We start from the raw sequence: 72,089 nt of genomic DNA, 5'->3' as shown, positions 1-72,089 counted from the left end.
CAAAGAAAGGATTGACTTTCTAGCTTAGGAATGACATTACAATGGAAGATATGACATTATTACACAAAGCCATGCCATAAAACAAAGAAGGAATGACATTTAAATGGAATGTCATACTGCCAGGGGCGGTATGACTTAATTTCTTGGTCACTACTCTTCATTTGGCATGACATAACCAAAGAAAGTCATTCGGTTGAGCTTTGTATGACTTTTTAAGTCATTTATAAGCAAGTCATACACAATCAGAGAATGCCTGAATCAGAGACACGGTATGACATTATTATGTCATACCAGTGTAAGTCTGATGAATGCAAACGGTATGACTTTTAATTAGAAAGTCATACCGAATGAAATATACACTGAAATGTCATCAGAATGACTTTTTCAAGTCATTTCAAGGAATGTCGCATACAAGGGCACGGTATGACATTATCTGATAATGTCATACCGAGTCTTTTAATGCAAAAATCAGTTTAAAACAATTATATAAATATTAGATAATTGCTCACTTAATTATATTAAATATATAAATTCATAAATTAAATTAATTCGAAGGTGAATCAATTTAATAAATAAATTATACAACTAATTTAATTATTTTGATTAGTGAGATAATTAAATAAATACTTATAAAATTGTATTTCTTCATCAGCAGACACTTCAGGCTTGATTAAACTTTGTGGATATTTGTCTTGATCGAACGGCCACTTGTAGTTGATGCAGAACACTTAATCTGAGTAGTTGACACACAAATGTACTGTCTGGTTCATCTGTATCTAGCTGAATTAAATATTCTTTATCAAATAAACATTTGAAACGAGGCTTGTTCGTCGAGTCTATGTCTTCGTAGTTCTTCTTCATAAGTAACAATAGTATGGAATCTTCTGAATAAATAAAGTATTAAAACTTTATACCTTCTGGACTTCTGGACGTGCTACAAAAGATTATTTGTACACTGAGGCTTGAACATATTAATGAACTTCTTCCAGTGGTGTGCAACAGCATCCTGAAATTCTTCAGACATATAATTTCAATAAATCACTTGACGTTCTTCGTACGGATTCCTTCATCAGTACTTGCTATTTACCTTGCTTTCTTATTAGAGTTGAGCTGGTACCTCTTTAATTACAAATAGGCTAAACATATACCTTTCATTAATGATAAAAAAATAAAGGTGTACTACGAGTATGTCGAAAATACCATATGATATCATCGAGAAAAGGCAATTCCACAATGATTATATTATTGATGATGTTTCTTTATATCTGCTTACTACTTATCACCTTATATATACATAAAGACATTTAAGGATATAAGAAGAAGAAAAATAATTGTCAAATGTCGAATACACGCCTACTTAACTCATAATTACAAAAATGTTACTATTTAATATATTTATTACACTCGGATTATTAAGTGTAGTTATTAATTTGCTTACATAATACATAATTATGTTTTTTCAAAGAAATTAATATATACTTATGTTACTTTTACTTATGTTAGTTGTATTTATTACACTCAATAACCACTCATTTAAAATAATGCCATATTTGATTAATTTTGATGGAAAATGTTAAATATTATTAGTTATTTAGTTTGGACAAAACAATTCTTTGTATATTGAAGTTACGACCATTGAATTAAAAAATAAGTTATAGTAAAATCTTCATAAATGAAAATACAATGGTATAAATTATATATTTATGAGTATAGTGTATTTTATGTACCTGCACTTTAAGATGGACACCACTTGCACTATTCAACTTTAAAAAACACCACATGTAATATATAATTTAAAAATTGATCGGCACCGGTCGATTATGTGTTTTAAAAATAAAACGACGTCATAACCCTCTCTGTGACGAGTAGATAAAATTCATTTTCCAATTAAATAAAAAAATTATATGTATATCATACGTTTAAAACCGACCGCCGTCGGTTGGTTTTGTTTTCTGTGTTAAAACGCCGTCGTCTTGGCTTATAATTTATTTTACAATTAATTAAATTTGCACGAAATACATAACCGACCGTCGCCCTGGTCGGTTATAACATGGACACGTCAGCAGTAAAACCGACCGTGCCGCCGGCGGTCGGTTAAAATATGTCGGGTCTTGCCAGCAAGGCAAAACGACGTCGTGTTGTCGTATAACCGACTGAATATTGCCGGTCGGTTTTAAGTTGACACTTTTTTTAGGCGGTCGATTTTGTCCTGTTTTTTTTAGTGATTTAGTTCAGAACCCATCATAGATTGTGTTGTTCCGTTATATCACTCTAACGTCGTTAATAAAGTTACGGGTTATCTCGTAACTTGACCTCAGTATTGAAAGCTACACCCCAATTTTGATGGCATTACTTGTCTGAACCTTAATTTTGCAGCTTCTCAACCACCGAATCCACCTTCTTGAGCTGACGGAGACCTTTCGTCTATGTGACCAACATTAAGAGCAGCCAATTTTTTAAAAATATCATATGAGGTGCTCGATAAAACTTCACTGATTTTCATTCCCCGTCAAGAATATATCTTGATTTACTCGGGTTTAGAGGATCACCATCAAGAAGTAAATTCTGCTCTTCGGGTTGTTGACTTTGACGTACCCCGTGCAAACCATGCTTCGCTCTTTGCATTTTTAAGGATTTTAAATTAATTTGAGAATATGTATATCCTAATAGATTTCCGCCAGCGGGTTTTATCTGAATTTGGGGTCAACATTCTGTTCTTGACATTTAACTAGTTTGACTCAATTTCATTTACTGTAGCAAGACCCGATCCACCATTTCCAACATGAAAAGACAGACCATGAGGCTCAACATAATAAGATTTACCAAACTCAGCTAATTTCCCGTGCATAAAAAATGGTGATTAACCTGAATGCAACTCCCTCATAAAAAAAGTTCTAAAGGATATTGTATTGTATAAAATCCCATTTTGATTAGGCATGTTCTGATCTTCACTTGTTTCTGCATAGATATTCAATGAGTATATATTTATGCAAATTCCAGAGGATTACTAACCTTAATTAGCTTTTTAATTTGATTTGAACAATGATTAAATAGCACATCATCTGTTTGATGAAATGATGTAAAGAAGTGACCGTGATTTAAGTTGATTTGGTTCAATATAACTATTAAAACGGAGAATTGTAGGAAAAGTCCTTAATAAAATTAAGGTTGTTGGCCTAAATTAACGGAGAGACACACTTTGTAAAAATTTCGAAACTTGAGTATTGCATGTGACACTTATTAAAAGTTGATATTGTAAATGGTGTTGTGCTTAAAGTGCAAGTACATATAATTCACTTTACTCTGTATGTATTTAAATAATAATTAAACTTATTCCAAGATTATAGTATTTTCATATAATATATAAAGAATGCAAAAATCCCCATAAAAATATTAATTAAATTCATTTTACATGAACTCCGGTTAGTAATAAGGTAAAGGTCTCTCGTACATCATTTTACAACATACAAGTATCAAAATGTTTAGGAATAGAAAAAAAGCTGAATACGCATGGTCTATATACGTGAGGTCGAACACATGTTACACATTTGCACCAATAGTTATGATACTATTTTTCCAGCATCATGTTCATCAGCAGAGACGACCACATATGCTTACTTGCATGTTTGACGAAATTTGATTTTTTAAAATTTTTTTATAGGAACCTCTAGAAGTAAACCTCAAACTAGATCGATCCAACACTAGGTAAGTCGATGGTAAGTGACCCCATACCATGTTTTTTGGGATTAGTTACACATATAGAAGATGCGTATTAATTTCCCAATAATTCTCACCTTCTTATTCACCTAGAATTATACAAAATAAATCTTAATTTCTTTATTTTCTCCACCTTCTTTACTTTTGTCATATTATATAAGGGTTAGTGTAGAGTAAAACTATAAAGGAAAAAAGTTGAAAAAAATAACCGAGAAAGATGTAGATTTTTAGGTATTTGAGAAAAAAATAATTGATTATATTTAGCATATCCTAAATTTTTAAAGAAAATATGGAGTTTAAAAGTACCATCAAAAACTAAGAACTTTATTTGGAGGCAAACTACATAGTGTATTCTTGTAATGGTGTAGCTGTTTTAAAAAAGAGTACCATTTGAGGAATTGTGTCCAATTTGTAAGAAAGATAACGAGACAATTTCTTCATTTATTAATTTCATGTCCTTTTGCTCAAGTTTTCAGGAGAGGCATGGTGTTAACGAATTTGAGAAAGTGACGTTTGTGTTTAATTCTTACTTCCAAAATTTTTTAGATAAAATTGGAAGACGTCATGATAAAAATATTTAGGTGATATGTTGAGTGTTATGGTGCATTTGCAATCAGTGATTTGGAATAGTAAGTAATCATTAGTGAGTAATGTTATTGACGCAGTGACGATTTCAGAAAAAGGAAGAAAAGAAGAAAGAAGACAAGGCTACACTTATATGTATCTGATGCACGGATATGGGGCTTTACATGAACGAAAAGCATGCTGGCATTAGGAAAGAACTTTTTATTATCTTATAATGACATTAACAAATAATAAACTGCTAGTTAATAAGTGTCTTTGGCAAAAAAATGTCTCCAGTTTTTTTTATATAATAAACTAATTATTTGGTAACTAATTTAAAATCACTAAAATTATAGAAAGAATTAACAAATTTAAGGGAATAAACATTAGCGTGTAAGTAAATAGTTTTGAAAATCTGAAATATAATTAAATACTCATAAATAATATTAAGATTATTATAAACAAAAATTAGAAGTAAGAGGAGAGTGACATGCAAGATTGTAATACTATGTACAGATTCAAAAATTAAATAAAGAACAAGCACGAGAAGGAACACAAGGGAAGTCAAGATTTTAGTGCAATTTATAGCAAATCCTTACCAATTCTTGTCTGTGATAGCAGTACTGATCAGGAGGTTTGCCCCGTCTTCAAGTCAATAGAATATCAACTTGCTCAAAACCTTCCATATCAGCTGTCTGAATACATGATTATTATAATAATTGTGTAAAAATATTATATAAGAAAGTACCTGGCATCAAATAATCAACACCAAAATACCAAACAAGTTCCCCAGGCACGTGAAAACCATGTTGTACTTAAAACAGATAAACTCCTTCCTTGTGGTAATGGAACGTGCATGTTTTACCTTTCTGTCTTCCCGAATATAACGAATATATGTGTTTTATCTTCCAGAATATAACAAATATATGTGTTTTGAAAGTACTTACAAACCCGCCTCCTCCGAACTGAACAAACAGTGCTTTTATCTGGCGGAAAGTTAGAACCTAAAACTCTAAGATGAATACAAGAAAATATGAGAGAGTTGTATATTGTTCTGTGTGTCAAACAATGAAGCAATGGGCTCAATTTATAGGGGAAAAAAATGTAACCCCCAAGCTAATTAAAATTGTAACCCAATAAATTAATTCTCTAACCCCAATTTAAATAATTTGTAACCTACACAGTAATGAACAAATTAATCTTGACTCATTATTATAGGAGTTACACAAATTAATTAACATAAATTTGAAAATAAAGGCAGTCGAATATAAATGATCGAAAATAAATACGGAATAATATAAATGGTCGAAAATAAGAACTACGACTAAAAGAGGTTGAAAATAACTTTGATAAAAAATAACTGGTCCAAAACATATATAAGTTCCACAGGGGATTGGATATGACTGGTCGAAAATATCTCATGGAGAAAGTTTTTCCTCCCACTATATTGGTTGAAAAGATAGCGCTCGGAATTAATTCCCGAGTGAAAATTTTCCCACCATTGTTCTAAAAAAAATTCAAAACGATTTATGTGATATTATTGGAGGCGATTCGATTTCATTCGAATATCTAAATTCGACTACAAAAAAGAATGATATATTAATTTCGACCACATGATTAATGCTATTGTTCAATTAAATTCGATCAAAAATAAAGATTGACCAATTAAATTCGACCAAGTATGTTTAACTCTAATTGGTCGAAATTAATATGTATGTTCAATCAATTTTGCGTTTTTTTCTAATTCTGGGTGGGAAATTACATTTTTTGCCTGAAATAATTTTTTGGGCTGAAAAATTCAAAATGCTAATCATGATCGTATGTGGTCGAAATTACCCGGTCTAATAATTCGGTCGGAATTAATTAAGTTCGATCATTTATTTATTTATTCATTTATTAACGTAGGAACCCGCAGCCGCTACCCTTCGGGTGCGCACTGGGTAAACCCACGAGTTCACGTAATAGCCTGCAAATTACTTGAATCAAGGTATACCGTACTTAAGCGACAGGTTCTCATCCATGAGGCATAATCACACATTCTCCCACGAATCTTGGTCACAGGTTTATTTATTTATTTTTGACATGTTTAATTTCGAATAGTTGCAGAAGGTCGAAAATAAAAATATTCGACCGTTTATTGTCGAAAAAAGAAGACTCGTATATCAATGTTGGATAATGAATTGCTTAAAAAAGTAGAAAGATGGATTCAAACGACATTTTAATGAAACAAAATTATAAATTAGAGATGGTTGGACGAGAGGTGGACTATGAATGTTGTATAAAATCTAGGTTCTTAGTTGGTTGTAAACAACAAAAATTTCTTATAGTAAATAGAGTCATAATTTAGTTATTTTTATTATTTGAATAAAAGTTTGGGTGATTAAATTTTGAGATACAAGATTTTGTGAATAGAGCATAATTATTTTGAGAAAATTTTAATTAACTATCGGAGATATGAGATCCGATCATTGTGAGTGCAGTAATTTAAATTTTAATGAGTGTGAATTCAGTCTGATAACTAGAAAAAAAATTATATATGATTTTACAAATTTCATATTTGGAATATATTTTGATTGAGTGCACTTGTTTTTACAAATTGAGGATTTCCCTTAGTGATATTATTAGATAAAAAGTTATTTTATTTTTCAATTTTGGCTCTTATAAAATTTGCACTCTTTTTTTTATATGTTCGGATATTGAATTTTACTATAATTTTTTTTACCACGTGTATTTGGTGTTTATTAATATAAACATATCATTCATTATCTTATTTTTTTTCCTACTTTGTTTTTAAAAATTAAATTTTATTTGTAATGACTAGTATTATTTTTGTTGGGTAATTTAAAGCCTTTTAGAAAAACTTTAATAATCTATAAATTCAACTTTTGGAGTTAATTAAATTTCATTAGATTTTGAAAATAAATTTTCTTTCAAATAAATTTTTAAAATGTTATTATTTAATTGATTTCAATATAAGACATAAGAAATTGAATGCACTCGGTCACTTCGATCTTAAACTCTCTTGTGTTCGTCATTACATTTTTGGTGTTATGTGACCCAATAATTGTACTCTCCAAAAAAGAGAAAGAAGAGGTTGTGCCATGAACAATCTCTTCATAGCAAGAGGGGATTGTGGTTGCTTAAAGAAGGAGGTTTAGGATGGACTATAATTGTTATAAGTTAGCAAAATTGAGTGGCACTGTGCATTAAAAGTTGGGCTTTTCTCATAAATACCTAAGCTTAAAATTTTTTTTGCAAAAATACTATCATTTTTTAAAAAACAAATTGCAAAAATACTATCTTTCAAAAAAAATTGCAAAAATACCGTGGTTGCATATGCAACCTTATCTGCAACTGTAGCAACCATATATGCAACCACAAATGCAACTTTGAAAATATTTATCAAAAATTACAGTTAGTTGCATAATAAGTTGCAACTGGTTGCGAATCGTGAAAATGAATGCCCGTGAGGGGCCAATGCTAATATCACAATATCAACCATGAAATCAACTCAAAGTAGGTATGAAATCAACTAAAAGCAACCGATTAAATACACATAAAATAACAAATGTTTAAAACATTGGTTATTAATGTCGTGTGGTGTTGTACCAGTGGCGGAGTTTCGTCGGAGGGGATTGATAATGAGTGTTCATGATTTGTGGGCTACTGATTGATGGTTGGAGGCTATGGTCGGAGAGTTGCGGCCACTGACGGTGGCTGAGCGCCGTGAAGAAGAAAGGGAAGGACCAAGTGCCGCGAAGAAGAAAAGGAATGGATCTGTCGCGAAGAAGAAAGGGAGGGAATGGATCTGGTGGTGGGCAGCATGTTGAAAGATGGAGAAAAAAAATGGAGAGAAATCGAGAGAAATTCAGGAGAGAGATGGAGAGAAAGAAAGAGAAAGCGGGGAGAGATGGGGAGAGGAGGTGAAACGTGAAAAAGAAGCAAATCGAAGCCATCTGTACAACTTTAACAAACTACCGTATTTGTGCAAACTTTTTGTATTGATTTAATAAAGTGACAGTATATTTGCAATAAAAACTGAAGAACGGTATATCTACAATTAAAATGTTAAATATAGGTAATTTTGACAAATTCCCTTAAAAGTTTATCCTAAAATAATCTTGTCCATGGGGTTTTTCATATATTAAAAAAAATAATTAAAAAAGCCTCCATTTTGCCCCTTGTTCAGTCCTTTCTTGAAAAAGATATGCAGGACATTTTTGTACATTTTGACCATTATACTTCTTTGAAGAAATCTAATATATTTATACGAGCAATATTATGTTATATATATATATATATATATATTATAAATACATTTGTGGCCGTACCCAATCACCCATCTTTTAAAATTATAAAATTTCAGTCATACACATTATTCTATACCTTCCTTACTTATTTATATATATATCTTATTATTTTTTTTATATATTCTTCACTAAGTTTTGAGTTTCATCCAACATTAATTATGAAACTTTAATACGATTTATTTTTATTTATTAAAATGTATAAAAATATAACAATATGATTATAAACTTTTGATATAAATACTATATTTTATAATTTTTATTCCAAAGAAAAATCAATTTTGTAAAAAAATCAATTCTAACTATGCATGAAATCCATTTACCTCTTTAACAAGTTTTCATTTGAATAATCTTTAAACTATGATGTCATAAATTTTAATTACTAAAAAAGATGAAAATAATTTAGTTGTAAGGTTCTTAAATAAATAACTTGAACGGCCCAATCTAATCATTATGTTTGGACCTCAATTTGAGAGACGTGTATATGAATAAGGCTTATTGACTCTAGATATTAGTTGTGGCCCAATAGAATCTACCTTCCACCGAGAACATAACAACCCTCATTAGGGTTTGTATTTCATATTAGTAGGGCGGTGAAACCAGGCATATTGCGCTCTAGATATTAAACTTGGGCTGAGAATACAACACCCTTCATTAGGGTTTGTACTTCATATTAGAAGGCGGCGAAACCAATAATAATAAGAAGGATTTGTGCAGAGCCTCCTTTCAAGATAAATTTGAAGCAATGGCTCACTGTTTGGATAAAAGGAAGGTAAGATTATTTTATCTATCTTGTGATGTATATCATCTTATTATTAAACATTGTATGGATTTGACTTGATTTTACTTTTCTATAAATATGGTTATTGTTTCATATTAGAGGGTGAAATTCTCCCAAAGATGGTTGTTATATAAGTCTTTTATGTAAATTCAATAAAGACATTATTCTATTTTTGTTTGGGGATGGGTAAAGGGTGATCCACATCCTTCTTATAGCTCATTCACAATTGCTTCCACCTTTGCCCTACAAAGTAGCTTTATCTTTTTACAAGAAATCCCTCAAGAAAAGAACTTTTGTCAAAGAATAGTGTTTTGTATTTCAAATCAATAATCACATCCTTATTTTTCTAGTGCATGCATCATTTACATTCTTCAATGTCTAAACATCACAACATGAGTTAACACTTACTTAACTCATTATATCATATAATTCAAATAATTAAATGTTTAGACTTTAAACATGTTCCAAACCTTAATGAAGTTCCCACTTTTAAATTAATAGAATCTTAAAATATAATATGAACAATTTGAGGTTATTTTTCAAAGAACATATTTAATTATTTAAAAGATAAAATATACTCAATTCAAACCCTTACTTGGACAAGGAATGACTAAACCATACTAATAGAATAAAATGAAATGAGACTAGACACCTAAGACCATATATTAGATTTGAACTACTAAAACTTAACAATTATTGCATGAATGAGGTACACCATACTATACGTTTCTTTAAATAAATAAGTAAAATCTTGTTCCTTGTTTCTTTCCACAATGTATGTTATTACTGCTTCTTCTATGACATTTTATTGCCTTCTTTTGTCCTTAATTCCGAGTAACATTTGTGGTTTCAATTAATCCTTGCGGAGTAGCAACATGCGTGCCTAGATTCTTTGGTGGCCTTCCCCCGCCTGTTTTTGCACTCTTAAGTGCGAGTTGTAGAGAAACAACCTATCCTTGAGGAGTGGAAACATTCGTGCCCGGATTCTTTCAAGGTATTCCCGTACGTTGTTTTACACTTTTAAAGACTTTTTGTGGTGCATCAATTGATCTATTGGAAACAACAACATCCTGAACATGGGAGATAAACAAGGTGTGCACATAACCTCTTCCCACCAGCTTTAAGGGCTTCTTGTGTGGCCTTCCTCTGCTTCAATTTCTATCTCTTGTGCCACTTGTTTAATAATAGTTTTCTAGGATGGTGCTTCCTCAACAACCTGCTATGTGCCATGAGACACATTGAGACACACTGAGAGTGTTATGGAACATAGTGGGTTGTTGATGAGGCAGCACCCCAGGAAATTATTATTGAACAACTAGGGCCAAAAGGTACAAAATGGTAGATGGGAAGACCACACAAGAAGCCCTTGGAATAGGTGGGAAGAAGTTATGTACGTCAATACCTTCTCTATCTCCTATGATCATGATGTTGTTGTTACCTAATAATTAATTGATTCACCAAAAATGGCACTTAAAAGTGTAAAATAAGTTAGGGTAAGACCAAGAAAGAATTGGGGCGTGAATGTTTGTACTCTCCAAGGATGAGGTTTTTCTCTACAAGTGGCACATAATTAGAGTGCAAAACAAGGCAGTGGATGGCCGCCAAAGAATATGGGCACGAATGTGCTACTCCTATGGATTAGTTGAAGCTCCATAACTGGTACTGGGAAGGGCAAAAAGAGGTAGAAAATGTCACAAAAGAAGCGGTAACTAACGTATTAGGTAGTGTAAGTAAACAAGGAGAAAGTCTTTAGCTTATTTTTTAATGAACTTATAGTATAGTGCATGAGGATGGAGTAATTGCATCAATTTGGCAGTCGCTTTAAATCTAATTTAATACGGTCTTAGGTATTTAGTCATATTGGATTTGATGCTAGTCTGGTGCGGTTACTCCTTGTTCTAATAAAGGTTTAATATAGTTTGCTTTATCCTTTTTCTAATTAGATAAATATTTGCTTTTGAAAAAATAACATGGTGTTATACCCTAATATTTTTAAGTTTGTATAATTTTAAAAGTTTGAGCTTCTCTAAGGTTGAGAACATGTTTGCCTTCAAAATCTATGTTATTACGATTTCTTCTATGGCATTTCCCCCCTCCTTTTGCCTTCCTTAGTACGTTTTTTGGATTTTCAATTAATCCATGCAGAGTAGCGAACATCTGAGCTTCCTAGATTCTTTAGTGGCCTTCCCATGCCTAATTTTGCACTCTTAAGTGCCACTTGTAGAGCAACAACTGATCCTTGGGGAGTGGAAACATTCGTGCCCAGTTTTTTTTACCGTATTTCCTTAACTTATTTTACACTTTTTAGAGGCTTTTTGTGGTGCATTAATTGATCCTTAGACAACAACATCCCGATCACGGGAGATAAACAAGGTGTGCACATAACTTCTTCCCACCCGCTTCGAGGGCTTCTTTCGCGGTCTTCCCCTACTTCATTTTGTACCTCGATCTTAATGCCATTTGTTCAATATTAGTTTCCTAGGGTGGTACTTCGTCAACAACCCGCTTTATGCCATGACACTCTGAGTGCATCTTAATAGGTCGAAATTGTTGCGCATGTGATGTGGTAGCCAAGCCATTCTTATCACCATTATTGTTACTAACTTTTGGAACAAAAGATCTTGCATATGATCATAATGACCAACACCAAGAGTTGTATGTATCAGCGGAATAGATGTTATTGCAAGTTTTCATGAGTCATGAGTGACTTGTGTTCTTTTAGATCACCTATTTGTGGAGTCATCCTATAAATAAGAGAAATAATATAAAATAAATTTTGATAAATTTCTCTTATTTTGATTCTGGTTGTAAGTACCAAAAACTAGATCTGGTTTATAAGTAAGCCACAGTAATATGGTTTTTGTGTGCAAGACGCATAACACAAGGCCAACAAGTTCCCACAATAATTTGCCTATAAATGAGTGCTTGTTAGAAGGAGACTTATTGGTAGCATTTATAAAAGGTTCTAATTGTCAGAGATCTTGAAATAATCTATGTTGGTATTAATCTGTTTTCTTTTCTAATCATTTTATCAGGATAGTATATTAAAGATACAATCCTACAATAATAACAATATCATCATTAACAATAAGTAAGGAAATGTAATTATATTCACAAGCATAACATACACCCCATAAATAAAATAAAATAAATTTATAGATTACCTTCATTCTCGAGCACACAAAATTTTCTATCTTCAGCGTTAAATCAAATTGGAACGATTTGAGAAACATGAATTATGAATTGAGTTATGTGAGGGGTCATGATAATTTTGTACATATAAAAATTATAGCGGCATGAAACTTTATATCCATGTTAATAATAAATGTTGCACATGGTGGAAAAATTCAAATTTAAATTATTTGTTATCTAGATATCTTTTGTAGAATGATAAAAATATAGGAATTCATATGAATAATTTAGATGATACTTTAGAAAAATTATTATGAACAGGGATATTGAGATTTAGATGATATATCTTAGACCTATGAGTAGCTTGATGATTCTAATTGATGATTGTTTCTATACACGAATTATCAAAACTAGTCATAGACATAAGATATCATCAAAATATTAATATCTTTTTTCATAATAATTTTGTAAAAATATCATCTAAATTCTTCAGATAAATACATACATTTTATCATTTCATTGAAGATATTAAAATAACAGACAATTTAAATTTTGAACTGCGTGACCTTTTGCAAAACTTGAACTAACATGGGCATAAAGTATCACTAGACTACAAGATCTATATTTTTATGTGTATATAATTACCATGACCCCACACATAAGCCAATTCATAATTCATCTTTCTCAAATTATTCCCGGTTGATTCACCATCCAAGATAGATTATTGTTTGTGCTCTGGAATGAAAGTAATCTGAAAATTTATTTTATTTTGTTTATGTGTATGTGTGTATGTGTTTTTCATTCTTATGAATATTTTCTTTCCTTACTTATTATTAGTGATGATATTATTATTATTAGAGGATTGTCTAGAAATTATTCCTTATATTCAAGGATTTGAATCTTTAATGTATTATCCCAATAAAATGATTAGAATAGATAACGTTATACTTGACTAATTGAGCCCCATGATGATTTTTTCAAGATCTCTAACAATTAAAACCTTTTATGAATGCTATCAAGAATTCTTCTTCTAACAATGCGCTCATTTTATGGTAACTATGATAGGAACTTCCTGGCCTTATTATGACTTCACTCCCGGGTCTCGGAAACAAAAACATGGCCATGGTAGTGTGGTTTACCTACAAAATTTAAAATTTTATTTGATGCATCTTTCACTTAACCATACTACCGATACCTGGGAGCATGTAGGAGCTTCGTGCCTCGTACTTACAACCAAAATTGATGAAATGAGAGAAATTTATAACAATTTATTGTATATTATTGCTGATTCACACAATGACTCTACAATTGGAGAACTAATAGAACCAAAATGACTCGAGTGGGATTCCAGAAAAAGTTGTGCTAACATCTATTCCGTTGATTCGTACTACTGTTGGTGATGAACACAACAATTATGTGAAGTTTCAAATGATTAGTAATAATTATGGTGATAGGAATGGCCTGGCTACAACATCACCTGGGAAACACGTTCAACACATTGAGACACACTCTGAGTGTTATGGCACAAAGTAGGTTGTTGATGAAGCACCACCCTATAAAATTATTATTGAACAACAAGAGCTAAGATGTACAAGATGAGGCTGGGGAAGGCGGCATAAGAAGCCTTGGAGCAGGTGGGTGGAAGTTATATACCTTCATACTTTTTCTGTCTACCATGACGGGGATCTTGTTGCCCAATGATTAATATGATGCACCACAGATGGCGCACATAAAAGTGTAAAACAAGTAAGGGGACCACCATGAAAGAATCAGGGCATGAATTTTTCCACTCCCTAAGGAATGAGGTTTTGCTCTATAAGTGGCATTTAATTATAGTGCAAAACCATGCAGGGGAAGGCCACAGAAGAATCTTGGCACGAATGTGCTACACCATTGGGATTAATTGAATCTCCATAAATGATACTCAGGATGGCAAAAAGAGGCAGAAAAATGTCATAGAAGAAGGTGTAAATAACTTAGGTAAGATTATTTTATCTATCTTGTGATGTATATCATCTTATTATTAAGCATTGTATGGATTTGACTTGGTTTTACTTTTCTATAAATATGGTTATTGTTTCATATTAGAGGGTGAAATTCTCCCAAAGATGGTTGTTATATAAGTCTTTTATTGATGTTTTTTCATCAACTCTTCTTTTTTAACTAGTTGATTTGTTTTTATATATGATTTTAGTGAGTTGGAATTATACTAATTTTGAGAGAAAGTGATAGGGTTCATGATTATATGATATTACATTATGTAATATTTTTAATGCATAGATATGTTCTTCTCCTTCCAACCCACTTAACATATAGTACTCCCTCCTTCTCATTTTAATGGTCAGGTTACACAACTCACACATATTAAGAAATATTAAATGTGACATGTTTTTATCATTGTCATGCATTGGTTATACAAAAATACTAGTAAGTTTTCATTTAAAGTCAACATAATTTGCATTGTAAATGATGAAAATTGTGTGGGCTAATAAACATTAACATTGAAACTTGTGAAATATTTGTATTGCACAAAGAAGATGGACAAATAATATTAGATTTTTTTTAGCAAATAATATGTCTAATTGATTGTTATGCTTATATACATGATTTTTAGGACGACTTGTTTGTGGAATTAAACTTTCTGGCATGAATAATGTGGCTAACCACATGGTATATACACTTACTATACCTATTCTAATATTTAATTGATTTTTGATGTACTATGTTATTGGAATTGTGTTAGCATGTATCATATATCAGTGACTATTTTTTTGATTATTTTTATTTTATTTGTTTTTATCTATTATGTTATTCTCGATTTTTTTTTATTTCCTCGTCAAATTTCAATTATAGTGAGGCTCATGCATTGTAATCATGTTTCCATCTTAAGTCTTATTTAAATCTTGAATTTATATTTTGCTATAGTCTCATTCATGTAGTTGCTATAAAATATCCTTTATTCATGTATGTTAACGCCCATATTTACAAATTAGATGCATTAAATGACTATAATATGTGGAATGAGATTGATCTAGGAAATATAAACAAGAGATATGTGGAGTAGAATTGACTTTGGAAATATGATTTTGCATTGAAAGTTGAAGTGGACAACTAATTTGAAAAAAAAAATTCTTCAAAGTGGACATGTAAATTGAAACGGAGGGAGAATTAATTTATGTCAATTATGTAATAAAATTTCTAATAAGTCATTGTAACCTCCGCCTCCTATCATATTCCATCTACTACTATTCTTAAACTATAAATGCAGAAAAGTAATGAAGAAACTGCTCTAAGAAGGATGTGGATCACCCTTTACCCATCCCCAAACAAATGTGGAATAATGTCTTTATTTAATTTCTTGTTGGCTTACAAAATGTAAAGAGGTTCATGGAAGAATTAGGGAGTTAGAATAGAAAAAGAATGAATCCAAATATCAATGTTTGAATGTGTTATTCTTATAAGAAAAAAGTACATTACAGTATCACATCAAGAAAAAACATACTTATCATATTGATTAACAGAAATATGTTGTTTTCTCATTTTAATTTTTATTTTTGCATGAGAATTTTCTTGATAGCTCATTCACAATTGCTTCCACCTTTGCCGTAAAAAGTAGCTTTATCTTTTTACAAGAAATCCCTCAAGAAAAGAACTTTTGTCAAGGAATAATGTTTTGTATTTTAAATCAATAATCACATCCTTATTTTTCTAGTGCATGCATCATTTACATTCTTCAATGTCTAAACATCACAACATGAGTTAACACTTACTTAACTCATTATATCATATAACTCAAATAATTAAATGTTTAGATTTTAAACATGTTAATTCCAAACCTTAATGAAGTTCCCACTTTTAAATTAATAGAATCTTAAAATATAATATGAACAATCCGAGGTTATTTTTCAAAGAACATATTTAATTATTTAAAAGGATAAAATATACTCAATTCAAACCCTTACTAGAACAAGAAAGGACTAAACCATACTAATAGAATAAAATGAAATGAGACTAGACACCTAAGACCCGGTTGTTGATGAAGCACTACCCTAAAATGAGACAAGAGAAGGCCGCACAAGAAGTCCTTGGAGCACATGGGAGGAAGATGCACCACAGACGACACCTAAAAGTATAAAACAATTGGAGCATGTGGGATGAAGTTATGTATGTGCATACTTTGTTTATTTTCCATGATGAGTTACCTAATGATCAATTGATGCACCACAATTGCACTTATAAGTGCAAAACAAGTTAGAGGAAGACCACAAAAGAATTAGGACACGAATGTTTCCACTCCCCAAGGATCAGGTTTTGCTCTACAAATGACAATTAATTAGAGTGCAAAACGAGGTTGGGGAAGACCACGAAAGATTCCGGGCACGGATGTGCTACTCCGTAGGGATTAATTGAAGCTCCACAACTGGTACTCGGAGGGCAAAAAGAGGCAGGAAAATGTAATAGAATAAGCCGTAATTAATGCATATTGTGTAAGCAAATAAGGGGAAAGTCTTTAGCTTATTTTATAAATAAAATTATTGTATGATGTACGGGTTGGATGCACTAATTGCTATGTTTTAGTATTTTCTTTAAATCTACTTTATTACCGTCTTAGGTGTTTAGTCTCGTTGTATTTTATGTTATCATGGTTCAGTTACTCCTTGTTCCGATAAGGGTTTGAACTGAGTTTAAACCTCGCCGAAGACAAAGCTAGGACATGTGTTTAATATATTTAGAAAAAGAATATAAAGCTGGAGATGCAATCTCTGATTTATGTTTCTGTGCTAGATAATGACTTAAAGTGTCATGAGCATTGAGAGTAAGGGGGACAAGCTTCTCTAATGCAGTATACCATATTTTATTGTCAGTCTTACTTCGGATATCTGATCTCTGAAGTATTGTTTGTATTTAGAGACCTTTCTCCAGCATTTGTAAACCTGAATAAGATTTGCTTGTATGACATTGCTCAAGGTTCTAATGTTGGCATTAGAAATCCAAACTTTTTTTACTTCCTGAACAAGCATTTCTTATGCAGTCCCATTCTTAAATGGGAAAAGATATATAACATCCTCAATTCGTATAGTAAATATAACATGAAACTTCTGTAAGTTTACCTATACAATATCGTAAATTATCTGAGAGTTAATACAATACGCCATAGATGGCCTATTGCAACGCCCTTGTAACGCTTGTGTTACAATAGCTAGGCAAATTTTGACATAATGAAACACTCCTCACGACGTATTACAGTAGCCGAAATTCAGTGTCAAAATAGACGTGACAGTGTTGCAACCGTGTAACGCCACATCCAACTGTTACAATAATTTATTTAATTTAATTAATTAATTAATTATTTATTTATTTATTTAATTAAAAAATTATTTAATTAGTGGGTCCCATGTTTGGGTCCCACACTTGTTGGCCCACTGCTGCTGACATGGCAGGTGGATCCCACATGTGTGCCCCACTACTGCTGACGTGGTAGTGCGGGTCCCACGTGTGGGCTCCACTACTGCTGACGTGGCCATGATGGGTCCCGCATATGGGCTCCACTACTGCTGATGTGGCAGGTGGGTCCCACACGTGGGCCCGCTTCTATTGACGTGGCAGGTGGGTCCCAAGGTGGGCCCCACTACTGCTGACATGGCTGTGTGGGTCCCACATGTGGGGCCCACCACTGATGACGTGGCTGTGTGGGTCCCACCTCTGGTGACGTGGCCGTGAGGGTCCCACGACGTTGACGTGGTAACGGTGGGCCCCACGACGCTGACGTGGCAGTGTTGGGCCGTACTTCAAAAATATTTTGAAATTTTTGAAGGCCAAGGGAATTGAACCCATGACCTCTCACATAACAAAACAAGTCAAAAACCACTCAACCAACATTGCTTTTGTATTTGTCAATGCATAATAAAATATAACATAATCTTTTCTTTGCTGGGCTCCAAAAAAAATTATGCTTATCAGGCCCATTTCATCGGTTACCCATGTTTCAATTGTTTAAAATCTGGCCCATATACTTATATCACTTCTGTTTTTTATTTTTGTTTAAAAATCGAGCTTTTGTAAACAATAAAATCGAGATTTTTTTTTTATTTTTCTTAATTTCTTTTTTGAACAAAAAAATCGAGATTTTTTTAAACAAAAAAATCGTGATTTTTTTTGTTTAAAAAATCGAGATTTTTTTAAACAATAAAAATCAATATGTACATGGATTTAAATTCAATCAATTGTAAACCACAGAAAATGAATTCGAATTCGAATGAAAAATTGTAAACCATAGATTTGCACCTGGGCTCATGGTTTGGACCACATGAGACTCACCAGGTCAACTCAGTCAACAACTGAGTTGACTCGCTTCCATGCTTCGAGTAAACAACTGAGTTGACTCGCTTCCACCATGCTTCGTTATCACGAACGAAGCTTCGAGACTCACCATTCTTAATCAACTGAGTTCCCCTGCAATAAATCTCGAACAAAATTAGAAACAATTCATGGATTTAAATTCAATCAATTGTAAACCACAGAAATTGAATATTTATTAACGATTGTCGAATTCGAAGGCTTTCAACAATCCATGGATTAGATTATTGATTTAGGAGCCTCGATTTCGTTTTCGATTTGCGAAGAGGGGAAGAGAGGCGAAGAGAGGGGATGAAAATGAAAAATGAAAGAAGAGAGAGAAGAGGAAAAATGAAAGAAGAGAAGAGGAAAAATGAAAGAAGAAGATAAAATTGAGAAAATGAAAAAAGAGGCTCGGGATGTGTGTTTCAGAGATGAGCCGCGCGGAGATATTATTACTATATAGGGACCCACATTTGCTGACGTGGCATGTGGTCCCCACATGTGGGTCCCACTTCTGCTGATGTGGCACTTGTGGGTCCCACAAGTGTTATTTTTGAACAAATTTTAAAAATGATTTGGGGCAATTCTATAATAGTCAAAACGGTCAAAGTGCCCTTTGAATATTTATGAACACATTTTAAAAATGATTTTGGGCAATCCTATAACAGTCAAAATGATTAAATTTTTGAATATCTTTTTGAATACCCTTCCGAGTGTTGGGAAAAAATAATCGAAAAATATAGTGCACGGGTTGTGTCGTATCTCTATAGTGTAAGTTGTGTAGCACAGAATACTTGTATTGGGGATAGTTATGGATTGACTGTTTGTTTTTTTTGAATATCTTTTAAGACGATCCAACCGTACAGATGATATTAAATACCCCTCCGAGTGTTGGGAAAAAATAATCGAAAAATATAGTGCACAGGTTGTGTCGTATCTCTGTAGTGTAAGTTGTGTAGCACAGAATACTTGTATTAGGGATAGTCATGGATTGACTGTTTGTTTTTTTTGAATATCTTTTAAGACGATCAAACCGTACGGATGATATTAAATACCCTTGCTAGTGTTGGGAAAAAATAATGAAAAAATATAGTGCATGGTTTGTGTCGTATCTCTGTAGTGTAAGTTGTGTAGCACAGAATACTTGTATTGGGGATAGTCATGGATTGATTGTTTGTTTTTTTCAAATATCTTTTAAGACGATCCATCCGTACGGATGATATTAAATACCCTTACTAGTGTTGGGAAAAAATAATTGAAAAATATAGTGCACGGGTTGTGTCTTGTCTCAATAGACAATGTAATACAATAATGCTAGTTATACTTTCACTTTCATGTTTTTAAATATCTTTCAAACGATATTGTATAATAATGTAATTTAAAAAATAAATTTCTGAAAATATAAGAATATATTAAATATTGCTTTATTTGTACTTATTAAATTTATAAAACATAATATTAAATATCAAAAGAATGTTAAAATATTAAAATAAATATATTAAAAATAAAAATGAATGTGTGTCCGAAAAATGGGCGGCATGTTTTCCCCCCCAAATCGAAGCTAAGTACAGTTATTCTCCACTATCTCATCGCTAATTACAGTTGACCTCATCGCTCAACCTCACCTCGCTCAACCTCACCTCCCTCGCTCTCTCTCGCTCCTCGCTCAACCTCACCTCACCTCACCTCACCTCACTCAACTCCCGCGCTCTCACTCGCCTCAAAGTAGAGAAATCAAAATTAGGGTTTCAAAATTAGGGTTTCGAAGTTTGGGGGTTCGAAGCAGAGAAGTTTTCACCTAGGGTTTCGAAGGCAGCCAAGCTCGATTTAAGCTCTCACCAAGGGGATTAGGTATATTTTACGCTCCCCCCTCTCTCTCTCCAGCTCTCTCTCTCTCACTCACTCTCTCTATCTCTCTCTCTCTCTCGCTCTCTCTCCCCTCCCCCTCTCGCTGTCTCTATGCATGCTTGTAATTATGTACACTGTGTTTACATACCAACTGATATTTTTAAGTGATTCTCATTTGTATTTTGAGTATTATTGTTAATGTTTGGCTGAATCATGATACTATGTTAGTTAGTTTGGCTGAATCATGCTACTATGTTAGTTACTATGTATTTTTTTTTGTAAGGTGTTAGTTACTATGTATTTGATTGTAATAGTACGATAATATGTAGGTTTGCAATTGAACAGGCTGTCAAATCTTTATTTGTTCACTAATTTTGACAAAAACAGAGTGTGACTAGCTTTTAGGAATGGAGGCTGATTGGATAGGACTACCTAGGTACGGTGAAGCATATGTCAGTGGGATTCAAGCATTTGTGGAATATGCGTTTCCCCTTTTTTCCGTAGGTGAAGAAATGAAGTGCCCCTGCAAGAAATGTAATGGTCAATATTGGCATCGTCAGGATGTGATTTATGATCATCTCATTTGCAGAGGGCCTTCCGCTTTACATGTCCAATGGATATATGATGTCTCGCAAAAGAAAGTCGAAAATAGTACTGCAAATATAGGTTCTGACTTTATGGATTGCGAAACGGGGTATGATTTTGGTGATAATTTAGAAGCGATGGGGAAGATGTTTGAGAATTTAGACGATGGACCAGGTACGGAGGCTAAAAAGATTTATCGGCATCTGAAAGAGGGAAAACAACCACTATATCCCGGCTGCAAGAAATTTTCTCGTTCAAGTTTTATGATCAGGCTTTACCATTTAAAATGTAGTCATGGAATTAGCAATTCTGCTTTTGGGGAATTATTGGGGTTGATAAAGGATGCTTTCCCCGAAGCAAATATGCCTTTGTCCTTCAATGCTGCGAAGGACATGATTAGGGACTTGGGCCTTCATTACGAGAAAATACATGCTTGTCCCAATAGTTGCATGTTGTATTGGGAAGCAAATAAAAATAAACAAGTCTGTGATATTTGTGGGGTATCGATGTGGGTTATACAAGAGAAGAAAGGGTCTGCCCATAATAACGATCCGGAGAAGTTAGTTACTAAAGTGCCAACAAACGTTATGAGATATTTTCCACTAAAGCCTAGGCTACAAAGATTGTTCCTGTCCAAGGAATCTTCCAAATTGAACACATGGCATGCAGCGGGAAGGACGGAAGATGGGAAACTAAGGCATCCGGCGGACGCCGAAACTTGGAAGACAATGGATGCTATGTATCCTGATTTTTCTTCGGAAATTCGAAATATTTCACTAGGTGTAGCTGCTGATGGATTTAATCCATTTCGTTCTATGAATTTAAGTCATAGTACATGGCCAATTCTACTTGTAAACTACAACCTCCCACCTTGGCTCTGCATGAAACAGGAAAATTTGATTCTTTCAACGTTAATATCGGGACCAGAATCTCCGGGAAATAGTATCGATGTCTATATGCAGCCTTTGATTGCCGAATTGAAAGAATTATGGGATATCGGCATCCAAACATATGATGCCTTGACTGATCATAACTTTAATTTACGGGCAAGGGTGCTTTGGACCATTAGTGACTTTCCAGGATACGCTATGTTGTCGGGTTGGAGCACAAAGGGTAGACTAGCGTGTCCAATATGTCACTACGAAACTTGTTCTGAATATCTGAAACATAGTAGAAAAATGTGCTACATGAATCATAGAAAATATCTCGATCCTTCACACAAATGGAGGTTTGACAAGAAAAGATTCAATGGGCAGATTGAAACGAGGCAGATTCCGGATCCATTAACGGGAAAGGATATCAAAGAATTGTTGTTTGGGTTTGAAAATCAATTTGGGAAGAAACGCAAGGGAATGGGAAAGAGAAAGCGTAAAATCGACTCTCCTTTCAAAAAGAGGTCAATATTTTTTAATTTGTCGTATTGGAAACATGTTCAACTTCGACACAATCTTGACGCTATGCACATAGAAAAAAACTTATGCGACAATATTCCCACCTGCCTTCTTTGACATCATGGTGCACCTACCTGTCCATTTGTGTAATGAAGTTAAATGCGGCGGACCGGTGCACCTTCGGTGTATGTATCCTATTGAGCGGTATCTTGCAAAGTTGAAATCATATGTACGTAATAGGAGCAAACCAGAAGGCTAAATTGCAGAAGGCTACCTAGCAGAGGAGTGTATCACATTTTGTTCAAGATTTTTGCTTTGTGAAGAAGCAAAAGAAAATACTGATTTTGGAAGATGTCCAACAAATGTGACGTACCATATTGGAACAAGAAGGAATAAAGATGGCAAAGTTTTCCAATTAGAAGATTCAGAATGGAAAGCATGTCATACCTACACTATGTTCAATAGCGGCAATAAGGAAATTGAGGCTTTGCTTGAGTAAGTTCTCTAGTCCTTACATTTATTAAATAATAAAAACTAATTAAAATGCCTCTTTTTTAAACTGTTTCAATTATTTACTTGATAGGATTCATCGAGCTTCAGTTGAAGCAGATCAAACTTCAGAACGATACAAAAAGGAGCAAACACACTCCAAAGAGTTTTGGAGATAGTTAAAGGTCCAAGTTGAAAATCTGGACACCAATTCAACCGAGTTACAAGTGTTAGAAATAGGTCCCAATCGAACAGCGAGGAGGTTTAGCGGGTATTTCATAAATGGTTATCGATTCCACACAAAGAAGAGAGATTCTCGATGCACCACACAAAACAGTGGAGTTTTTTTAACTGCTGAAACCACTAGTTTTGCAAATTCTAAGGACAAAAATCCAATTATCGGGGAAGTGAACTACTACTGGTCTATTGAAGATATTTTTGAAGTTGATTAGTGGGGAGTATTCAGGGTGGTTATGTTTAAGTGTTGCTAGTACCAAGAAGAAAAAGATCCCTTTGGTCTGACTAGGGTCAATTTTAACAAGTCCCGTCACAAATCTGATCCTTATGTTCTTGCTTCACAAGTGCAGCAAGTATTCTATGTGGAAGATCCAATTGCAAAATTTGTTCAATATGTTATGAAAAGACTACCAAGGGTCTGGTGTGACGCTGAAGACCAAGATTTGTTGGAAGAAGAAAACAACCCGCCTGATAAACATGATTCTAATCTTGATTTCCAACTACAAAATCAAGTATGTGAATTTAGTTGGTTCAGGGATGATATCCCTAAAAGACAAGTCCCTGTATCACCAACTTAAGTAAAAAAAAACTCTTTGGTAATATGTAATTTAGGAGATGTTTTAGTTGCTGATATGTAATTTAGGAGAATGAAATTTATTGGTGATGTTTTAATTGGTGATGATCTCTGAATTAACTAACTGTTTCTCATAGTTAATTAAACTTGTGTTGCTAAGGTCCAATGTTAGTTAACTGTTTTCCATATATAATTGTGGAATTGTAGCATAATTCTCTCTTTCTTGATGATCATTCCTTAACTTAATAACAATCACTTCTGTCTTTATATTTAGTTGTCTAGTTGAGTTTTTAAATTATCCGCATAATTGGTCTCCTTCTTTTAATCCATATATGTTCATTTCTGTAGGATGGCAGAGAAGTTGCTGAATGTGAGGTATAACTATGATGGCACATTCAACAAGACAAGTTATTCAGGGGGGAAGAGTATTATTATCAACCGCCAAGACGTGGATGAATTTTCATATACAGTGGCGCTAGAAAATGTCAAGGATTGCCTCAACTGTACTGAAATTGGAGGATTATATGTGCTGAATGGAAAACCCCAACAATGGAAGCTTCTGAAGTGTGATTCAGATTTGCTTCAACTGGTAGATGCCTGCGAAAGTGGTGGGGACATAAATATATATGTGGATTATGTTGTTGACAAAGAATGCAAGCCACTGGAGCCAGGGGTGCCATTTCTAGTCGTACATCCAAGAAAGAACATACTTAAAGGTCATTTCTTATTTTAAATTTTAAATTTAAATATAATAACAAATTACTAAGTCATATTTACTTATAATAAGGCTTGCTTATGTGTTTAATCTCATGAGACACATGTTTACTGATTTGTGTCTTTTTGCAAATTTCTGCAAAACATCTACAGAGCAAACAGAACAAGCGTACTTTTGTTTCTTCACACCAACTACAGCAACAAGGCAAAGCAAGAGGATTCCAAGGTCACCTCAGTTGCAGGAGGTTGAACAGAACAAGCTTCCAAAATCACCACGTTTGCAGGAGCTAGCGAAGAAGAATCTTCGAAGCTCAACTCATTTGCAAGAGGTTCAAAACAACAATCTGCCAAAGACACCTCCAAAGAATCTTCGAAGCTCAACTCATTTGCAAGAAGTTCAAAACAACAATCTGCCAAAGACACCTCCAAAGAATCTTCGAAGCTCAACTCATTTGCAAGAGGTTGAAAACAACAATCTGCCAAAGTCACCGCGTTTGGAGGACCTACAGAAGGATCTTTCAAGCAACCCTCAGTGGAAAAAAGATGTATGCCCCAACGCTGTATCTGCAATGGTGGCGAAAAGGAGGTTACATTTATCAAAAATTGATACAATTGAGGTAGTAATATTTTCCCTTAGCTCACACCTATTTTGCAACATACAAACTGATATTTTCCTCATTTCACACTTGCAGTGGGGCCGAGTGAATGAGTATGAGCTGCGTAAAATTCAGAATGTGGAAGAAAACAAAAAAAAGTTCAAGGAACTGGGATTAGGAAATTATGCTCCTAATCCAATTAAGCCGATAGTCCAGCTGAGTATAAAGGAAAAGAAGGATCGGGATGATCCTCAATATGTTGTGGAAAATGAGACGGGTGATGAAAGTGATGACACTTCAGAGATAATATTTTATACTTATTATGTACACTTTTTCTTTATTTGTGTTTATTTTATTATTAATTAGCTATTTGTGAAATTATATGAACCTATTGGGTAATTTTGTGTAAGGGGTTGCATTTGATTTTGCACTTATTATGTACATTTTTTCTTCATTTGTTGGTAGAGGCCTCTTAACTTAATTAGTAATCAAGAATATAGATAAAAAAGAGTTGTTAATGCTTTCTTTTTTGAGAAATTTTAAATGTTTTGTGTTGTTAATTTTAAGTTTGTTTTGTAAACGCTTATTCATTTGTATTAGGCTAGACACAATTTGCATGCAATAATTATGTCTTAAAATTTCTAAATGATTATTTTTTTTATTAAATTAACAATATCACAATATATATCTGTTTTAGTTATTATGTACATTTTTTCTTCATTTGTGTTTAATATTTACTGCATAGGGAATCAAATCTGTCCAGAAACGGAAAGCAATACCTGGTCTCAGAACTCGTTCGCGAGCAAATGATAAGGATTTAGGTGATAAGGATCCGGTGGATCCTATCGACAAAGGCAAAAAAGTTGCTGCTGCTAGTACCAAAAGTGCAAAACTTATAAAGCCAACATGCAGCAAACTGTTAAAACAAGGGGATAATTCTGCACCAAGTGGTACAATTGCTGCGTATATGGCCCTGCGAGAACGTCAGAAGCAAAATCTTGAAGCTGAAATGAGGAGAGAGGATGTTGGTGATACCGATTTACAAAATGGAAGTGAAGGTGAAGAAGTAGAAGCAGGTAATATCACTACAACAAAACTGGCATCAGACAACACTAGTCAGACAACGGACGCTGGAAAAAGTGTTGGCCGAAACAAAGACACAACACTTTATTTTCGTCCTCGAAAAACTATTGTCTAACATCTACGACCTACAACGGTTAAAAAACTGTTGTCCAGTAAATTTAATCAGACAACGGTATCTTAATTGTGGTATTGTGTAATGATGCATGTTAGACAACTGTTTTTAGAGCCGATGTGTGAAGAAACTTTAGACAATATTTCAAGAAACCGTTGTTGTAATTAGACAAGTGTTTTATTTGTTGTGTTGTTTACGAGCTGTTCAAACGAGGGTTCCATAAAGTGTTGTGTGACTCGGAAATCTAACATACAAGTGTTTTTGTTAGCATCGTATCATGACCTTAAAGACAAGCCTTTAACTAGTAAAACATTGTCTGACTGAATGACTTTAAAGAAAATAAATGTGCATAAAAGAGTGCAAACATTCAAAAGTCCTAACCAAAGTTATAAAAAAAATATTCAGTTTCTTAGTAGTTGAGGCTTTTCTTGCATTAGATCAAGTATTGATCAAGGAAATGCGAATTTTTAACTCATAAAAATGAAAGTTCATTATACAACGGTTTTCTTCCAATAAATCATTGTCTACACTACTTTTATACAACAGATTTTCCCTAAAGCGTTATTTGAGCTTAATTTAGACAATGGATACTCTAACAAGGGTATAACTTCCGTAACAGTTGTGTCATTTTCAATGATACAACATAGGTGCGTATAAAAAATCGTTGTCTATTAGACACTACATGACAAAAAACACCTTTTTACAATAAGACAAATTTTGCGATTAACTTGTAATGTTAAAAAAACATACAAAATAATAATAAAAAATTATGATTTTTTTTATACATGACTAATATTGTAAGTTATCGACATCCGTACAGTTAGATCATCAAAATAAATATTTATAAATTAATACAGAGCTAATCGTATACATAACAAAGATTCGATCCAGTACTTTCTAAATGTAAACATAAAACACATACTAAAACTTCTGTCTGAAGTACAAAATTGTCTTGGTATTACAAATGAACAATACATATTTGCATATATGCATAATAGAAATATATTTTTTCAAAGAAAGAGTACAAAAACAAGAATTTATCGAAGAAATGCGAATTTTTAACTCATAAAAAAGAAAATTTATTATACAACGGTTTCCTTCTCATAAACCGTTGTCTCCACTACTTTTATACAACGGATTTTCCCTCAAGCGTTGTTTGAGCCTATTTTAAGCAATGGATTCTCTTACAACGGTATAACTTCCATAACAGTTGTGTCATTTTCAATGATACAACATAGGTGCGTATAAAAATCGTTGTCTATTAGACACTACTAGACAAAAAACACCTTTTTACAATAAGACAAAATTTACGTTTGACTACTATTGTTAAAAAAATACAGAAATAAACATAAAAAATTTTGATTTTTTTTATACATGATTAATATTGTTAGTTCTCGACATCCGTACGGTTAGATCATCAAAATAAATATTTATAAATTAATACAGAGCTAATTGTATTCATAACACAAGTTCTATCCAGTAATTTCTAAATTGTAAACATAAAACACATACTCATACTTACGTCCGAAGTATAAAATTGTCTTGTTATTACAAATGAACAATACATATTTGCATATATGCATAATATAAATATATTTTTTAATACAAAGAGTACAAAAACAAGAATTGATTGAGGAAATGCGAATTTTTAACTCATAAAAATGAAAATTTATTATACAACGGTTTCCTTCCCATAAACCGTTGTCTACACTACTTTTGTACAACGGATTTTTCGTGAAGCGTTGTTTGAACCTAATTTAGACAATGGATTCTCTTCTAACGATATAACTTCCGTAACCGTTGTGTCATTTTTAATCATACAACATAAGTGCATATAAAAACCGTTGTCTATTAGACACTACAGGACAAAAAATACCTTTTTACAATAAGACAAAATTTACGTTTGACTAGTATTGTTAAAAAAACATATAAAATAAACATAAAATATTTTGACTTTTTTTATACATGACTAAAATTGTTAGTTCTTGACATTCGTACGGTTTGATCATCGAAAAAAATATTTATAAATTAATACAGAGCTAATCTTATACATAACAAAGATTCTATCCAGTACTTTCTAAATTGTAAATATAAAAACACATACTAATACTTACGTCCGAAGTACAAAATTGTCTTGGTGTTACAAGTGAACAATACATATTTGCATATATGCATAATATAAATATAATTTTTTTAGATAAAAATACAAAAATAAGAATTTTTAACTCTTCAAAAAAAAATTGACAATTACCTTTTGATTGTTAAAAAAATTATAGGATGATTGTTAAAAAATACAAGATTATTTTTCTAATTTTGTTAAATTTATACATAAAAAATTACTAGGATCAATTATTTTGTTTACTAGACACAATAATCCTATTATATTTTTATTAAAAGATCGTATAAGATAAATATAAAATATTTACTTTTTATATCACTAAATTATTATATATTTAAAATTTTATTTTTTTATGATATTTTGATAATCGACTATAAATAAATACTTAAAAAATTCATTTTTTTTCAAAATTCAACTACACAATATATTAAAATATAAGTATTATTTATAATACAATATTCTATTCCAACTTTCCAGATAAACCATTTCACTCCCCCAACATAGTTTTTCGTTCCCCCCTTTGCCATTAATCCAAATTTTTGGTTCCCCCTCCGCATCATCTTTCTTTGTATCTTTCTCCTTCTGTATCTTTCGTTTTTCTCCTCTCTTCTCTTCTCTCTCTGGCCATCTAGATCTATTCTCTTCTCTCTCTATCCAATAATCTTTCTCGTTGTCTCTCTTCTTTGTACCGCTCTCTTTTCTTTTCTCTCTCACGGTCTCTCTCCTCTTTATCCACTTTTTGTTTGTGATTATGATGTTTTGATCATACTAAGAGTTGTTTTTGGATTGCTTTGTAAGTGCAGTGTGTTGATTCCCTGAAGCACTTAAAGGAAAATTAGGATTTGATTGGCATCTTCATTCCGCTTTTGTAGGTCCAAACCCTAGATTCTCAATTTATATTTTTTTTAATCAATTGAATATTGAGTATGAATGTGTCACTAATTGATAAATATTTCACTTTGTTGTTTATAGGAATGATATTGAAGCAGAAGCCTTAGTGTGGCAAATTCATCGGATTGTGTTAATTTTTTGTTACTTGATTAAGTGGTGTGGCTCTTGTTTTGTATGTTGTGAAATGAAATTACATGTGTAGAAGTGGGAATTCTGTAACTAGTAAAATGTTGATTATTTGGTTAGCAGTAATTTCTCGGTTGGAGTTTTTGTCAATTTAAAGAGATGGCCAGAGATGTGATTCGTTCTAGAGGAGATTTTAGTTAAGACTCTAGAAATAGATGATAGTCCCTTAACCTCGAGGATCATTCAGTCGATAAAAACAGAGTAAATAGGTGTTATTGTTAAAAATTTGTAGTGTTAACACTTAAACAGCCCTACTTGTGTATATTAATTTGTTTTAATACCAACCAGTGTGCTTATAGGGTAGTATGTAAACTTGGTGCCCCTTGCAACCTGGATATTTCTATTTTATTCTTAGAAAACCATCTGCCTTTAATATTGTGGTTGGATACATTGTTCTAGATTAAAAACTCATGTCTTGATATATTGTGTTCATTTTTTCTTGCAGATTGCATTGGCTCTGCATTTAACGTGAAGGGGGCTTCCACTGTGCATTCTGGGTTGGCTGAAGGTGTAGATCAACACAACTTTAGAAGTGGTGTTATATCTATTTTGACGTGTGAAGTGCCTGCTGTACATACAAATGCTGTAAAAGTTATTAGAACACACTCAGAATGCACACATAAAGAGAATCAGAAAGCACACACATGTGGGAGGCTTTACAATTAAATATATTTTCATGTTAATTATATATTACAGGAATGATCAGGAGAGCATGCACAGTCGTTATCTTCTACGTCCACAACCGAGAAATTTGGAAGCAGCATCTTAGAACAGTCATTAACTACAGGATGCGCTAGACAAGTACCAGCTTGTTTCAGAGAAGGTTATTAGCATTTCCACTCTTTGTGTTTATTCTGTTTTCACCGGATGGTTAATTTTCATCACTTTTCACTTTTATAGTGTGTTGCCCGAGCATGAGCTTAGCTATCTTCTTGTTTAAGTAGTTATGCTCTTTTATTTTAAGTCATTCTTGTTTTATTCTAAACTATGGATTTCTGCTTATTTGATATGAAAATGGAATACACGGTCTTGACTATTTACAGGTTTTGTTACAAGAGAGCGTTACAAGGGGTGGTCCTGTATTTATATTAGGTATAAAGTTCATAGTCCATATTGATTGGCGACATAAATATCTAGCATTGAGACTAAAGCTATCTATTTTCCGCTTTGTATCTTTTTAAGAGCTTTAATTGTAAGTGTTTATCAATTACAGGGAATGCATACTTGCGAGCACTGCAAGGAAGATCGTGTAATATGGGAAGAGTCAATCCATGAACGACCATGGGAAAAGGCACGATCAATGTATAATGATGAGTTAGAAGCAGGGTATAAATCCGTATCTTTGTTGGATGGAATTGTTGGTTGAAAGGTGAATATTAGTTGGTGAATATAATTAGTTGGTGGATATTTAGTTGGTGGATATTGGTGATTGATATTTGGTTTGTACTTGCACTACGCCATAGATGGGCAAATAAGACACTCAAAATCTGTTACCTTAGACACGTTTTATGTTACAATAGGGCTAATGTAACGCAAATTTACCATTTCATCCGCTAGTGCTACCATTGCTATCTAATGTAATACTTGTTATATCAAGTGTAACACACCCAAAAGCAATACGTTAGAGATATAGAGTAACAGTTAATTAAACAAACGTAACACTTATTCAGTACTGTTACATCAGCTTGTGAGATTCTCAGCTGGGGCCCACATGAATAGACTGCCACGTAGACAACCACGTCATAATGTGGGACCCACAGTGGAAGCCACGTCAACAGGTGACGTCCGCGCCACGTGTCAGCCACGTCATCAGGTGGGGCCAGCCACGTCAGCATGTAGGGGCCCAGCCACGTCAGCATGTGGGGGCCCAGCCAAGTCAGCATGTGGGGCCCGGCCACGTCAGCATGTGGGACCAGGACACGTCATCATGTGGGACCGGCCACGTCAGCACGTGGGTCCAGCCACGTCATAGAATTTGTGGGTCCCACATGCCACATCAGCAAACGGGACCCACTCACATTTTTTTTGTTGGTAATGTAACACTTTATTAGTCTAATGTAACACTTATAATTTGCAACAGCGACACAATTTAGTTTTCTGCAACAGTAATAGCACAAGCTAATGTAACAGTAAATAGAAAAAATTCTGAAATACACTTTTCATAATACAATAAATTCCATAATTCCATCAACAACCCAACAAATCCACCAACCAAAATACAATTTCCCCAACCAAAGTAATCTTTATACACCATTTCACCAGGATAATTCTACCATTCACTTCGCCCAAAACAGTACCAACAACCAAACAAATCCAAAATTCACACAATCCCAACCAAAACATCAACCGCAACCCCATTTTAACTAAGTACCAAAAGTTGTAAACCCACAATTTAAAGGCAAGATTAAATATTCGTCCATACTAATTACATAAAAAGTTAAGAAGTCCCGGCAGTCCCGGAAGTCCCGGCAGTCCCGGAAGTCCCGGAAGTCCTGGCAGTCCTGGCACTGAATGGTGTACCATTTTCATCATCCTCGCTTGCAATAGTAGCACCAACTCCTCCAATGTCCATATTCAGACCGGGATTAGCCTCTGCTATTTTTTTGAGGATCATGGACAAGTTATCCTGGACTTTCTTGGAAACCTTTTCTTCCAATTCAGCCTCAAGTTCTCCCCTAATCTTTGTAGTCAAATCATCCAAATAAGTGTCTGCAGGAGCCGAATCTGATTCCATCACTTTCTTGTTATTTCTCTACAGGAAAAAGTTTGTAAAATATTAATCAAGTTTACCATAGAATTATACAACAGAACTGTCTACAGGTTTGCATTTGGGTTTGCATTTATTGTACTGTCCACAAAAAAATAAAGTACTTACGCATCTTTTTTTCGATGCAGCTGTAGTCTTGTATTTTCGGCCATCTTCTCGCTCACGAGATTCCAGATATATATCAGCTTTTGACGGCGAGGCAAGATTGGGATCACCTTTTTTCTATTATAAAGCAAAAAAAAAAAAGATAAGGTTATCTTTGCTCATAGTTATACACAAAATCCAATAACAACGGTTAGTAGCCTATTATTTTGAGGGCATTTTAACTACACAATTAAATAATCAGGATCACTAAGGCAAAAAAACATCTCAGATGAAATCCATAAAAAAAACAAGGAGAGACACATACCAACTTCTCTCCAACTTCTGCACTACTGTTGGCACCTAGAGTGTGTGGGTCAGTTAATGAAGAGCGGTGATCTTTGTTATCATCCGCTAATACCTGTAAAAAAAAGATTGCACAGTCCAGTTCTGGTGATCTTTCAAATCACAAAAACCATGTTAAAAAAATGTATGTAATGTACCTTAACTGACTCGTCTCCCCAGTACTTCACCAACATTTCAAAATCCTCGAGCGGAATATCCTTGGGCCTATTTTCCATCCTTTCCTTATCAGTGGCATGCTGCGTGTAGTGCTTGGTCTTCATTCGAGACTTGTAAGTTCTCCAACATCTATTAATGGTCTCGTAAACCCAATGCTCAGCTTCGTTCGGAATAATGTAATAGTCCTAATATATAATTAACTCAAAATCAATAATTTCAGTGAGTAAACATAAAGATAATTGAAAATGAGGTTTAGGCAATAGAATTTTTTTTTTTTTGTCAGGATTTTAGGCAATAGAATTTACCCGAGTATAGTCCCACATTTTCTTCTTCAGTTGTTCAGGAACCACTTTCCAGTTGACATAAGTCAGCGAGACATTGTCCTTTGCAAGTGTCCCGAGAAAATTACTCAGCTCTCTAGTTAGTTTTGGGTTACTCGCAACAGGTACATTTTTTTTGTTCAAAAAAATAACAGGTCTTTCATCACGTGTCCTTGCGTGAACAGAAACCATTTTTGTCCTTCCTCTCCATTTTCTGGGCTTTGGTACTTCATATTACATGCACACAGTAAAAACAAAATTAAATTACTAATTTTTTTAATCTTGAAATTAATCAATAAAGTACATAATGAAACAGAATATATATGTGCCTACTGATTTTAACAACTCAACAACAATTTCATATAATCTAATTATATCTAACACACCGATCCTACAGATGTTAACAACTGAACAACAATTTCACACTAAGCTCCATAATCTAAATTAAACCCAACTTAATTTAACATTCGATGCATGATATTAACAGATGGCCAATAAGACAAAAACTAATTCAATCTAATCACATCACAACAAATCTCAAAACTCAAACAGAAAACAGACATGATTAATTTCATCAAATTAGACATGAAAGTATTGAATTACCCGTTATTTTACCTGATTCAGTTTCTTCCTCAACAACATTTTCCAAATTAGAAGTGTCGACATTCTCGGGTGTTGGAGGAGGGATACCCTGCTTCTGACGTTCCCGCAGTGCCAAATAAGAAGCTACAGTGCCACATGGTTCTGAATTGCTTGCTGATTTTAAAATTTTGCTGCAAGTTGGTTTCAGGGGCTTAAATGAACTAGTCATTTTCTTCCCAGATGTTTTACCAGCTTGCGGTTGTTCATTATCTGTTGCAGCTGTTTCAGCCGTGACATTAGCTCTCGAACGAGTTCTTGGTCCAAGGGGGCCATGAATTAGCTTCTTTTTCTTCACAACAGTCATTTTCTATAATTATTAGGAGTTCATTATTAGGTTGACAAATTTAATGTGATGCCAAAGTAGTAAGGATAAAATAGAGAGTAACATATACATAACTAACACCAGTTCAGATTAATACATCATCAACCATTTATATTTTATTAATATATCATTATATCTTAATTTAATTAAACCAATAAATAAAAACTACATCACAAACACTCTTTCCCGATAAATGAAGCAATCAAACTTAACAGCTATCATCACTACTATCTTCAGATTAAATACTACTATCATCACATTAAATACCACATCACTACTATATTAATTTAATTAAACCAATAAATAAGAAAAATAGAGAGATTTTTAAATACATCTATACCTCAGATGTATCATCACTACCATCTTCGTCCTCATTTTCCGGAATATATTCATCATCGCCATCCGGAGAAACTTTGTCTTTGTCATTGGATTGCTGCATAATGGCCGTTTGTCCTTTCAACTTAACAACTAAGTTTTTGATCCCAAGTTCTTCCAACCTTCTTTCATTTTCCATCATTTGAGCGATTCTTTCTTGTTCATATTCTGACAGCGGTGGTGGGGGGGGGGGGGGGCACCTGCAACAAATCAAGATAGAATTCAGGTATAGCAAGTACAAGGAGTGTACTTAAATATTTGAAAGGAGTGTTTGTGATTTTTACGTGTGAATCTCTTGTTTTTGAAAAAATGATGAAAATTGAGAAAATTAATTAACTACCTCCGTCTCAGGTATAGCAAGTACAAGGGAACATCTTACTTGAGAAGCGTCACCAAATGGCTGATCTTTCGTTTTGTCATTTTTTTGAATTTTGCGGGGTTTGTTCCCTTTGGTTTCAGTTGGCTGTGGTGGTGGGAGCAACTGCAACAATTGATGAGGACAATGTCAGTGATTCAATTGGCACACCACAAAAATAACTATTATAACTTATGTTTTTGAGAAAATTGAAAAAAATACCTCTTTCTCTGGTATAATTGATTCTTGTAACTGCAGTTTCCTTCTTGCAGAGCCTTTATCCTTCACTTGCGTAGGAGATGCATCTTGTTGACTAGGAAACAGAGTTGGCGATGATCTTAATGCATACCTCTGTCCGGCCTCAGGTGTCTTCTTCACAGTCTTCCTTGAATTTTGCTGCTGCTGCTGGAGTTCACGTGTGGTAATATATTTCCGCTTTTGTATTTTCTTTGGTGAAACTGTATTTATGCACGAAATAATCCAAAGGCAAACAATTATCAAGTCTGCTAATATGCAACCAATTTTGGGTGACAATAATTTGATGTATTTTATTCAGAAATATAACATAAGTAATGTGGATCAGATGGAGCATTTCTGAAAAATATATTTTGCTTAAAAATATAGAAATATATTTTTTCAAAGAAAGAGTACAAAAACAAGAATTTATCGAAGAAATGCGAATTTTTAACTCATAAAAAAGAAAATTTATTATACAACGGTTTCCTTCTCATAAACCGTTGTCTCCACTACTTTTATACAACGGATTTTCCCTCAAGCGTTGTTTGAGCCTATTTTAAGCAATGGATTCTCTTACAACGGTATAACTTCCGTAACAGTTGTGTCATTTTCAATGATACAACATAGGTGCGTATAAAAATCGTTGTCTATTAGACACTACTAGACAAAAAACACCTTTTTACAATAAGACAAAATTTACGTTTGACTACTATTGTTAAAAAAAATACAGAAATAAACATAAAAAATTTTGATTTTTTTTATACATGATTAATATTGTTAGTTCTCGACATCCGTACGGTTAGATCATCAAAATAAATATTTATAAATTAATACAGAGCTAATTGTATTCATAACACAGGTTCTATCCAGTAATTTCTAAATTGTAAACATAAAACACATACTCATACTTACGTCTGAAGTATAAAATTGTCTTGTTATTACAAATGAACAATACATATTTGCATATATGCATAATATAAATATATTTTTTAATACAAAGAGTACAAAAACAAGAATTGATTGAGGAAATGCGAATTTTTAACTCATAAAAATGAAAATTTATTATACAACGGTTTCCTTCCCATAAACCGTTGTCTACACTACTTTTGTACAACGGATTTTTCGTGAAGCGTTGTTTGAACCTAATTTAGACAATGGATTCTCTTCTAACGATATAACTTCCGTAACCGTTGTGTCATTTTTAATCATACAACATAAGTGCATATAAAAACCGTTGTCTATTAGACACTACAGGACAAAAAATACCTTTTTACAATAAGATAAAATTTACGTTTGACTAGTATTGTTAAAAAAACATATAAAATAAACATAAAATATTTTGACTTTTTTTATACATGACTAAAATTGTTAGTTCTTGACATTCGTACGGTTAGATCATCGAAAAAAATATTTATAAATTAATACAGAGCTAATCTTATACATAACAAAGATTCTATCCAGTACTTTCTAAATTGTAAATATAAAAACACATACTAATACTTACGTCCGAAGTACAAAATTGTCTTGGTGTTACAAGTGAACAATACATATTTGCATATATGCATAATATAAATATAATTTTTTTAGATAAAAATATAAAAATAAGAATTTTTAACTCTTCAAAAAAAAAATTGACAATTACCTTTTGATTGTTAAAAAAATTATAGGATGATTGTTAAAAAAATACAAGATTATTTTTCTAATTTTGTTAAATTTATACATAAAAAATTACTAGGATCAATTATTTTGTTTACTAGACACAATAATCCTATTATATTTTTATTAAAAGATCGTATAAGATAAATATAAAATATTTATTTTTTATATCACTAAATTATTATATATTTAAAATTTTATTTTTTTATGATATTTTGATAATCGACTATAAATAAATACTTAAAAAATTCATTTTTTTTCAAAATTCAACTACACAATATATTAAAATATAAGTATTATTTATAATACAATATTCTATTCCAACTTTCCAGATAAACCATTTCACTCCCCCAACATAGTTTTTCGTTCCCCCCTTTGCCATTAATCCAAATTTTTGGTTCCCCCTCCGCATCATCTTTCTTTGTATCTTTCTCCTTGTGTATCTTTCGTTTTTCTCCTCTCTTCTCTTCTCTCTCTGGCCATCTAGATCTATTCTCTTCTCTCTCTATCCAATAATCTCTCTCGTTGTCTCTCTTCTTTGTACCGCTCTCTTTTCTTTTCTCTCTCACGGTCTCTCTCCTCTTTATCCTCTTTTTGTTTGTGATTATGATGTTTTGATCATACTAAGAGTTGTTTTTGGATTGCTTTGTAAGTGCAGTGTGTTGATTCCCTGAAGCACTTAAAGGAAAATTAGGATTTGATTGGCATCTTCATTCCGCTTTTGTAGGTCCAAACCCTAGATTCTCAATTTATATTTTTTTTAATCAATTGAATATTGAGTATGAATGTGTCACTAATTGATAAATATTTCACTTTGTTGTTTATAGGAATGATATTGAAGCAGAAGCCTTAGTGTGGCAAATTCATCGGATTGTGTTAATTTTTTGTTACTTGATTAAGTGGTGTGGCTCTTGTTTTGTATGTTGTGAAATGAAATTACATGTGTAGAAGTGGGAATTCTGTAACTAGTAAAATGTTGATTATTTGTTTAGCAGTAATTTCTCGGTTGGAGTTTTTGTCAATTTAAAGAGATGGCCAGAGATGTGATTCGTTCTAGAGGAGATTTTAGTTAAGACTCTAGAAATAGATGATAGTCCCTTAACCTCGAGGATCATTCAGTCGATAAAAACAGAGTAAATAGGTGTTATTGTTAAAAATTTGTAGTGTTAACACTTAAACAGCCCTACTTGTGTATATTAATTTGTTTTAATACCAACCAGTGTGCTTATAGGGGAGTATGTAAACTTAGTGCCCCCTGCAACCTGGATATTTCTATTTTATTCTTAGAAAACCATCTGCCTTTAATATTGTGGTTGGATACATTGTTCTAGATTAAAAACTCATGTCTTGATATATTGTGTTCATTTTTTCTTGCAGATTGCATTGGCTCTGCATTTAACGTGAAGGGGGCTTCCACTGTGCATTCTGGGTTGGCTGAAGGTGTAGATCAACACAACTTTAGAAGTGGTGTTATATCTATTTTGACGTGTGAAGTGCCTGCTGTACATACAAATGCTGTAAAAGTTATTAGAACACACTCAGAATGCACACACATAAAGAGAATCAGAAAGCACACACATGTGGGAGGCTTTACAATTAAATATATTTTCATGTTAATTATATATTACAGGAATGATCAGGAGAGCATGCACAGTCGTTATCTTCTACGTCCACAACCGAGAAATTTGGAAGCAGCATCTTAGAACAGTCATTAACTACAGGATGCGCTAGACAAGTACCAGCTTGTTTCAGAGAAGGTTATTAGCATTTCCACTCTTTGTGTTTATTCTGTTTTCACCGGATGGTTAATTTTCATCACTTTTCACTTTTATATATAGTGTGTTGCCCGAGCATGAGCTTAGCTATCTTCTTGTTTAAGTAGTTATGCTCTTTTATTTTAAGTCATTCTTGTTTTATTCTAAACTATGGATTTCTGCTTATTTGATATGAAAATGGAATACACGGTCTTGACTATTTACAGGTTTTGTTACAAGAGAGCGTTACAAGGGGTGGTCCTGTATTTATATTAGGTATAAAGTTCATAGTCCATATTGATTGGCGACATAAATATATAGCATTGAGACTAAAGCTATCTATTTTCCGCTTTGTATCTTTTTAAGAGCTTTAATTGTAAGTGTTTATCAATTACAGGGAATGCATACTTGCGAGCACTGCAAGGAAGATCGTGTAATATTGGAAGAGTCAATCCATGAACGACCATGGGAAAAGGCACGATCAATGTATAATGATGAGTTAGAAGCAGGGTATAAATCCGTATCTTTGTTGGATGGAATTGTTGGTTGAAAGGTGAATATTAGTTGGTGAATATAATTAGTTGGTGGATATTTAGTTGGTGGATATTGGTGATTGATATTTGGTTTGTACTTGCACTACGCCATAGATGGGCAAATAAGACACTCAAAATCTGTTACCTTAGACACGTTTTATGTTACAATAGGGCTAATGTAACGCAAATTTACCATTTCATCCGCTAGTGCTACCATTGCTATCTAATGTAATACTTGTTATATCAAGTGTAACACACCCAAAAGCAATACGTTAGAGATATAGAGTAACAGTTAATTAAACAAACGTAACACTTATTCAGTACTGTTACATCAGCTTGTGAGATTCTCAGCTGGGGCCCACATGAATAGACTGCCACGTAGACAACCACGTCATAATGTGGGACCCACAGTGGAAGCCACGTCAACAGGTGACGTCATCAGGTGGGGCCAGCCACGTCAGCATGTAGGGGCCCAGCCACGTCAGCATGTGGGGGCCAAGCCAAGTCAGCATGTGGGGCCCGGCCACGTCAGCATGTGGGACCAGGACACGTCATCATGTGGGACCGGCCACGTCAGCACGTGGGTCCAGCCACGTCATAGAATTTGTGGGTCCCACATGCCACATCAGCAAACGGGACCCACTCACATTTTTTTTGTTGGTAATGTAACACTTTATTAGTCTAATGTAACACTTATAATTTGCAACAGCGACACAATTTAGTTTTCTGCAACAGTAATAACACAAGCTAATGTAACAGTAAATAGAAAAAATTAAATACACTTTTCATAATACAATAAATTCCATAATTCCATCAACAACCCAACAAATTAACCAACCAAAATACAATTTCCCCAACCAAAGTAATCTTTATACACCATTTCACCAGGATAATTCTACCATTCACTTCGCCCAAAACAGTACCAACAACCAAACAAATCCAAAATTCACACAATCCCAACCAAAACATCAACCGCAACCCCATTTTAACTAAGTACCAAAAGTTGTAAACCCACAATTTAAAGGCAAGATTAAATATTCGTCCATACTAATTACATAAAAAGTTAAGAAGTCCCGGCAGTCCCGGAAGTCCCGGCAGTCCCGGAAGTCCCGGAAGTCCTGGCAGTCCTGGCACTGAATGGTGTACCATTTTCATCATCCTCGCTTGCAATAGTAGCACCAACTCCTCCAATGTCCATATTCAGACCGGGATTATCCTCTGCTATTTTTTTGAGGATCATGGACAAGTTATCCTGGACTTTCAATAATGCCAACAAGAAATTCAATAATGTCTTTATTGAATTTCTTGTTGGCTTACAAAATGTAAAGAGGTTCATGGAAGAATTAGGGAGTTAGAATAGAAAAAGAAATGAATCCAAATATCAATGTTTGAATGTGTTATTCTTATAAGAAAAAAGTACATTACTGTATCACATCAAGAAAAAACATACTGTTCATATTAATTAACACAAATATGTTGTTTTCTCATTTTAATTTTTATTTTGCATGAGAATTTTCTTGATAGCTCATTCACAATTGTTTCCACCTTTGCCGTAAAAAGTAGCTTTATCTTTTTACAGAAATCCCTCACGAGAAGAACTTTTGTCAAGGAATAGTAGTGTTTGTTATTTCAAATCAATAATCACATCCTTATTTTTTCTAGTGCCTGTATCATTTACATTCTTCACTGTCTAAACATCACAACATGAGTTAACACTTACTTAACTCATTATATCATATAGTTCAACTAATTAAATGTTTAGATTTTAAACATGTCCCAAACCTTAATGAAGTTCCTACTTTTAAATTAATAGAATCTTAAAATATAATATGAACAATCGGAGGTTATTTTTTAAAGAACATATTTAATTATTTAAAAGGATAAAATATACTCAATTCAAACCCTTACTTGAACAAGGAATGACTAAATCATACTAATAGAATAAAATGAAATGAGACTAAACACCTAAGACCATATATTAGATTTGAACCACTAAAACTTAACAATTATTGCATCAATGAAGTACACCATGCTATACGTTTCTTTAAATAAATAAGTAAAGTCTTGTTCCCTGTTTCTTTCCACAATCTATGTTATTACGGCTTCTTCTACGATATTTTATTGCCTTATTTTGTCCTTAATTCCCAGTAGCATTTGTGGAGTTTCAATTAATCCTTGCGGAGTAGCAACATCCGTGCCTAGATTCTTTGGTGGCCTTCCCCGGCCTGTTTTTGCACTCTTTAGTGCCACTCGTAGAGAAACAGCCTATCCTTCAGGAGTGGAAACATTCGTGCCCTCATTCTTTCAAGGTATTCGCGTGAGTTGTTTTACACTTTTAAATGCTTTTTGTGGTGCATCAATTGATCTATAGGCAACAACAACATCCTGATCATGGGAGATAAACAAGGTGTGCACATAACCTCTTCCCACCAGCTTTAAGGGCTTCTTGTGTGGCCTTCCTCTGCTCCATTTTCTATCTCTTGTGCCACTTGTTCAATAATAGTTTCCTAGGGTGGTGCTTCCTCAACAACCTGCTCTGTGCTATGAGACACATTGAGACACACGAGAGTGTTATGGCACATAGTGGGTTGTTGATGAAGCACCATCCGAGGAAACTATTATTGAACAACTAGGGCCAAAAGGTACAAAATGGTATATGGGAAGGCCAAACAAGAAGCCCTTGGAATAGGTGGGAAGAAGTCATGTATGTGAATACCTTCTCTATCTCCTATGATCATGATGTTGTTACCTAATACTTAATTGATTCACAAAAAATGGCACTTAAAAGTGTAAAATAAGTTACCGTAAGACTAAGAAAGAATTGGGGCACGAATGTTTCTACTCTCCAAGGATGAGGTTTTTCTCTACAAATGGCACGTAATTAGAGTGCAAAACAAGGCAGGGGATGGATTAATTGAAGCTCCATAACTGGTACTAGGAAGGGCAAAAAGAGGTAGAAAAATGTCATAAAAGAAGCCGTAACTAACGTAGGTAGTGTAAGTAAACAAAGAGAAAGTCTTTAGCTAATTTTTTAATGAACTTATAGTATGGTGTAATAGGATCTTAAATTGCTTAAATTTGGTAGTCACTTTAAATCTAATTTAATACAGTCTTAGGTATTTAGTCATATTGAATTTGATGCTAATCTGGTGCGGTTACTCCTTGTTCTAACAATGGTTTAAATTGAGTTTGCTTTATCCTTTTTCTAATTAGACAAATATTTGCTTTTGAAAAAATAACATGGTGTTATACCCTAATATTTTTAAGTTTGTATAATTTTAAAAGTTTGAGCTTCTCTAAGGTTTAGAACATGTTTGCTTCAAAATCTATGTTATTACGATTTCTTCTATGGCATTTCCCTCTCCTTTTGCCCTCCTAAGTACATTTTTTGGAGTTTCAATTAATCCATGCAGAGTAGCGAACATTTGAGCCCAGATTCTTTAGTGGCCTTCCCATGCCTAATTTTGCACTCTTAAGTGCCACTTGTAGAGCAACAACTGATCCTTGGGGAGTGGAAACATTCGTGTCCAGTTTCTTTCACCGTATTTCCTTAACTTGTTTTACACTTTTAGAGGCTTTTTGTGGTGCATTAATTGATCCTTAGGCAACAACATCCCGATCACGGGAGATAAACAAGGTGTGCACATAACTTCTTCCCACCCGCTTCAAGGGCTTCTTTCCCGGTCTTCCCCTACTTCATTTTGTACCTCGATCTAAATGCCAGTTGTTCAATATTAGTTTCCTAGGGTGGTACTTCATCAACAACCCGCTTTATGCCATGACACTCTGAGTGCATCTTAATAGGTCGAAATTGTTGCGCATGTGATGTGGTAGCCAAGCCATTCCTATCACCATTATTGTTACTAACTTTTGAAACAAAAGATCTTGCATATGATCATAATGACCAACACCAACAGTTGTATGAATCAACGGAATAGATTTTATTGCAAGTTTTGATGAGTCCTGAGTGACTTGTGTTCTTTTAGATCACCTATTTGTGGAGTCAACCTATGAATAAGAGAAATAATATAAAATAAATTTTTATAAATTTCTCTCATTTTGATTCTGGTTGTAAGTACCAAAAACTAGATCTGGTCGTAGGTTTGAGAGTATGGCAAGTGAAAGACACATCAAAAAAATTTCTATAAGTTTATAAGTAAGCCACATTAACCATGGTTTTTGTGTTTTTGTGTGCAAGACGCTGGAGAAATTCATAATAACACAACCCCAACAAGTTCCCACAATAATTTCCGTATAAAAATGAGGGCCGGTTAGAAGGAGACTGTCAGAGATCTTGAAATAATCTATGTTGGGATTAATCTGAAGTACATGGCTTTCTTTTCTAATCATTTTATCAGGATAGTATATTAAAGATACAATCCTACAATAATAACAATATCATCATTAACAATAAGTAAGGAAAGTTAATTATATTCACAAGCATAACATACACACACATACGCTCATAGTGTTATGGCACATAGTAGGTTGTTGATGAAGCACCACCATAGAAAATAATTATTGAACAACTAGAGCCAAAGATGTACAAGATGAGGCTGGGGAAGGCGGCATAAGAAGCCTTGGAGCAGGTGGGTGGAAGTTATATACCTTCACACTTTGACTGTCTACCATGACTGGGATGTTGTTGCCCAATGTTTAATATGATGCACCACAGATGGCAGTTAAAAGTATAAAACAAGTATCGGAACGACCATGAAAGCATCAGGGCATGAATTTTTCCACTTCCTTTAGTCTCATTACATTTTATGTTAGTCTCGTTTGATTAATCTTTGTTCTAGCAAGGGTTTGAATTGAGTTTGTTTTATCCTTTATTCAATTAATTAAATATTTTTCTTTTAAAAAAGTAACAAGTGGTCATCCCTATTATTTATTAAAATTGTATTAATTTGAAAGTTTGAACTTCTTTAAGGTTCGGAACATGTCTAAAATCTGAATTTTTTTTAATTATTTGTATGATATGATATATAATGAGTTAAGTAAATGTTAGGTCATGTTGTGATGTTAGGACATTGAAGATTGTAACTTTTATGATGAATGCACTAGAATATGACGATGTGATTTTTCCTTTTAAATACAAAAGGTTATCCCTTGTAAAAAGTTTCTTTTCTTCATGATTCCTTGAAAAGAATATGAAACTACTTTTCACCATAAACCGGAAGCAATTGTGAATAAGTTGTCAAGAAAATTCTCGAGGAATGGAAAAAGAAAAATTAAAATGTGAATATAAGAATATTATATTAGTGTTAATAAATATGGTCAATATGTTTTTGGGTGTTGTGAATACATCAATTAATGTACTTTTTGTTATAAGAATAATGCATGTACTAAGAGTAATGTTACCCCCCCAAATTTTGTCCCAATTCTTTGGCAAAAGATATAGACAAATAAATGACTAATTATTATTAATATGAGTGGAACAAAAATGTCTCGAGCTAAACTATGATATCCCCCTAACATTCTCACAACTCCTGACAGAAGGATATTTTTTTTAATAATCGATATTTTTTTAATAATAAAATTTTTAAGACTCCAAAAGATCCAAACAGCTGCATACATCGACAAGCCTACCTTAATAAATGGTTTTTAATAATAACCCTGGACATATATGGAACTAATCAACTTGCAACAAAACAAGAAAAAAACTTAGAAAATTCTTTTACTGCCAATGTAAATTGATGGAGTATATATATGAGAGACAACTTGAAAATTCTTTTACAATGAACGTAAGTTCATGGAGTACGTATATGAGAGAGTAATGAAGTAGAATTTATAAAACTGATGATAAATAGAATATGTTTAAAATAGAAATAAAGAAATAAAATAAACATGTATATCTTAAAAAAGAAAAATACACCCAAGGATTCTTTTATAAGATAATATTTTTGAACTTCTTGAAATTATATATTAAAATTGGCATCCCTTGTACATAATAAATTATGCACAATAGGCTTGGTAGGAAACAAAACAATTGTCTATATAGTGGTCTGAATGAAAAGATCCATGGCCATACAAACCCAACAATTAAGGATCCACTATCCATCATTTAGTAATAATTGTGGTGCTGGGAATGGCACAACACTCAGAGTGTTATGGCACACACCGGGTTGTTTATGAAGCACCACCGTAGAAAATTATTAAACAATTAGTGTCAAGAGATACAAAATGAGACAGGAGAACGCCGCACAAGAAGTCCTTGGAGCACATGGGAGGAAGATGCACCAAAGACCACACCTAAAAGTATAAAACAATTGGAGCATGTGGGAGGAAGTTATGTATGTGCATACTTTGTCTATTTTCCATGATGAGGATGTTGATGTTACCTAATGATCAATTGATGCACCACAATTGCACTTATAAGTGCAAAACTTAAGTTAGAGAAAGACCACAAAAGAATTAGAACATGAATGTTTCCACTCCCCAAGGATCAGGTTTTGCTCTACAAATGGCATTTAATTAGAGTGCAAAACGAGGCTGGGGAAGGCCACGAAAGATTCCGGGCACGGATGTGCTACTCCGTAGGGATTAATTGAAGCTCCACAACCGGTACTTGGAGGGCAAAAGGAGGAGGAAAAAATGTCATAGAATAAGCCATAATTAACGTAGATTGTGTAAGCAAAGAAGGAGAAATTCTTTAGCTTTCTTTATAAATAAAATTATTGTATGATGTACGGGTTGGATGCAGTAATTGCTATGTTTTAGTAGTTGCTTTAAATCTAATTTTTTACCGTCTTAGGTGTTTAGTCTCGTTGTATTTTATGTTAGATGGTTCGGTTACTCCTTGTTCTAGTAAGGGTTCGAATTGAGTTTGAACCTCGCCAAAGAAAAAGCTAGGACATGCGTTTAAAATATTTAGAAAAGGAATATAAAGCAGGAGATGCAATCTCTGATTTATGTTTCTGTGATAGATAATGACTTAAAGAGGAGGCACAATATAACTGAATCCCGGATATATGCTGATCAGTTCCAAGACTTGGTTAGTTTTAACCGAGACTCGAAATTATGAGCTATATCTACTACATTGTTGGATCAGATTTATAGGACTGAACAACTAGGTGATAGTTCATATAACAATATTGGCCAGATTGAAAAAAAAGATACAATGTAATTTAATTCAATTCTTCAAGCAGACAGAATCAGTGGCGCTGTCTCAACTAGTCAGAAACTGTTCCATGAGCTTAATCATCAAGAACACAAGGACCGCCATAAAAGTACTTCATAAAAGTACTTAATAGTGCAAATTGCAAGTGATTGAACCATAATCTATGAATACATGTAACAAACAATCTCAACGCAACTTTAACTGAAAATAAGAAACCTCCTGCAAAAACAAATGTATGTACTGTGTACGGTACCAAATTATCATGAAAACCACAAAAAAACTACAAATCCTGCTCCAAAATTCATATCATCGAATGACAAACTATAGACACCAGTCACTCTACAAGATAAACAATTTCAACTCACCTGAGCGATGATCAGCAACCTCCTACAAAACAAAACAGAGGAAAACATGATTAATAGTTATGACTTCAATAATCAAGTCATAAATTCATAATTACATGATGATCACTAAACTTCAGCCGCATAAACAAGCTAGAACACAAGTTTAATATATATTGTACACCGGTATTTAAGTAGCTGAGGCGTATTTTAACATGTCAATTGTCATTGAATTCTTTCTTTCTCACAATATGCAAGAAATTCTTCCAACACGTACTCGCCCCCGTTATCAGTACGCAGACACTTGATATTCCGGCCAAACTCATGCTCTACTCTTTGCTTAAAGTCAAGAAATCTAGAGAATGCTTCGTTTTTATGTTTTAAAAAATAAATCCAAGTAAAACGAGAGCAGTCATCCACCGAGATCATTGCATATCGACACCCACTGTAATTTGTTGTTCTGGTAGGCCTCATCAAGTCCGAATGAATTAGCTTAAGTACATCGGAAGCTTGTTAGTTGATTTTGTGAATGGAAGCCTTTTTGATTTCTCGTATGAGAACCAGCACACACTGCATTTGTGTTTAAATTATTGAAGTATTTAAGGAACGCCGTCAACTAAAGTTTTGTAGAAATTTGTTGAAGCAGTTGATAGCCAAGACGAACATGCCAAATCGACTGACTTGCACTATTATTTGTTCTTTGAACATATGATTTACTTGCTGATAAGTAGACCTGGCAATATAGGCCCAAAACCATATATCCAGTCCAAACCAAACCATTTTTTAAAATTTGGTCCAACAAAAAAATCACACATTTTATTTGGATACCGTTGGTTTTGAAATCATGTTTTTTATCCAAAATATGGACCAAAAAATGGACCCAATATATGATAACCATATTTTAAAAAAAAAGAAAAGACTTTCATTACCTGTACAATTCAATCCGTTGCTTACCACTACACTCGTACAATTCAATTCGATCTCTCCTGCTTCTCCGCTGGATCCGTGCCTCCACCGACCACATCATCGCCGCCGAGAGACGTCTTCTCTCTCTCTCCCTCCCTCCTTCTCTCTCTCTCCCTCTCTCTCTCATTTCCGTGTTTTAGTTCTTTCATTATTTATGTTTATATTGTATCCTTGTTTTACTTGCGGATCTGTTCTGTATAGATATGCTTACGCAATTTGAATTGATTTTCATAGTGTGCCTAATCTGCTTAATGCTATTCTCTAAATCGATTATATTATGTTTAGGACAGATTTAAGCACTTGCTAATTCAAGTTAGGGCACTTATTATTTAAACAAGGCAGCAGAGAAACAATTGAGTATCATGTGATAATTACATCAAATTGATTATCATGTGTTTATGTATTTTTCTTATTTGGGTAGTCTAATTCTAATGTGTATATTTATATTTTTGTGTTTCTTGTTGGTTTAATGTAGATTTAAAGTTGTAATGGACGAAGAACAAAGTTCGACCTCTAATAGACCTACAAAAAGATATAAGAAATCTACAACAATAATTCGGGAATTATTTGATAAGTTTGTGGAGAATGGAACACAAAAGTCTAGACGTAAAAAATGTGATCAATTTGTATAAGTGAACATGGTACCTCAAATATGCGAAAGCATATGATGTCAAAACATGGAAAAGTCTAGATGTAAAAAATTTGATCAAGTTTTGACATCATATGCTTTCGCATATTTGAGGTACCATGTTCACTTATATAAACTTGATCACATTTTTTACATCTAGACTTTTGTGTTCCATTTTCTACAAACTTATGAAATAATTCTCAAATTATTGATGTAGATTTCTTATATCTTTTTGTAGGTCTATTAGAGGTCGAACTTTGTTCTTCTTCCATTACAACTTTAAATCTACATTAAACCAATAAGAAACACGAAAATATAAATATACACATTAGAATTAGACTACCCAAATAAGAAAAATACATACACACATGATACTCAATTGTTTCTCTGCTGCCATAATAAGTGCCCTAACTTGAATTAGCAAGTGCTTATGTTAGATATAATTGATGATTACTAATGTTCTTAAAGTTTGTTTTAGAACAGGAATCATCAGAGTTTAATCTGGAAGCTGATCAGAGTTTAGTAAAGTCTGACAGAGTTTGATAAAGTCTGACAGAGTTTGATAAAGTCTGACCAGAGTTTACATAGTCAAGACTCGTCAGAGTTTACACGTGGAAAGAGCTCAGAAGCGGATATACTTCAAGGAAGGATAGAAGCGGAGGAGTGATTTACTGGCTATGGAAACTAAACAGAAAACTGGAGCAATCTTTGATTGATAGAATTTATAGCTGATTTATAGGATATCAAATCAGAGATTGATTTTGTAACTGTGTCTATATAAACACAGATTAGGGTTACTCTATATGAGTTAAGTTATCGAGTACATTGTTAAGAACCCTAGCAGCTCTTAGTGATACAATATAAATCACTGAGAGAGTTTTTGTAACCATCAAAGCTTTGTGAATATAACAGTTTACTACTTTCAATCTCTCATATTGTCATACTGTGTTACAGATTGTGATCACTATATCATATTATATAGTGAGTTAATAGGACCTAACAAGTGGTATCAGAGCCAGCTCTGTTAAGATTACTACAGTGAGATCTTAATCACAATCATGTCTGAAAAATCACAAGCTTCGTCCTTTAGAGTTCCAATCCTTAAGGCATCTGAATATCCAGTCTGGAAAGAGAGAATGATTATATTCTTAGACTCTGTTGATCCAGAATACCTTGACAGGATCTTTGATGGACCACATATGCCCACCAAGCTCTCTGTTGGGCTTGCTGATGAACCTCAGAAGATGGTTCCAAAAGAAAAGAAAGATTATACCCCTGAGGACATCCTGTCAATTGGTAAAGACTCCAAGGTGAAACACCTTCTGCACAGTGCCCTTGATAATGCAATGTCTAATAGGGTGATTGGGTGCAAAACTGCTAAACAAATCTGGGATGCTCTGGAAACCAGATGTCAGGGAACTCAGGCCATAAAGAAAAATAGAAAAACAATCCTTACACAGGAGTATGAGCACTTTGACTCAAAGTCTGGTGAGTCCTTGACAGATCTGTATGACAGATTTGTCAAACTGCTGAATGACTTATCTCTGGTGAACAAGGAATATGATCTTGAAGACTCAAACCTCAAATTCCTTCTGGCTCTTCCTGAAAAGTGGGATTTGAAAGTCACCACAATAAGAGACAATCTTGATCTTGGAGAAATGTCTCTTGATGATGTTTTTGGAAGACTGAAGACCCATGAACTTGAGATGGAGCAAAGAAGCAAACGTCATGGAGGCAAATCAAAGTCTGTTGCTCTGAAAGTTCAAGAGGAAGCTGCTAAGAGCAAAGGAAAAGCTCATGTCACAAAGTCTGACACTGAGTCATCAAACTCTGATGACTCAAACTCTGATGTCTCAGACTCTAATGACAGTGATGGTGAAATGATGCAGTTAGCAGCATTGATGGTGAAAAGCTTCAAGAAATTGGCCTACAAAAAGTTCAACAAAGGCAAAAGTTTTTCAAGGAAAGACAAAAACTCTGACAGAGTTTATGATAAGAAGAACTTCAAGAAGAATGAGGGCAAGGAAGGGAAAGCTGGAAAAGCTGACAAGTATACCTGTTTCAACTGTGGTGAAAAGGGTCACTTTGCATCTGAATGCAAGAAAGCCAAAAAGGAAAAAGAAAAAGCCTTTATCACCAAGAAAGGAAACTGGACAGATACATCTGATTCAGAAGAAGAAGTCAATTATGCTCTGATGGCAAACACTGACAACAACTCTGAATCTACTGCAAAGGTACCTCATTCTACTCTTGCCTTTGATACTGAAGATATAACTGAGTTAAGATTGTTTCTTAAAACTTTGCATACCAGCTTTAGAGATCAGACTTTAGAAAATGAAAGATTAAAATCTGAAACTCTAAGTGTAAAGAAAAGGAATGATTATCTAGAAAAAGAATTAGTTCAGATGTTGGAAGTTCAGAAAGAAAGAGATGATGCTGTCATTGTCAAAGATGAATTGTTAAAGAGGTATGCATCTCTTCAATCAGAACTTGCTAAGGAAAGGGAGATCATTAAGACATGGACTAATTCAAGCAAAACTACTCAGGATATCTTAGGTAGTGGAAACTGGAAGAAGGGACTAGGTTACACTGATAACTCAGAAGCTGAGTCATCAAAAGCAAAGGTTGTTAAAACTCAAAAACCTAAGGTTAAGCCTGTTAAATTTGTTGCTGAATCCTCTAAGTCTAAACAGATTAGATCAGGATCAGAGATTAACAACAATTTAAAATCTGATAAGCCCAAACAGGTTAACATAGGATTGATGACTCAGAAACAGCTTAAACATAAGCTTAAAGAGGTAAAGTCTGATAGCAAAGACAAGGAGCCTAGGAAAAATAGAAATGGCAAGGTTGGAATAGACAAGAGTAATAACTACATGCCTATTCCAAATGCACCTAGGAAGACATGCCATAACTGTGGGAATACTAATCATCTTGCTAATTTTTGCAGGAAGAACAAGGACATTAACTCTTTACCTACAAAGTCTGGAGTTAGAAAAAGTAGTATTAGATATAAACCACAAGATCCATGTTTTCATTGTGGTAGTTTATGGCATTCTATCTATACTTGCAAAGAATATCATAGTTTGTATTATGATTATTATCAATTGAAACCTTCTTTAAAGGTTAATAAAAGCTCTGCAAGTACAAACTCTGTTTCTAGTACAAACTCTGTTGCAAAGTCTGTTAGCTTAAACTCTGATAATAATAATTATTCCGCTGCAAAAGCTAACAAACTTAATAAGGCCAAGGGATCCAAGCAAGTCTGGGTCCTTAAAACTAACAATTAGTGGTCTTTGTGATTGCAGGGCAACAGGAAGAATATTCTAGTCTTGGATAGTGGATGTTCAGGACACATGACTGGAAATAAGTCCCTGCTGTCAGAGTTTGTGGAAAAGGCTGGCCCAAGTGTTTCTTATGGAGATGGCAACATAGGAAGGACTCTGGGATATGGCAACATCAATCTTGGAAATGTCATCATATCAAATGTAGCTCTTGTTCAAGGGCTAAAACACAATTTACTCTCTGTCAGTCAGATCTGTGACAGAGGATATCATGTTGATTTCTATGGAGAACACAGTGAGATAGTAAGCAAGTCAACAGGCAAGGTGGCAGTGATTGCTCACAGACATGGAAATATTTATGAAATCCACCTGCCTACAAACTCTGAAGGAAAAGCAATTTGCTTATCTACAAGAATCTCTGCAGAAGAAAGTTGGAAGTGGCATAAGAAGCTCTCACACCTGAATTTCAACTCCATAAATGAGCTTATAAAGAAAAAGCTTGTGAGAGGACTCCCTGAATCACTACTCACATCTGATGGATTATGTGATTCATGTCAAAAGGCCAAGCAGAGAAAGACATCCTTCAAGAGTAAGACTGAATTCTCAATAAAGAAACCATATCATCTTCTACATGTTGATCTATTTGGACCAGTTAATGTACCATCCATTGCAAGGAAGAAATATGCTCTTGTCATTGTTGATGAGTATACCAGATACACTTGGGTATATTTTCTTCACTCTAAAGATGAAACAGCCTTGCATCTGATGGATCATGTGAAACAACTGGATCATGGATCTGAAGACAAAGTGAAGATCATTAGAAGTGATAATGGAACTGAGTTCAGAAATTCAACAATGGAAGAGTTCTGCAAAGAAAGAGGTGTAGTGCAACAATTTTCTGCACCTGGTACACCACAGCAAAATGGTGTAGTTGAAAGGAAAAACAGGACTCTTATAGAAGCTGCCAGAACTATGCTTGATGAGGCTAAACTACCTACTTATTTCTGGGCAGAAGCTGTTCAAACAGCTTGTTTCACTCAAAATGCAACACTGATTAATAAGCATGGCAAGACCCCATATGAAATGGTGAGGAAAAAGAAGCCAAATCTGAAGTACTTTCATATATTTGGGTGCAAATGCTTTGTATTGAAGACTCATCCAGAACAGCTTACCAAGTTTGATTTAAAAGCTGATGAAGGCATTTTTGTAGGTTATCCTCTGATAACAAAGGCCTTCAGAGTCTACAATCTAAGAACCAAGGTGATCATGGAATCCATACATGTGTCATTTGATGACAAGAAAATTATGGGCTTAACAGATATGGATGATCATGAAAAACTGCATTTTGAAAATGAAGAAATATTCTCTGATTCGACAAACTCTGATGAACAGTCAAACTCTGACTGTGAACAAAATACAGCAAACTCTGATGAAAATTTACAAGTTCATGATGACGAAGCACTTGCTGAGGGGGAGCATCAGAATATTTCAGACTCTACCCAAGACTCATCAGAGAATGCTAACTCAAACTCATCAGAGAATACTGATTCAAACTCTGATAGCACAAATGCAGGGGGAGCTACAGAGAATAATCAACAGAATCAGGAGAGCATGGATCAAGGGGGAGGATCCAATGATGAAAATAGTCAACTTCCACATGCTAGGAAGTGGACAAAATCTCACACACCTGATTTAATAATTGGAGATCCAGAAGCAGGTGTGCAAACAAGGACAGCTACAGCAAATGAGTGTTTACATCATTGCTTTCTGTCACAAACAGAACCTAAAAAGGTGGAGGAAGCTCTTCAAGATGCTGACTGGATTCAAGCAATGTAAGAGGAGCTAAATGAGTTTGAGAGAAACAAAGTATGGACCCTAGTACCAAGACCTAAAGACAGATCCATAGTTGGTACAAAATGGGTGTTCAGAAACAAAACTGACAGTGAGGGTGTCATTACAAGGAATAAAGCAAGGCTTGTGGCAAAAGGGTACTCACAACAGGAAGGTATTGACTATGATGAGACATTTGCCCCAGTTGCAAGATTGGAGGCAATCAGAATCTTTCTGGCCTATGCTGCTCACAAGAAATTCAAGGTATTTCAGATGGATGTCAAGAGTGCTTTTCTGAATGGAAAATTGGATGAAGAGATATATGTTGAACAACCTCCAGGATTTGTGGATCCAAAACATCCAGACTATGTCTACAGGTTGGACAAAGCACTTTATGGACTAAAGCAGGCTCCAAGGGCATGGTATGAAACTCTGGCTCAATTTCTTCTTGAAAGTGGATTTACTAGAGGTACCATAGATAAAACCCTGTTTTATTTGAATCATGGTAATGATCTGCTTTTAGTTCAAATCTATGTTGATGACATTATTTTTGGCTCCACTAATGCTAAACTCTGTCAAAGATTTGCCAAGCTCATGCAGTCTAGGTACCAAATGAGCATGATGGGGGAACTCAGTTATTTTCTGGGTTTACAAGTTAAACAGACTGAAGATGGGATTTTTATAAATCAAGCCAAGTATACCAGAAATCTTTTGAAGAAATTTGGTATGCAAGACAGTTCAGCTGCAACCACTCCTATGGCAACAGCAACCAAACTAGACAAAGACACTGGTGCATCAGTGGATATCACAAACTATAGAGGAATGATTGGATCTTTGCTTTATCTGACTGCAAGCAGACCAGACATCATGTATGCCACATGTCTATGTGCAAGATTTCAGGCAGATCCAAGAGAGCCTCATCTGATTGCAGTAAAGAGGATATTCAGATATCTCAAGGGAACCACATCATTGGGATTATGGTATCCTAGAGAATCAGATTTTAGTCTAATTGGATACTCTGATGCAGATTTTGCAGGTTGCAAAATTGACAGGAAAAGCACAAGTGGGAGTTGTCAATTTCTGGGTGGAAGACTAGTTTCTTGGTACAGCAAGAAGCAGAAGTCCATTTCAACATCAACAGCAGAGTCAGAGTATATAGCTGCAGGCAGCTGCTGTGCTCAAATTCTTTGGATGAAGAATCAACTGTTGGACTATGGGTTATCCTTTTCTAAAATTCCTATTTATTGTGATAACCAAAGTGCTATTGCTATGACAGGAAACCCAGTTCAACATTCTCTGACAAAGCACATCAGTATAAGATATCATTTTATAAGGGAGCATGTGGAGGAAGGAACCATTGAACTTCACTTTGTTCCCACAGAACAGCAGCTAGCAGACATATTCACCAAACCACTAAGTGAAGCAACCTTCACTAGACTGGTGAATGAGCTAGGAATGATATCAGGAACTGAGTAAACATACTGGTCAGATCTTTCAAATTTCAATTGTCAAATTACCATATGTATTGCTCACAAATTTGCCATGATATACTCTGATTGTTAAAATCTGATGACATTCTCTGATGATATACTCTGTGTGCTATACTCTGATGATATTCTCTGATCGTCATTCTATGACGATATTCTCTGATGTTTTCAAACTCTGAATCTTGATTAATGATTTCATTTTTATTTCTCTGAGAAAACAAACCTGTGAAGATACTATGAAGCATGATATGAATTAGTAATCATGAATCTCAGTTCAGTTCTTTAATCTTGATCTCAATTTTGTGCTACTACTTAACACTATATGCATGTTGATATCATTGAGACTCTATTACTTCACATATCTTAATTATAAGTGAGACTGACTAATTTGCATTTTCTCTCAGTAAATTAGACAGTGATTATAAACTCTGATGCTATATACATACCCCTGCAAATAAGCATAGTACTCCTTTGAGATCTTAGATGTCTATATGACAGTGACTGGGAAGACCCAAACACTTACTGGTATTAAGTAATTGCCAAGATTTTATTATCTATGGTGACCAGTCATAATCTCTGATTACTGGAGAAATACTGTTGCAAAATAATATTTAACGGTCGTGATTCATTTACACTGAAAAGCGTCCTTTAAAAAAAAAAAAAAAAAGGGGTTAGTTTATTTTATATTTCTCCATCAGAGTATGCCTATTGTCTATGTCTTGAGAGTTTAAATAAATTATTCTTGTCTACCTTATAATTACGAAATTGTGAAATTCTCTAGTCTCTGATTTAATATGTTAAATCACGCACATTATTTCACAAGCACATTATTGAGCTATGGATTTTATGACAAACTCTGATTTTTTGATGAATTTTCTATACATTATGTCTTTATTCTGAGGTATTAAGAATTAATTTTCTTTGATTTAAATCTCAGAGTTTAAAATTCGAGAGATTTGATCTTGATTTTCTAAACTCTTATACTTTCAGGAGTTCAAATATTCAGAGAATATGAAGGGAGTATTCCAAACGGGTGTATTGTTAGTGGGTTTACATCAAAAACATTTTAATAGGAGAACGTGTAATCAGCATTTATTACTGCACATGTTTTACTACGCTAATGATTATTACTCTCTTTTCTCCATCCCACTAACTCTCATCTACCAGTGAAAATCCGACAGGTGTCCAAGAGAACAGAGAGTCATGCGTGTACAGCTACACAAAAATTGAAGAGTTTATCACATCAGATTATATTGCTCATTACACACACTCTCTTCACAAACTCTTACTCTCTCCTCTCTGAAATTCAAATCTTTTCTCCTACAACTTTTCTCAAACACCTTTCTCTACTCACAATCTCTGTTATAATGGCAACCACTACATTTACCCATGCAGGTGTGGACTTTGTCCCCAACAACTATGCAGCCATTCTTGACACTACTGAAGCTCCAAGAGATTATCATCCCTTCCAGCGCTTCTTGGCACAGAGTGCTCTAGCCACAGCCCTTACAGCTCCTGCCAGACTCTCTGGAAGCCAAATTATCAACTTTTGGAGAACGGGTCGCTATGATAATGGTGGTACAAATGGATCCCCATCCATTATATTCTCTTATGAAGGGGAGGAGTATGCTGTCACTCCAGCCACAGTCCGTCAAGCTCTTAACCTACCTGAACATTCCAATTACATCACAAATGGCGATGCAAATCTAAGAGCCATGATGACTGACTTGGGCTACTATGATTCTCTGGAAAAATTGGGTCAATTGAAGCGTCCTGGACTCAGGAAGGAATGGAGCTTCTTCTTCGACTGCATAACCAGAGCCTTCCAGAAGAAATCTACCAACTGGGATGCAATACCCATGGATATGCTACAAATTGGGTATTCTCTGATCTATTCTACTAATTTCGATTATGGTAGATTAGTTATTAGAAATATTGGTGAGAGAATGCATGAAAATCGTCAAGTTGTCTATTTTTCACGCTTTTGCCAATTATTGTTCAATGCATCTGTTGGAGAGGTAGCATTTGATGATGAGATCAGATCTTTTAAGCTGCATAAAAGGGCTTTCAAAAATCTCATCTCTAAAGATGAAAAGAGGCCAGTTCTCAGGCCATTACAAGTTCCAGCTCAAATTAGAGATAGACTGAACATGCTTCCAGCAAATCAACAATCTCCAGTCTCTTCTCAAGCAGCTAGGACACCTGCATCCAAGTCCAAGAGGGCTGCAAAGTCTGATGCAGCCCCCTCCACTACCAAAAGAACAAGAACCTCTGTTGCTACACATGTTCTGAAATCAAACTCTGATGAGCAGACAAACACTGATGAGCCAGTAAACTCTGAGGCTCATTTAAACTCTGAGGCTCAAGTAAACTCTGAGCCCCAAGCAAACTCTGAGATTCCAGTAAACTCTGAAGCTGCTTCTCCTCCAAAGCAGAAAAGAAGGAGGCTTGTTGCAGCATATGAATATGATGATTTGGAACCTACTCCTGCAACAACCTCTGAACCTGTTCAAACTAGTCCTCAACAACAAAAGCCAGCCAGATTCAAGAGAAGGGCTCAAAAGCCTGAGAGGGCAAAAGTCCCAATCACTGAAATAACAGACTTCACAGTTGAGGAAGAGCAAACACCATCAACTCCAGTTGCTGAACATTCTCAAGCTCTGATGGTGCTTCCTATCCAAGCTGTTCCTCTGACATCTCCTACAGCATCTTCTACTTCATCTGAAGTAGATGAAGAAATTGTCTGCAAGGAGCAAGCTACAGCTGAAGCTGAAACAGCAGTTTCTGATCCCAAATCTCCTATATCTGATCATGGAACCCCAACTCCAATTCCTCAATCACCAATGAAAATTCCTGAGGGGGCCATTGTTCATGATACAGCTCCAGAAAACTACAAGTCTGATGTAGTTGATGAATCTGACAAATTAGCTATGGAAGCTCTGCAGTCTCTTGCTAAGGCTGGTGAAGAACCTTGCAAATCACAGTCTAAATCTCAAGAACAATCTGCTCAAGATACTGTTGAGAAAGCTGCTGATCCTCCATCTGATAATGATGAAGATGATGAAAGTTCAGATGATGACAATAATGACAATGATAATGAAGTTCCTCAGTCACATCTACAACAGAAGTGGGAATCCACCAGCCAGTATAATGCCAGGCTACAAACTCTGAACACAGATTCTGAACCACTTCCCAGGGATCTTCAAGTTGATCCGCCCAATGAAGTATGGGATAAACTCTGGCTGAGCCACCAGCATTCTCTGGAGCCAACTAAAGCTGAAGAATTTTTATCTATGGCAGAGAATAAAATCACAAACTCTGATGTTATGTCGAGCCTCAAAGGCACAATTCTTTATCTGAAGACATTTCATCCTGCTCATGCCCAGACATCTAAATCAATAGATGGCCTCAGAACAGAAGTAGCTAATATCAAGGAGACAAATGACATGGAGAAGAAAAGGACTCTTCTACCTCTGAAAGATAATGTTCAGAAGCTGGTATCTGCAAATGAATCTCTGGACAAGAGGATGACAATGATTGAATCAACTCAAGAAAGGATGTCCAAGCAACTTGAAGCCATCCAATCTTCACTTTCTCTGATCACATCAATACTGATTCCTGATGAGGATGATGTCAAAAAGGGGGAGAGAGTAGCTAAAGTCAAATGCAAGTCTACTACTCAAACTCTGAAGAGAAAGAAGAAGGATGATGATGATGATGATGTTGATGATTTCACAAAGCACAAAAGATTTCAATCAGGGACTGGTGGAAGAGTTTCAAACTCTGACAGTCAGAAACAGTCTAAGCAAAGCACAAAGTCTGCTCCAACACATAATTTCACATCTGGATCTAAGCAAAGACCAGTGACTGGATCAGACAAACCCATGACTGATGAAGAGCTTGCTAGATTGATTTTTGAACAAGAAAATCCAGAAGCCAATTTAGATTTGGAGTTGATTGCTGCAGAAGAAGAAGAACTAAAGAAGGAACATGCTGAAGCAATACAGTCAGGAAAAATCCAGAAGCCTGCAAAATCAACTGCCAAACCAAAGGAAAAGGGGATACTGATTAAGGAAGCCACTGTTGCTGATCAGAGTTTGTCTGTCAAAAAGATATACTCTGAGGATGAGTATACATCTAAAGGCAAAAGCAAAGTGGATGAACATCTTGAGAGAGGATTCACTCTGAAGAAATCTACAACCTCTGACAAAGATCAAGTTGTAAAGGAAAAGAAAACAGAAGCTGCAATCTCTGACAAAGCTCATGTTGCAGAATCACAAAAAGAAAGATTAACCTCTGACATAGCTCAAGTTAATAAGGATGCAAAGAAAGACACAACCTCTGACAAAGCTCAAGCTGTGTTCAAACCAACAACTACTCCATTAGCTGGATTTGCAAAGCCTAGTCTGATGACTGAGATAAGCTTTGAAAAGGGACCAATTCAACCAATCTCTCATCGTAAAGCAGGAAGAGATAAAGGAGGGCTGGGATCCAAATATGAAAAATTTGATCAGAGTATAGGATCAAGACCAGATGACCCCTCATCTCTATGTGCTCCCAAGACTGGAGCTTTACAAGAAAGAATGGACAAATTAGATTCAGTCCAGTTGGTGAAGAATGACAGAGGAGATAATATTCTTATCTACTTCATGTCTGATGGAACAGTGTTTAGAGTACTTGAAGCAGATCTCTATGCTAAACACTGGGAGGAATTGAGATATGTATCACACATATTTCAAGTGAAAAACAAGTCATGTCAACACATCTCCAACCTGCTTAAAGATCAAATCAGAAGAAAAATGGGTATTACAGGAAACAAAAATGCTGGACCTTTCATTCCAAAATACTTCAACAGTCAAGGACAGCTAGTTGAGATGAAGGAAAATTCAGCCAAAATAGAGACAGTAGCTGGAGTCAGTGCTCTGAGTTTCAATGAAGAATCTGACAAAGGCTACATTATGCTGAATAAGGACATGAAGAAGAACAAAATCTATGATCTCAGAGCTGCAATTTATCAAACTGGAGTTTCAAATCCAGAACTAAGAGATGTAAAGAGACAGATGGTAGCAGCTCTTGAAGAAGCAGAAAAACAACTCCTCAGAGGATACTTAAAGACTGCTCATGGTGTCTATGAAGTTAGGGAGTAAAGTTTCTGTAAGTTTTAAAAGTTTTCTGTTATATAGTTAAACTCTGATGCATTTGACTTAAATGTTTTGACATCATCAATTATCTGTTAACTTGCACATAATGTATTTATGCACAAGTTGGGGGAGATTGTTAGATATAATTGATGATTACTAATGTTCTTAAAGTTTGTTTTAGAACAGGAATCGTCAGAGTTTAATCTGGAAGCTGATCAGAGTTTAGTAAAGTCTGACAGAGTTTGATAAAGTCTGACAGAGTTTGATAAAGTCTGACCAGAGTTTACATAGTCAAGACTCGTCAGAGTTTACACGTGGAAAGAGCTCAGAAGCGGATATACTTCAAGGAAGGATAGAAGCGGAGGAGTGATTTACTGGCTATGGAAACTAAACAGAAAACTGGAGCAATCTTTGATTGATAGAATTTATAGCTGATTTATAGGATATCAAATCAGAGATTGATTTTGTAACTGTGTCTATATAAACACAGATTAGGGTTACTCTATATGAGTTAAGTTATCGAGTACATTGTTAAGAACCCTAGCAGCTCTTAGTGATACAATATAAATCACTGAGAGAGTTTTTGTAACCATCAAAGCTTTGTGAATATAACAGTTTACTACTTTCAATCTCTCATATTGTCATACTGTGTTACAGATTGTGATCACTATATCATATTATATAGTGAGTTAATAGGACCTAACAGCTTAAATCTGTCCTAAACATAATATAATCCATTTAGAGGATAACATTAAGTAGATTAGGCACACTATGAAAATCAATTCAAATCGCGTAAGCGTATCTATACAGAACTGATCCGCAAGTAAAACAAGGAGACAATAAAAACATGAATAATGAAAGAGATAAGACACGAAAATCAGAGAGAGGGAGGGAGGGAGGGAGGGAGTACTTGATAAGAGAGAGAAGACGTTTCTCGGCGGTGATGATATGGTCGGTGGAGGCAGGGATCCAGTAGAGAAGTAGGAGAGATCGAATTTAATTGTACGAGTGTAGTGGTAAGCAATGAATTGAATTATACGGGGTATGAAAGTGTTTTTTTTTAAATATGGTTATCATATATTGGGTCCACATTTTGGATAAAAAACATGATTTCAAAACCAACCATATCCAAATAAAATGTGTGATTTTTTTGTTGGACCATATTTTAAAAAATGGTTTGGTTTGGACTGGATATATGGTTTTGGGCCTATATTGCCCGGTTTAACTATGTTGTTAGATTAGACTTATAGGACTGAACAACTAGGTGATAGTTCATATAACAATATTGGCTAGGTCGAAAAAAAAAGATACAATGTAATTTAATTCATTTCTTTAAGCAGACAGAATCAGTGACCCTGCCTCACTAGTCAGGAACAGTTCCAGTACTGTCATGAGCTTTGAGAGTAAAGGCGACAAGCTTCTCTAATGCAGTATACCATATTATATTGTCAGTCTTACTTCGAATATCTGATCTCTGAAGTATTGTTTGTATTTAGAGACCTTTCTCCAGCATTTGTAAACCTGAATAAGATTTGCTTGTACGACATTGCTCAAGGTTCTAATGTTGGCATTAGAAATCCAAACTTTTTTTACTTCCTGAACAAGCATTTCTTATGCAGTCCCATTCTTAAATGGGAAAAAGATATATAACATCCTCAATTCGTATAGTGAATATAACATGAAACTTGTGTAAGTTTACCTATACAATATAGTAAATTATCTGAGAGTTAATAGTCTCAAAAATGATAAATTTTATTAATTTAACAAGATTATTAATTCAATGAGCTACTAGTACAAATATAGGAAAAGAAACCACTAATAAGAAAGCTTCTATTTAAGTAAATGGTTTCTTAATGAAAGAAATCTCTTTTTTTAAAGAGTGGTCTCTTATAAGAGAGGAGAAAGAAACCTCTTTTTTTAAATAAATGATTCTTTTTCATAAGGTACCTCTTTTCCTTCAGAAGAGGTCTTTTATAATGGAAGTAAAAGAAACCTCTTTTTCTAAATAAATTATTCGTTTTCATAAGGTACCTCTTGTTCTTGAGAAGAGGTCTCTAAAAGAAAGAAACCTCTTTTTTTAAATGGGTCATTTTTTTCATAACCGTACCTCTTTTTCTTCACAAGAGGTCTCTTATGATTAAAGAAAAGAAACCACTTATTCATATAATTGATTAGTTATTCAAACTAACCATACTTCTCTAAAACAAGATTTCTCAGAAAAAAACCACATATTCATAACATCTTTCGTTCAGATTGTTTTCCAGGTATTAGTATTTTGTTGACGGAATGTGGGCATAAACTTATAAAAATAATTTAAATAGAATTTCAATAGTAATGTGGGCATAAACCTATAAAAATAATTTAAACAGAAATTTTATACTATTAGTTCATTAATTTATTAATTGAAACTAAAATATTAAATATTAAATATTAAACTATATATTATTAAATATGAAAAGAATAATATATATATATATATATATATATATATATATAATGCATCTAAATTAAAATAATAATTATTTTAGTAGCTTTGTATGATAAGTAAGAAATTAATCTGTCTCTTATAAATTTTTCGTTCGTTATTTATAAATTAATAGATTTATCATGAGTATTTTATTATATTCATATAAATCTTAAATGATCAACTAAAAACTTAGTAATAAAAATGTGAGTCCATTATTGTAGTATAGTAAATTAAAATTATATTGAATAAACATGTATTGCAAATATATAGTTGAAAATAATATATATATATATATATATATATATATATATATATACATATCATATTTTACATTTAATATTATTTTCTATTGAACAATTAAATTGTATAAAAAAATTATTTTTTATATATTTACTATTCATATAAATTTATTTTATATCTCGAGTTAACAATTTTATTATATCAATTTTATATAAAGCAATTTTATTATATCTTATGTGTTCAATTTCTTCTTATTTCAAAAGAGTTGTAGAAGTCTTGTATTTTAATACAATTGTGGGTCATGTTTATTAATCTTTGCAGTATAATTAATTTATTTTATTGAATAAACATATATTTAAAATATATTTTTTGGGAATAATATTTTTAAATCTGCATAAAAAATAATTTATATTTTACAAATTTAATATTCAAATAAACTTATTTTATATTTGAAGTTGATATTTTAGTATATCGAGTTTAAATAAAATATTTTCATTATATGTTATATGTTTTCAAAATAATAGTAGAATTCATACTCTTTCAATAGAATTATGAAGAAAGTGTTAATCAGTCAGTATAATATAGTAAATTAATATTTTATTTAATAAACATATCTTTTCATATATATAGTTGGGAAAATAGATTTTTTAATTATATTTTACATGTGAAAATATGTTCTATCAAAAAATTAAATATACATAAAAGAATAAATCATAATTTATATAGTTACTGTTCAAATAAATTTATTTTATATTTGAAGTTAAGAATTTTATTAAATCAAGTTTAAAGAAAATATTTTATATCTTATATTTTTTTTTTTCAAAATAATAGTAGTATAGTAAATTAATATTATATTGAATATAAATTTTCAAATATATAGTTGGGAAACAATATTTATATGTTATATATTACATATATTCTTATTTTCTATCGAACAATCAAATCTATATAAAAAAATAAATTATATTTTATATATTTACAATTCAAGTAAATTTATTTTATACCTTGAGTCAATTTTATTATATTAAGTTCAAAAAGCATTTTTATTATATCTTTAATGCTTTTGTTTTCTATGAAAAAGAGTAGCAGCGGTCTTTGTGGTTGAATAAAATTCGGGGTTGTTCTGGTAGCGTGCTTAATTCTCGGCATCTAAAAATATTGCTAACAGGTCTCTGCGTTGGAGTGATGTTTTTTTTACATATTAGGTTTATGGGCTGACACATAGATTTTAAAGCTAACAGAGGACGTGCGTTGGAGATGCTCTAACTGATACTTTTATCTCAAATTCAAAGTATTCTTTATAGTCTTAATAGATTTTGGGATCTAGTTATAAGAGATAGAATGAACAAGAACTCTTCTGCTTATATAACTGTGTTTGGTTATATTACTGTGTTTGGTGTATTCTTGTTTACATTTTTCCTTGTTGTGCAGTTAAGAATGGATTCCAGTAATCAGTGAAATGGAAATTATTATCGGAAGCAAGGTCATGGGTATACAGTGTCAAAGAGTCAGGCATGTATGGTTCTGGTGTTGGTTATGGGGCACCTACATCTAGGTCACACACTCAGGTAAGAATTTTATATTAGGTTGTTTGTAATTTTGACTGGTTGAATTTTATTTCTGCTGGATTAAGATTGTAGAGTTTTAGTAGATTTTATTAATGTAGAATTGGGATTACAAAATTTTATTAGATTTGAAAACTTTTTATCATTGTTTAAACAGGTGATGGCTGATGGGCTGATGGCCTTGTTTTTGACATCTTGCTTTCCTTATGTGCTGTGTTGATATATACATTCTTTGATTCACTTTAAATTTCTCCATTGGGATTCGTGATGTGAAACTCACATGGTGGTTATTTGTCATGTGATCTAGTTACCCGAACATTTGTATTATTTGTTTGTGTAATCAAATTCCAAGTAAACCACCGAATAAGTATAGGTAATTTTAAAGTTGTATCTTCTATATAAGTCTGGCTAGTTAAGAACAAAGTAGTTTTTACTTTCTTGATTTATTGCAAAATTTTACAAGATTATATAGTAAGAATATATATCTAAAAAAGTCTTTAAAATAATACTAATTCAGTTGAATTGTTTCCTCCTTTTAAGTGTTGGCCAGTTTGTTCAACTTTGATAACTTGTTTTCCCTTATCTATTTTGTACATTATAGTTCATGTGGATTTTTAATGCATTTTTTTAATATATGTGCAGTATTTTGGTGGAGCTCCAATGACCTATTCTCAAATAAAGATTGATTAGTTAAGGGACATGTGGATCAAATTTGTGGAGGAGTATAACTTAGCGGATGAGGAGAGCAAGTCAAGTCTATTCATTTCAATTGTTTGAAACGTTTTCTTAGTATGCTTTTATTAGCTAGCTAGTAATTTATTATGAAGCATGTAGGTTCAAATTTTGTACACTTTCAAAATAAAAATATTATTTTGTAATTGATTTGTATCATTGAATGAAATTAGTTTGTCAAAATCTTATGAGAATGCTTGTGTTTGAGATGTGAACAAAAATAATAATATAATGTATAATAATAAATACAGGATAAGGGATCACATTTTAGTGATAAATGGTTTCTTTTAAAAATTATAAACGATATCACTTTTTAGACCCAAGTGGTTTGTTAGATTGAATCAAAGAGACCATCTATGCGATATATATGCTTTTATAAATGGAGTCTAATAGATCACCTTTTTAAAATATATGATTATTTATTGAAATCAAAAAGACCATTTATTTTAGATAGGTGATTAATTCTCCTTCTACCTAAGTGATCATTAATCTTTCATAGATGATATCTTATTCTAATTTAAGAAACCCCTTCAACTAAGAGGTCTCTTATCATAAGAGACCACTGACCTAGAAACCACCTTATAAGATGGTCTCTAAATGAATTTTGAGGTGGTCTCTAAACCCATATTTGTACTGAGGATTTAATATACAATATCTTTATTATGCTGGGACTGTTTTTTTAAAATATCCATTTAAAGTGGGCTATACATTTACATGTTCTGCTTTTGGCCAAATACAAATTTACAAGCATTAATACATAGTAGTAGATCTGATGCTGACTTTACAAAAAAGAACTTGCTATATTACATTTATATATGCTCCTATACCAATGTCCACGAACACTATGCTTGTCAGTTGTCAAGGAATACTTGGCGGATTTTCAGCGGAGCTTGGCTGCGTACTCGAAACATTAGCAAGCCACTGGAGTAGCTTCTGAACTTCAAAAGTATCGTCAACAAAGTACTTGGCCTTGCTAGGCTTTTGCTCCACAGTGCAGAAAAAGATTTCCGGAACAGCAGGGACCACCACAGATGAAACAATTTTCAAAGTACCGTCGTACATGTCTTCATCTAACCTGTCATCTCCAATGCAGAGGATGAAATCAGGGATCTCGCCATTGCCAACCATTGTCGCGATTACCTTTTCTGTGACCAAGCCTTTGCTTGCATCCTAAATATATTAGGTTGCTAGTTAAGTAAATTACTGTACAATGCACAGGGAAGACCGAAAGAGGGAGACGAGAGACATATACCTGTTGTTTAACCTCAACAATATTTTTTCCTTTTGCAACTACTGCAGGTTCATTAGCAATGACGTGTTTCAAATGATCCGGTAAATCCTTTGCCTACAAGGATCCAAAATCATGATCTGCATCTTGATGGTGCCAAACCAAAACACTTTCTTTGACTTCGATGGTGGAACCATCCGTGGCTTCTGCATACAGATTCATTATACGCTCCACTGCCACCTTCCACTCGAGATCCACAACCAAACTGGATTGCCATTCAGAAGTTTTCTTCCACCTGCAAACCAAAGGCAATTTAATTAGAAGTGCCACTAGAAAAGGTCTCTAAGAAGTTTTTGAAGAAAAATACCTTATGAAGTACCCGTGTTCAGTAGCTAGTCCTAGACCTTCACATGGAGCCAGCCACTCGGTTAAGGAACTTATACCTATTCCACTAACGATAAACACAATGTTCTTAGGATCATCACACACAGTCTTAATTAAGAGCAGTGACAAGTTCACTACTGAGATTTTTCTTGGTCGAGGAATGAGGAACAAGGGTGCCATCAAAGTCTAGAAATATTGCCCTCCTATTTGTCCTGTTATATGCAGGAACTATGCTTTTAGAAAATAATTTTTGAAAACCTAGGGAGAGGGCAGCAACTTTGAATGTGAAACTGAAGCCCAAACCCCAGCATTGATAATTATAGTGATCAAGACATGCTCTCGTGATGCTATGCAGGAAACTGCGAGCACAATATGCCACATCATGAGACTTAACGTAACTATAGTTCTGCTCATGTCTTAATTGCCTTAAAGAATCATCCATGGAGACCGCAGAACGCATAGCCTCAACTAAAGAACTAATATCCCATGAATTTATTTTGATTGCTCCACTCGGAGATGGAGAACATCCAACATATTTATAAATAATTAGCACACTTGTTAATCTGATTAATCCTGTTAGCAGTTCCATACGTCTCCCTTCTCACTTCCTCGATGTCTTCTCCTGAGCTTCTTTCAGGATTGATAATTTGAACAAGAACCACAATATCCCGCAAGTTTTCATACTTCCTCAATAGTTGTTCAAATGCTAAGAACTTCAGACTAATTGCCTCGAATAAGTTCATGTCGTCTACGCCAACAATTACATGCTTCCCCTTGAACTTCCCTTCAATTTCCTTGACTTTCATTGATGTAGAAGGAATATTCAGAACATTTTCAACTTTTCCCAAATGAATTCCTAAAGGCAGAATCTTGATAAACACCGTGCGACCACTATAATCCAGCCCAATTTGTCCTCGTTTGGACTCATAGTCCAGTCCCAGCATTCTACTACAACATGAGAGGAGGTGGCGAGCAAAATCGAAAGTATGAAACCCGATGAGATCGCAGTTCAACAAAATCCTCAGAATGTCTGCACTTACAGGAAGTGTTCGATAGATCTCTGCAGATGCAAGGAATGGACTTTGGAGAAAGAATCCGAGTTTGGCCCTGTAGCGCTTATTTCTCAAGAACACGAGGACCGCCATGAGGTGATAGTCATGAATCAAAATATAATTAATCTCGGGATTTGCCACTTCTAATACTTTGTTTGCTAATATTTTATTTGCAGAGATATAAGCCAGCCACAGTCCCTGATCAAATTGGTCACCATGCTTTCCGCACATTGGGAGCATGTAATGGAATATAGGCCATAGATGGTGCTTGCAGAAATCATGATAGAATTCAGAGAAGAGTTCATTCGCAAGAAAAGTGTGAACGCAATTGAAATCATCCATCAGTCTCTCAACAACCTCCTCCTGTACATTAACATCTATATCGGCATTTAGTGAACCAACATAAAAAACCATTGTATCGGGTGAAAATCCATCTTTTAGTTGCCATAGAGGTGATTCATCGTATATAAAGCTAAAGCACTCTGTTTTCCCATCCTTCTGTGCATGAAGGGGCAACATGTTTGACAAGATGATAATTGTGACAGTTGTAGATGAGGTACCATCTGAATCCACATATTTGATACAAGGATTAGTCCTGTTCAGGTCCCCGAAAGCCAAGTTTGCAAAATTCATACATGAACTTGTATTCATGTTCGATTTATTTTCAAACAAAAATATAATCTGATCTGATTATATTCTGTAAAAAGAAAACACAAGAGCTCCCCAAAGTTAGACAAGTAAATCTAATGGCTTGAAGAGAAATTACTCCACAGATAATTGAAAACAGACAAGATTATTATACTATAGGCCATGATAATTGATGATGATATACTCTATACTTATAATCACAACTTCTTGCAGATACAATTGATATATATATATATATATACACACACACACACACACACACTTATAAGGAAACATGATCAATCATGTAAACATAATCAATAGTTATGAATTCAATAATCGAATCATAAAAATTTGTAATAATATGATCATGATCACTAAATCTCAGCCGCTTAAACAAGCTAGAAAACCACTAGTTTAATATTGTACACCGGTATTTAAATAGCTGAACTAGCTGGAGGTATATCAAATATCCTAAATTATAAAATGTGTTTTCGTTGGTTAGAACTTGAGGGGGTGGGGGTCCTTTTATACACTTTCTGAGCTGCTTCCTTAGTCTAGTTGCCCTTAGTTTTCGAGTTTATTACGATTCTGCTAAAGTGATGTGAGTTTGAAAATCCTATAGATTGTGATGAAAAGCCGAGAGCATTAAAAACCAAGGTGGATTTCAGCTGTAGAGAGAATTAAAAGTCAATGTAGATTTGAGCTGTAAGACTCTCAACTAAATAGTGACGCATGTAACAGATAGAATGGGAAGAAATTTCTCATTTATTGTGTATACTTTGCACTTGAAACAAACTATTTTAATCCTCTTAAATCTAATCCATATCTATTATATACATGAGATTTTTTTCCCGTGAAAATCAAATATATAAATAATTAAATATGTATATTTATTTGAATCTGAACATTTTAAAAGTGTACATTTGAAAATAAGGTTTAATTTCAACAAATTCACAAACATAATGGTTATAAAAAGTCAATTTTGTGACATATTGTTATCGTTTTCGATTATGTATCCCGTCTCGAGTGACATGATACAAATGTGAACAAAATTTAAATGTCCTTGCCAACTAAAAAGTAATCGATTGATACACACATATATCATATATTAATTTAATGTACACGTAAAGTAAATGTGTGTGGATATGTGTGTGTGTATATGGATTGCATTCCACAAAGAATACTTTAAAAATAACAATATAAAACACTATCATAACACTTTATCTTTCATAAAAAATGATTTGTTAAGATTATAATACTATAGTTAAACGCCAATTAAACTTAATATAGTAAATCTAACATCCAAACTCATCCAAATTATTAATAAGAAATATTATAAATTCAGAATAGAATGCAGAACAGAATCTAGAATAATGTTATTTTTAAGGGTCTTTCTAGTGTGTGCTCATGTGCACATACTAACAACTATTTTTAACTAGTCGGGAGATATGATTAGTGTAAATTTTTATGCATGGTCATCATTATTAATAAGATTAGAATCCATAGACACATAACTAAAAAGTGATTGTTAGACAAAGGGAATCAAACCTCTTTGCTCTTTTAGTTATATTTAATGTTTAACGTCATAATCTTTATACTATAGAGACTTTTGAGTTTACTTAAAAAATCTTATTAGATAACTTACATCTTGTCCTCTTATCTTATGTTTTCTGTTTTAGTTTGAGTGAACTAAACTATTGTATTGTATTATTTACGAGTCTTTTTATTTTAATTTTCATAATTATATATGTAAACAAATTATATTCAATCATCTTTAAATATTATTAAACTAATTTATTTATTATAGGGTTAAATATCAAAGCGGTCACTGAAGTGGAGGTCATATATCACTTGGCTCACTGATCCTAACAGAATATCATTTCAATCATTAAAGTCATGATAAATATCAATCAAGTACTTCAAAATTTTAGTTCAAGAAGTAAAAATATTATTTATAGAGTTACACATTGTTCTTGAATGTTACCATAATCAAAGTAAAAGGTTATGACTTCTAGTAATTATAACAATATATTTAGATTTTATCAATTTTGTTTACTATTTATTTATAATTAAAAGAAAAAATAAATATATACTAAAAATAAATAGTAAATAAACTATATAAAATCTAAATATATTATTATAAATACTAGAAGTTATAACCTTGTACTTGGTTCTGTTAGTATTCAAAAATAAAGTGTTAAACTTTATAAAAAATATTTTTACTCCTTGAACTATAATTAGGAGGTACTTGATTGATATTTATTGTGACTTTAATGATTGAAATGATATGTCGTTAAGATCAGTGAGCAAAATGATATATGACCTCCACTTTAGTGAACACTTTGATATTTAACCCATTTATTATGTAGATTAAGATATTTGAATAATTTTAATGGCACTATTGTCCTTTCAAATTTTTGCATTGATACTATTTTTCAATACATTGTCTTATTTGATTTCTGCAACTAAGAATATCAAAGATTGGTGATTTGCATTACTGTGAGTATTGGAAATTTTTTGTCTTCACAAGAGCAATAAAATTGAATATATTTATATTGAGATTAACTGTTAGGTCCTGAAACGATTGTAGAAGGGGGGTTGAATACAATCGTCACTAAAAATCGCGGCGGAATAATCTGATTTGAATTAAACTTGTTAATCAGATTTTAATTAATTAATATAACAATGTTTTAAGTCGTTATATAATTAATAAGGTTCGTTTTAATGACCACTAAAGTTCGTAGAATAAATTCGACAGGATGTATTCTAGTTTAGTGATTAAAACAACCGAGTGATCAAAGCACAGAAAACTGTGGATATAACAATTGCAAGTTACAAACAACTTGAAAGCTTTTACAATGCTTGAACACCTACAAATGAAGAAGTGAAGCCATATTTATAGGCAAATCACTTGGATCTAGGTATGACAAAGAAAGGAATGACTTTCTAGCTTAGGAATGACATTACAATGGAAGATATGACATTATTACACAAAGCCATGCCATAAAACAAAGAAGGAATGACATTTAAATGGAATGTCATACTGCCAGGGGCGGTATGACTTAATTTCTTGGTCACTACTCTTCATTTGGCATGACATAACCAAAGAAAGTCATTCGGTTGAGCTTTGTATGACTTTTTAAGTCATTTATAAGCAAGTCATACACACAATCAGAGAATGCCTGAATCAGTGACACGGTATGACATTATTATGTCATACCAGTGTAAGTCTGATGAATGCAAGCGGTATGACTTTTAATCAGAAAGTCATACCGAATGAAATATACACTGAAATGTCATCAAAATGACTTTTTCAAGTCATTTCAAGGAATGTCGCATACAAGGGCACGGTATGACATTATCTGATAATGTCATACCGAGTCTTTTAATGCAAAAATCAGTTTAAAACAATTATATAAATATTAGATAATTGCTCACTTAATTATATTAATTATATAAATTCATAAATTAAATTAATTCGAAGGTGAATCAATTTAATAAATAAATTACACAACTAATTTAATTATTTTGATTAGTGAGATAATTAAATAAATACTTATAAAATTGTATTTCTTCATCAGCAGAGACTTCAGGCTTGATTAAACTTTGTAGATATTTGTCTTGATCGAACGGCCACTTGTAGTTGATGCAGAACACTTAATCTAAGTAGCTGACACGCAAATATACTGTCTGGTTCATCTGTATCTAGCTGAATTAAATATTCTTTATCAAATAAACATTTGAAACGAGGCTTGTTCGTCGAGT

The 72,089-nt window shown here is 33.6% G+C and overlaps 1 protein-coding gene, 2 long non-coding RNA genes and 1 pseudogene across 4 annotated transcripts; 2 read left to right on the top strand and 2 right to left on the bottom strand.

The window, feature by feature from the left end:
- Positions 1 to 29,115: 29,115 nt before the first annotated feature.
- On the top strand, positions 29,116 to 31,222 carry LOC135149748 (uncharacterized). 2 transcript variants are annotated; one of them, XR_010287952.1, is made up of 6 exons: positions 29,116 to 29,303; positions 29,392 to 29,456; positions 30,111 to 30,173; positions 30,362 to 30,488; positions 30,709 to 30,757; positions 30,879 to 31,222. It is a non-coding gene; the product is annotated as an uncharacterized LOC135149748 (long non-coding RNA). The 2 variants fall into 2 exon arrangements; XR_010287953.1 differs by lacking the exon at positions 30,709 to 30,757.
- An 880-nt stretch (positions 31,223 to 32,102) lies between these two features.
- LOC135149523 (uncharacterized) lies at positions 32,103 to 36,192 on the bottom strand. The gene is made up of 10 exons (XM_064085250.1): positions 36,189 to 36,192; positions 35,272 to 35,507; positions 35,035 to 35,175; positions 34,660 to 34,752; positions 33,971 to 34,304; positions 33,341 to 33,582; positions 33,017 to 33,220; positions 32,842 to 32,934; positions 32,541 to 32,654; positions 32,103 to 32,417 (listed from the first exon to the last, which is right to left on the bottom strand). Exons 1-10 carry the CDS (start codon positions 36,190 to 36,192, stop codon positions 32,103 to 32,105), a joined length of 1,776 nt encoding a protein of 591 aa, XP_063941320.1.
- Positions 36,193 to 37,329: 1,137 nt separating this feature from the next.
- Positions 37,330 to 39,437, top strand: LOC135149749 (uncharacterized). The gene is made up of 6 exons (XR_010287954.1): positions 37,330 to 37,512; positions 37,601 to 37,665; positions 38,320 to 38,382; positions 38,573 to 38,699; positions 38,924 to 38,972; positions 39,094 to 39,437. It is a non-coding gene; the product is annotated as an uncharacterized LOC135149749 (long non-coding RNA).
- Positions 39,438 to 65,888: 26,451 nt separating this feature from the next.
- Positions 65,889 to 68,345, bottom strand: LOC108192322 (probable alpha,alpha-trehalose-phosphate synthase [UDP-forming] 8; annotated as a pseudogene).
- Positions 68,346 to 72,089: the final 3,744 nt, after the last annotated feature.

Source organism: Daucus carota, chromosome 9, assembly GCF_001625215.2.
Source record: "Daucus carota subsp. sativus chromosome 9, DH1 v3.0, whole genome shotgun sequence".
Classification (NCBI taxonomy): domain Eukaryota; kingdom Viridiplantae; phylum Streptophyta; class Magnoliopsida; order Apiales; family Apiaceae; genus Daucus; species Daucus carota.
The sequence above is the reverse complement of the archived record's forward strand: the minus strand, read 5'-3'. Positions and strand labels throughout refer to the sequence as shown.

What these genes read in the sequence shown, in the direction of transcription:
- LOC135149523 (XM_064085250.1), bottom strand. An exon ending in GGGGAGACGAGTCAGTTAAG is followed by an intron (nt 32,935 to 33,016) that starts GTACATTACATA and finishes TTTTTTTTACAG; the next exon opens with GTATTAGCGGATGATAACAA. An exon ending in CAGAAGTTGGAGAGAAGTTG is followed by an intron (nt 32,655 to 32,841) that starts GTATGTGTCTCT and finishes GCTTTATAATAG; the next exon opens with AAAAAAGGTGATCCCAATCT.